The following is a 72,089-nucleotide window of genomic DNA, read 5'->3' on the forward strand; positions in this document are numbered from 1 at the left end:
GACATCTTAGTGGAAAGAGATATTTATCTTAATCAACTGGAAAAATGGACAATCTGACTTAAAAACAAACTATAATTCTGAAGGAACAATACACAAAAGAGAAAAAAGATCAAGAAAAAGGTGAAATGTGATTACCAAACCTGAGGCTATATACTTAACAATATTACTAGAATACTAAGAAAAAGACAGTGGTATTATCTAGGAGTAAAGCTAATGGGATTATATGGCTATAGGATGCTTGACTCAGGATAACATATGTGAAAGAGAGGGAAGGAGAAGAGATAAAGAGATAGTTGTGTATGGAGAGAAAAATATGGCAGAACATTCACAGTAAATCAGGTTGAAAAGATTCTGAAACTGAAGGCCAGTGCAATGAAGCAACCCTAATATGATAGTGAATATATGTATTAAATGAATACCTGGCAAAGAGTGAGTACCAGATTTAAGCCCTAATGGTATATCATGTAACAAGAAGGTGCTCAGAAAAGGAAGAGAGGAATGGAGTCAAAAACATTTACTTGCCAACTACATTTGCCATCTGTTGATATGAAAGTGTAACATAAAGTAAAATTGTTCATAAACACTAATAAATGGCCTTTAAGAAATACAACCTGTGACATCTGATAAAGCAGAGATAATTGAAAGCTTGCCAATTTACAGATCAAGCAAAATTAACTGAATGTCTGATTATTCAAACGCTCAACAAAACATCTAAGTCTTCCAAAGGAGAAACGTCCTTTGATTACTATTTAAAATATATTGTCTTTATATTAATTAATAAAGAACATTTTCTATCAAGTTTGAGATACTAAGAATGAAGTTCTTTAATTAAAAAAAGTAAAAGGTTAATGCCTCTGATTGATTTGAGGTTGCCTCAAGTCATATATGACCTATCAGTAGTAAAAATGTATGCAAATATTTATACACTTTATCAAAGTATTTTGAGGAAAAGAAACTTGGACTAAAAATATATAATGCAAATTTAATCATTATTTAATTGGTAATTTAGTATTTTACCCGTAGTTTCTTATGATATAGTTGATTTCACCATGAAAAGAATGGTCATATATTTTATTGCAGAAATGGAAGGATATTTTCAGCGGCTTCCACAGTGGTAAAATAAATATTCAGATATCTCAGGAATACAGTTTATGTCTGTTCTTAGAAGTAAGTGCTATTTTGTCCTGAATGTGAGGCGATATTGGCCACGAGGAAACTGAAGCACAAACATCTCACTGCTGCTATGGAGATGAGAGACAACCCCTCCTTCTAGGGAAACTCAGTTTGTCCTTTTGCTTGATCTTGTCACAAATATTTACCTCTATCTTTAGATCCCTGAGGCTCCATCCCTTGGCACTTCATAATAAGTGTATAAATTAGATAATCCAGTCATCTAAGATATTAAATATAAGGTTTGAAATACAGAGCTTTAAGAAGTAAAAGTTGGGCTGGGCGTGGTGGTTCATGCATATAATACCAGCACTTTGGGAGGACAAGGTGGGCAGATCACCTTAGGTCAGGAGTTTAAGATCAGCCTGGTCAACATGGTGAAACCCCATTTCTACTAAAAAGACAACAAAAATTTAGCCTGATGTGGTGACCTGCATCTGTAGTCCCAGCTACTATGCAGATGGCTGAGGCAGAAGAATTGCTTGAACCCAGGAGGCAGAGGTTGCAGTGAGCTGAGATTGTGCCATTTTACTCCAGCCTGGTCAACAAGAGTGAAACTCTGTCTCAAAAAAAAAGAAGAAGAACAAAAGTTTAAAATAAGGCATTCATATGTCATTTCTCTCAAAAACATAAATTCAGTATTGTGTATATAATTGTATGTAAAAATTGTATGTGAAAATTTCTCTGAAAAGTTAGGGTATTTGGAAATCTGCATGAGTTTTAAGCATTAATCATTTTGCAATCCTTTTTTTTAACATATGGAATGTTACAGCAACATTCCAAACATTAATTTTGATTGACTATTTTTATTAGTAATTGTTTCATATAGTTTTACATTAGCATGTTTTATATAGTCTCATTCTAGCATGTTAAGTAATAATTTAAATTTATTTTATTGCACTTAGGAATTAAGTATCCTTTAAAAATAAATAGATTCATAATGATATCAAAGAGTCATACAAAAATATAAAAATAATTTTCATTCTTTTTCTTTCTTTTTAAATTAATTTTCTTCCTCCTTTTGCTCTTTTTTTAAATGATCTGTCTGTATTTGTTTTTCTTTTATTCCTTCTTATTTTTATTCCTACTTCCCTTTCTAAGCATTGCTGTCTCAGGAATTGTTTATTTATGATGTACATGACACCGATAATTATTTTGAAGATGAGAAAACTGAAATTAATAAAAATTATATAGTTTTCCTAAAGTCAGGCAACATAACTAAGTTAGGAATGTATAACCGATTATATCTGATTGTAGAGTTTAAATTTTTAATCATTACATTTGCTGGTAATATTAAGTTTGAGAAGAAAGAAAATGTAGGCAATATTTTGAAGAAAGGAAAAGCATAATATTGACAAATATTATATAATAGAGAGTAAAATAGTTATAATAAAGACAAAACAAGATCAGGAAGGTGAACTCCCAGTGAATCTTACAATAATCATTAAAGTTTTACTAATCCATACAGAACAAATCCCAATGCAAGTGCTGTCACAACTAATGGCCTGTGGATGTTGCTTCTACATTGTTGCTAACCATAGCACACTCACTCCCCTTCCTCCTCATTTTCCCTGATCTCTGATTTTCAGGTACTACCTTGAATGTTATCCCTCCATTGAGATCGTTCTCCCCAGGGGCATTGTCACAATGTTTAGCTCCATGAACAGTCGTTTTTATCATGGTAATTCATTAAGTAATAGGCAAGCACCATTAATTAGGTCAAACAACTTGAGGTGAGATACGCTGGATGCTTCTCCTATTAGAAAAAAATCGGTTTTTAAAGACAAGACTATGTCACATTGAAATACTTCTTCCAATACAGAGTATTGTATATGGCTTTGAAGTCTAAAGTTGTCATTTGCCATTGTTAACGGGAGCCAACCTGATGATACAGCATTACAGGAGATCAGCCAAGGTTAATCTACTTCCTACAGCAGACCCCACCTTGGAATTTCCAATTCTATATACCTCTAAATACTGTTATTCTTTTAGATAAATAGAATTGTTCTCTATTTGAATTTGAAAGCTTTCTGCTTGCCATGAATGTGTACTTCAAAGGTTCCAATATTATATGACTATTTGTGAAGAAAATGTCAGTTTAACTTAATATTTATAGTAAGTTATAGATTCTAATTAGCTCCTTCATTCCTTTATTTCATATAGTACAAAAACATTGAGTCTAAATTTGTAATGGTTTTATGGTGAAAACTTTGAACTAAGAGAAGTAAGATATTACTCTGAGGAATGTAGCCAAACTCATTAAACAGACTATAGTGCTTGTCACACCAAATTACAATATATGCTAAGAGAGCTACACACACACACACACACACACACACACACACACACACAGTGACAGCAGGAAAAAGTGAGAAGTCAGAAAACATACTTCAAATAGCAAAACATAAAGTGCTTTTAAAGATAATTCAATGCATATTAAAGCTGAAAACTGCATTTTATACACGATGCTTGACGAATGTTTGTTTGAAATTTTAACAAAGAAAAGAAATATGAATATTATCGAATCCAATATTCCTAATAATCATGAAGAAAAGATGCAATCCATACATATGTTTCAGATTATACATCTTGTCAACATTTGTAATTGTATTAGAATTCATGAAAATTATGTAAAGAATATCCTTCTGAATCACATAAAAGTAGCATAGTCAACTGTTCATTCAACGTATATTTATGAGAAGCATAAAACAAGCATCTTACTAAACCTACATATAATGATCAGTTTCAACCACAAAGTTACCAGGAATCAATATGAGTTGAGTTAAAGAGATGCATAAGAAGTAAATTTCAAAAGAACTGCAAAATTAAAATACGAGAATTATATTTGTTAATAAAATAGGTTAGATTTGAAACTTTCAAAAATAATCATTGTACTTTGAACATTGATTAGTAAAAGCTGGGAAAACTAAACTGGATTTATAGATGTAGTAAACAAAATTTGCCTGACTTAAACAGAAAAACAGAATATCAAATTTAAGAGAAATGTAGCATGGGAAAACAGGTTTTCATTAAAATCAAGAAATGTGTGCATGATGAATTGTCCGTGGAAAAAAAATCCAGTTTTCAAACTGTTCATTTTACCATTAATGATTTATGAGTAAGAAAGCTGGTCGGCAATACATACCTCCACAACAACAAAAAAGGCAGGTCTTATTCTTCAGATAACAAAGCACTATACAGACAACTTATATCTTGCATTTTCATAAACAAATCAACAAGCAGGAGTTTGAGATGCACTGGTAGAACTATGTACAAAGTAAAACAAAGACGGGAAAGCTAGCTAACGTAAAGATGAAGTAAGATACCTGTTGAGAGCTGAATTGTGCCCCCTTATTTTATGTGTCAAAGTCTTAACCTCCAGTACCCGAGGATATAACTGTATTTGTACACAGGGCCTGTGAAGTAGAAGTAATTAAAAGCAGCTGAATAATGTGGGCCCTAAGTCAATGTGATTGGTATTTTTGTAAGAGATTAGGATGCAGAAACACAGAAGGAAGACCAAAATTAAGACCCAGGAAGAAGGTAACAGTCAATACGCCAAGGAAAGAAGCATTGAAATGAAACACTCCCTGCCAACATCTGGTCTTAAATGTCTAGACTTAAGAATTGTGAGAATAGAAATTTCTATTGCTTGACCTATCTATTCTGTGGACTTTGTTATAGCTGTTCTAGAAAACAAACACAGTGTGTACACTCTGTCTTCTCAGAGAAGAAACTTATCTAGGTGTAAAATAGAATGCTATGGCCAGATTAATTAACAAACCTTCCCTACGGACATACACTCTGAGGAGGAATAGAGTGGATTACAACCTATGCCTGTGTAAAATCCAACAAAATAGATATAGCTTCCTTTTTTTTGGTATTCTAAAATATGTGTTTGTAAGTAAATGCTTTTACTTTACCAGAACAAAGAAATAAAAAGATATTTAACTAATGCCAAATTTCTAAATACCAAAGTACACTAAAAAGCAAAGATTCACACAGATTGACTAGATTCAACTGAATTACAGGAACAATAGACTTCATATGATAATATTTATATTGTTTCAAATAACACTTATTGGTAACCACAATAAATTATTTCCCTCAGTGATTCAAAGAACAGAAGATCGATAATCACCTTAACTACTATCAATGAATCCATTTCTCAATTTCAAGGCAACAACATTTTTTTTTAATGGCAGTTGCCTCTACTACTACTGCGACCACTGCTCCGACTGCTACTACAACTGCTTCATTGACTTATTCCGTTTTGTTTTGGAAAAATGACTGGGCATTTGGCATATCAGTTGGAAGAAATATAAAGAAGACAAACGTCTCTATTTTCATATACTCACATTTTAGAATGAGATTTTAAGGCATTTTCTTTGGATAAGAGAACATTTGATGTGACATACAGATTTTAATATGAAATGGAATAAGTACAGCATGGCAACATGGGCAGAATGGAAATTTGAAATTTTCATGTTCATTATTGTTACAGGTAGCTAGGCATAAGAGAGGCAGAAGAAGGCTCTCCCCTCAATGGTGGTGGGGATGTCAGGTGATGGTGTGGCAATGACCACATTGCCTCTCCAAAAATGATAATTTGGCAATACCAAGCAGAGGCCATTTCCTGATGGTCCACACCTGTTAACATCAAAATGTTAATTGAATGCCCCAGGGAGAAGCAAATTCCTCAGCATGTATGTTAAGAGACAAAAATGGTGAATGAAGTTTGATCTTCTGGGGGCAAACCCCACTGGGAATGGTAAAGAAAGCAGTGTACATATGGCAAGCCACCCTTAAGGGACAAATCATGGAAAGGAGTGAGCCTAGAAAAGCCTTAGGATCCCACTTAAATGGGGCACTTCATCTTCTGTATTTAAATTTCATGTGTCCACTTGGGTTCCTTCTAAGCTTGCCTTCATTCTTTCCTTTTCTAAGGCCATTTAAATGACCTTCCACTCCTGCTAGGGAACTTGCCTTGATCTCCTTCTGCTTTATGTCCCTCAGTTGAATTCTGTCTTCTGAAAAGGCAAGGGCTGAAGTTGCTGTGGATGACTATGAATTTGCCCTTGATAACTTGGGGTAACTTGATTTTCAGCCACTAGTAAAATTACATGAAATTCTATATTCGAGAAAAATAGAGCTTAGGCATTTAAAACTCAATATAATCATCCTTCGATATCTGTGGGGAATTTGTTCCAGGTCTCCACTACAGAGAGCAAAACCTGTGGATGGTCACGTCTCTTATAAAAACTGGCATTGTGTTTGTATATTACTTATGCGTTTTCTCTCATATGCTTTAAATCATCTCTGGATTAATTATAATACCAATACAATGCAAATGCTATGTAAGTAGTTATTTTCCCATGCTGTTTTTATTTGTATTACTTTTAATTTTTGTAATTTTTTTTTCAAATAGTTTTTATCTGTGATTGGTTGGATCCATGGATATGAGACCTGTGACCATATAGTGCCTACTGTAAATGTCAATGAACATGTATGTATGCTTTCTGAAACTTAACCATAGTTTATACATCTTTGTCAAGTTAAAAAAATGTCTATGGACTCCTGAAATTTGAACCAAAAGTAAATTTCAAAGATATACATTTGATCCTTGAGCAACATGGGCTTGAATTGTGTGGGTCCATTTGTACACAGATGTTTTTAAATAAGTATATTGGAAAATGTTTTGGAGATTTTCAACAAATTGAAGAAAACTCCTAGACATACCTTGTAGCCTAGAAATATATTTTCTTAAAGTTAGATATGTCATAAATTCATCAAATATACATAAATACTAACAGTGTATTTTTATCATTTATTGCCATATAATGTACAAAAATCTTTTGCAAAATGTTAATATTCCAAAATTTTGCACCCAAATGCAAACCATATGTGGTGCTGCTTACATACAAAGAAATGTTGACGAAGCAGAGATGCAGTATTAAATCATAATGGCATAAACTTAACTGTAGTACATATTGTACTATTGTAATACATATTATACTACTGTAATAGCTTTGTAGCCACCACCTGATGCTATACTCGTGAGCTAAAATGTTGGAGTATCTCCTGAGAACTCCATGTGCCTCTCAACATCTCTACATGAGCAGTTCATCTCTTCAGTAAGCTCTGAATTGCAGTAAAAAGTGGCTGTTTGTGGTTCTTGCGGATTTTTCTATATGTTTAGTGCAATATAGTAACCTTGAGTAACATCATGGAACCCATACAGAGTGCCACTTGTGATGCCAGAATTGCTTCTGAAAGCAGAGAAAATCCATGACATTACAAGGAAATGTCAAATTGCTTCATATATACTGAAGATTTAGTTCTGCAGCTGCAGTTACTGACCATTTTCAGACAAATGAAAACAGGTAAAGGACCACTGTAAAAACAGAAAAAAATTGTGAAGCTGTTGCTGGCAGTTATGCCAACAGGTAAAAAAACCTTTTGCTTTTTTCAAAATACCTTTTGCATTTTGTGGTTGAAAGTACAGCTGTATATGAGTGCAACTTTACTAGAGAAAGGCATACCTGTAGATAGTAATATAACCTGAGAAAAAGTAAAGTAATTATAATACAACTAAAAACAAAAGGAAGGAAAAAGATCCAAAACTGAGGGACTTATCTTCTGGGGTCTGCCAGGGTTTCAAAGGCAGGACTTTTCCGGCTCCATTCCTTTATCCGGGAACCAGAGGGTTTTCAAATGTAAAGTTCTTTGTCTGGGTTTCCCGCACCTGGGCTAGGTAGAGAAAGCCCGGTGAGGCTTCTTTGTCACAAAAAGCCTGCCAGAAGCTCTGGAAGGACGGGGCTCTGTAACTCAGAGTTGTGGACCAAGCAACCAACCCAGTATTAGAATGAAAGATCCATCTCTCCTCTCATTGGACGAGAACATGAATGGGGAGGGAATAACTCAAGGGTTAAAATTCCAGCTGATCCTTACCTACAGGGATTCCTTCTCTGGGTCCCTTCCCAGGACAGCACGGGAATTGTCTTTCTTTCTCCTTCTCACTGTCTAATAAACTGCTTTTCTGCAAAACTCTAGGGGTCCATGATATTTATCTGAACGGCAAACTCACCGTACCTCCCGTGCCCCTTCCCCCATTGTTCAGGGTTAGTGAGGTCAAGAGCGTCTTTGGAACTGTGAGCTGAGTAAGTTCCCCTGGTTACATCTTTTGGTGAGCCAGTCAAGGAGAACATCAGACTTCAGAGCAGTGAGTGATATTGAACCCCTTTTGCTTGCTAATCTGTTCTTTCCCTGGTTTTAAAATTTTAAAGCAGGTGAGAACCAGGCACCCGTCGGCCATCTAAGTGTGAATAGCACAGCCGGTGGTCTAAAGACATAGGTGTCAGGCTTTCTGGGAACGAACTCTTCAACAACTCCCAGCTCTTCGGAACTGGGAGCATTGCTAGCCCTGAACCAGCTTCCCTTTCTTGCTGTTCTTTCTTTCTCTGGGCCAAGCCAAAGGCTGGCTGGAGGAAAGGGTGGCAATCCTGAATTCCTGGTTCAGTCCGGTTGATAATGGGGCCCTGCTTAGACCTCCTTAGAAAAAGCTGCCTATGCGAGCCACATCCAGCCTTTCATACCCCAACCTCCTGGGTCCAGGTTTCTGTGAGGCAAACTTCTTCCCAGCTCTTTCCTACACATGAGGTTATTACCCTTCTTGCTGGGACTTTGAGGCTTTTGGGGTGGCAGTCCCGGGACCCTTGCCTATGGTGCCCTCAGGCTTATGCCTATGAGGACCTACCACAGTATAAATACACAGGGCCAGTTCCCTTAGTCTGGAGTGCTAGGTTATGTTGTAATGGAGCCAGAGTCTATCAGTGGGTACTGGAGGCTATAGGACATTGTGTTTTTTGTCACCCAAGATTTCTCTATCCAACTGAGTGGTGCCAGAATCCAATGATATACAATTTGTCATGCCTAGGATTGGCTCTCCATATGGCAGAACTTCTCCATCTAGAATACCTCAGACAGACCTGGTCCAAGGCTCAAATAGTTAATTACAGGCCCCACAATCCTAGGGCATATTCCTATGATGGAGAGTGGGGTGGGAAAGAAGGCCCAGGTCCTGAGGGCATTATTCCAGCCTCAGTCATGCAGCCAGCCATGACCTTCTTTAATACTGTTGTGCTTAGAGGCCACTCCCAAGGAGTTTATCCTCCTAGGGCAGCTTTATGGTCAGGCCTATGTTAATTAAACTCTTGCTAGAGAATATTGGCACCCATTGCCCAAGACTCACTGGCCTGGTTCTTCAAGGATGTGCAAGTACAGAGCCACTAAGCCCAGCAGTCCCCATATCCTCATAGTGGCCAATAGGAACATTAGATAGTGAGGGTGTGCCCATGACAATGGTAAGCATGATTAAACCGCACACATGGGAGGGGGGCCCAGAAGATGATTACTCATCTAGACTGCAAGGAAGCTACAGGGTGCTATAATGGGAATGCCCCTGGGCTAGCAGTTGCAAGATATAACCAGGGATGCAGGCATCCATGTATTAAATTTCCGATGGGTGCTACTCTCCCAAGGCAAAATCACCCTTAAAGTGTATCCTAGATAACTGGGACCAATTTGACCCACGATCTTTGAAGAAGAAGAAGCTCATTTTTCTCCGCCAAACAGCAGTGCCACGATACCCTGTGCTGAGTGGAGAAACCTGGCCTCCTAAGGGAAGTATAAATTATAACACCCTTCTACAATTGGAGCTGTTTTGTAAGAGGGAAGGTAAATGTGTTGAGACCACTATGTGCGAGTTTTCTTTTCTCTAAGGGCCAATCCTCAGCTATGTAAGACTTGTAACCTATGCCCTACTGGCCCCTCCTCAAAACTACCCCCATATTTAGGACTCCCTGTGGCTCCTCCCTCCACCAGTGCTGACCAGGTCTCCTCAGCTCCTAGAACCCAAGAGGAGTCAGGGAAGGCCAAAGCAGTGAAGACACCTCAGGCTACTAGGTAGGATGTCCTAACTCTGCCCCCTACAGGCGAATTTGGCCCAACCAAAGTACACACTCTCTTTTCACTTTCTAACTTAAAGCAAATCAAGGCGGACTTAGGAAAAGTTTCAGAAGACCTGGACAAGTACACAGATGTTCTGCAGGGCCTGGGTCAGTGCTTTGAATTTGATTGGAAATATAACATGTTATTGCTTAGTCAAATCCTTACCAGCAACGAGAGAGAGGCTGCTCTACTAGTGGCTCAAGAATCTGGGGACATGAGGTACGCTCCCTGGTTACAACACTGGGGAATTTAATGCCAGCAAGGGATGGTTGGAAATGTTGAAAGAGGTTTGGCTTTAACAAAAATGTCAAGATAACAGGAAAAGGAGATTCTGCTGAACAAGAGACAGCAGAATGACGTTCCATGTACCATTAAGAAACATAATCAAGATTAAAGAATCTATTTGAATGGGTTTTTAATGCAGAAAATGTGCCCTAACTTTGAAAAAAAAATGCCACAGAAAAACAATTATTAGTAAGAAAGAGAAGCACCAGGATTGAAGACAAATAGGGATAGAGTAACTCTACTGTTGTGCAAATGTAGTCAGATGTATTAACCAGACTGCTTTTATCTATAAAGCTGCTCATTCTCTTTTAGGGAAAAGGTAAACATTTATCATCAGTCTTTTGGCTGTACAGCAAGACCTGGACAATTAAAAACATTTTACTGGATGGATTTCATCTACGCTTTATCCCTGAGGTCAGAAGTTACCTCGTCAGCAAAGGACTGCCTTTGAAAGTGCTTTTGAAATTGAACAATTATCCTGGTCTCTCAGAACCTCAGGAGCTCAACACCAAAGGTGTTGGAGTGGTCTACTTGCCCCCAAATGCAAGACTCTAATTCAGCCTCTAGAGGAGGGGAGTCATAAGGACCTTTATGTGTCATTACAGATACTCCGCGGAAAAAGACTGTGAATGCTGTGGCAGAGAACACCAATGGAGAGAACATCATGAATGTCTGGAAAAAAAGTGAAGATGCCGTCATTGTTATAGGAAAAGCCATGAAATCCACTGGGCTCTCGACTGTGTCTAGATGTTGCACATGACTTCACAGTGAGGGACTGTGTTAGAGGGACATCCCGGAGTTGGCGGGGGGGGCTTTGTTTTGAGTGCAGAACTTCTCCGCTTCTGGCCAGCTAGGGGTTTCTGTTTCCACTTTTCTAGCCTCTGGCAGGCTAGCAGCTTTTGTTTCCAGTTTTCCAGCCTCTGACTCTTAGGGACTTTAAGGGCAGAAATCTTTCCCACCTATGGCCTCTAGAGGCAGAGACTCCATGACTCAGAGTTTGAAAATACTAGTCAATCTGGCAAAGGATTTAAAGATCAGTTAATCCAGAGAAAGGTTGAAAGACACCCTGTTACTGGATGAGAACATGAATAGGGAGGGAAAAACTCAGGGGTAAAAGCGTTAGCTGCCCCAGCCTGGAGCGGCAACCCCTCTGGGTCCCCTTCCATGGCATGGAAGCTGTCCTTTTGCTCTGCCTAATAAACTGCACAATGGACACTCTTTGGGTCCATGAGTCCTATTTGAGCTGTAACACTCACTGGGACACCGAGGCCCCTGTCTCATTCTTCGGCGGTTAGACCAATAATCTGGGAATCCAGTTGCAGGGAGTCTGGTTACAACAGAATTCATGACAGAACCAATCAAATAAATAATAAAAGAGACCGTGGATATGGCCAAAAGAAGGTGAGGGTTGGGAGTTTCAAGATGTGAATCTAGGAGAAATTCAACAGCTAACAGATAAACAGTAGTGGAATTAACAGAAGACAACTTGATGGAGACCAGTGCTTCCAAACCAGTGCCGGATGAGAAGATGTAGTAGAAGCAGTACCAGTGAACACATTGACATTCGACAATCTGTCAGAAGGGTTCTGAATATTCAAGACTGCCTTTGACTTCTTTTATCACATGGATCCTTGTACAATACAGGCACTGAAACTAAAGCAAGTGATGGAAGAAGAATGGTAGCATATAGAACCATTTTAGAGAACTAGAAAAGCAAAAGGCGTAAAGAAAAAATGATGTGTTTCTGTAAAGTTATTCAAGTCTCCCTTCCTGTCCTGTCTCCCTTCCACCTCTTCCCTTCTGTCTCTGCCACCCCTGAGGCAACAAAACGAACCTCTCTTCTTCCTCCTCCTCCTCAGCCTACTTAACATGAAGATGCTGATGGGGAAGACTTTGATGATGATCCACTTCCACTTAATAAACAGTAAATACGTTTTCTCTTCCTTACTATTTTCTTAATAATGTTTTCTCCAGTGTACTTTATTGTAAAAGTATAATACTAAAACACATAACATATAAAATATGTGTTAAATGATTCTTTTTTTTTTTTTTTTTCATTTTTTACTGGATTATAGGTTTTGGGGTACATGAGCAGAGCATGCAAGACAGTTGCGTAGGTACACACATGGCAGTGTGCTTTGCTTTTCTTCTCCCCTTCACCCACATTTGGCATTTCTCCCCAGGCTATCCCTCCCCACCTCCCCCTCCCACTGGCCCTCCCCTTTTCCCCCCAATAGACCCCAGTGTTTAGTACTCCCCTCCCTGTGTCCATGTGTTCTCATTTTTCATCACCCACCTATGAGTGAGAATATGCGGTGTTTCATTTTCTGTTCTTGTGTCAGTTTGCTGAGGATGATGTTTTCCAGATTCATCCATGTCCCTACAAACGACACGAACTCATCATTTCTGATTGCTGCATAATATTCCATGGTGTATATGTGCCACATTTTTCCAATCCAGTCTATTATCAATGGGCATTTGGGTTGATTCCAGGTCTTTGCTATTGTAAACAGTGCTGCAATGAACATTTGTGTACATGTGTCCTTATAGTAGAACGATTTATAGTCTTTTGGATATATACCCAGTAATGGGATTGCTGGGTCAAATGGAATTTCTATTTCTAAGGCCTTGAGGAATCGCCACACTGTCTTCCACAATGGTTGAACTAATTTACACTCCCACCAACAGTGTAAAAGTGTTCCTTTTTCTCCACATCCTCTCCAGCATCTGTTGTCTCCAGATTTTTTGATGATCGCCATTCTAACTGGCGTGAGATGGTATCTCAATGTGGTTTTGATTTGCATCTCTCTGATGACCAGTGACGATGAGCATTTTTTCATATGATTGTTGGCCTCATATATGTCTTCTTTCGTAAAGTATCTGTTCATATCCTTTGCCCACTTTTGAATGGGCTTGTTTGTTTTTTTCCTGTAAATCTGCTTGAGTTGTTTGTAAATTCTGGATATCAGCCCTTTGTCAGATGGGTAGACTGCGAAAATTTTTTCCCATTCTGTTGGTTGCCGATCCACTCTAGTGACTGTTTCTTTTGCCGTGCAGAAGCTGTGGAGTTTCATTAGGTCCCATTTGTCTATTTTGGCTTTTGTTGCCAATGCTCTTGGTGTTTTGTTCATGAAGTCCTTGCCTACTCCTATGTCCTGGATAGTTTTGCCTAGATTTCCTTCTAGGGTTTTTATGGTGCCAGGTCTTATGTTTAAGTCTTTAATCCATCTGGAGTTAATTTTAGTGTAAGGTGTCAGGAGGGGGTCCAGTTTCTGCTTTCTGCACATGGCTAGCCAGTTTTCCCAACACCATTTGTTAAACATGGAATCCTTTCCCCATTGCTTGTTTTTGTCAGGTTTATCAAAGATTGTATAGTTGTATGTATGTTGTGTTGCCTCCGGTGCCTCTGTTTTGTTCCATTGGTCTATATCTCTGTTTTGGTACCAGTACCATGCTGTTTTGATTACTGTAGCCTTGTAGTATAGTTTGAAATCCAGTAGTGTGATGCCCCCCGCTGTGTTCTTTTTGCTTAGAATTGACTTGGCTATGCGGGCTCTCTTTTGGTTCCATATGAAGTTCATGGTGGTTTTTTCCAGTTCTGTGAAGAAAGTCAATGGTAGCTTGATGGGGATAGCGTTGATTCTGTAAATTACTTTGGGCAGTATAGCCATTTTCACGATATTAATTCTTCCTAACCATGAACATGGAATGTTTCTCCATCTGTTTGTGTCCTCTCTGATTTCGTTGAGCAGTGGTTTGTAGTTCTCCTTGAAGAGGTCCCTTACGTTCCTTGTGAGTTGTATTCCAAGGTATTTTATTCTTTTTGTAGCAATTGCGAATGGCAGTTCGCTCTTGATTTGGCTTTCTTTAAGTCTGTTATTGGTGTAGACGAATGCTTGTGATTTTTGCACATTGATTTTATATCCTGAGACTTTGCTGAAGTTGTTTATCAGTTTCAGGAGTTTTTGGGCTGAGGCAATGGGGTCTTCTAGGTATACTATCATGTCGTCTGCAAATAGAGACAATTTGGCTTCCACCTTTCCTATTTGAATACCCTTTATTTCTTTTTCTTGCCTGATTGCTCTGGCTAGCACTTCCAGTACTATATTGAATAGGAGTGGTGAGAGAGGGCATCCTTGTCTAGTACCAGATTTCAAAGGGAATGCTTCCAGTTTTTGCCCATTCAGTATGATATTGGCTGTTGGTTTGTCATAAATAGCAGAAGACAAGAAATTACTAAGATCAGAGCTGAGCTGAAGGAGATTGAGACAAGAAAAACCCTTCAAAAAATCAATAAATCCAAGAGCTGGTTTTTTGAAAAGATCAACAAAATAGACAGACCACTAGCCAGATTGATTAAAAATAAAAGAGAGAACAACCAAATAGATGCAATAAAAAATGATAAAGGGGAAGTCACCACAGATTCCACAGAAATTCAAACCATCATCAGAGAATATTACAAACAACTCTATGCACATAAACTAGTAAACCTGGAAGAAATGGATAAATTCCTGGACTCCTGTGTCCTCCCAAGCCTAAACCAGGAGGAAGCTGAAACTATGAATAGACCAATAACAAGGTCTGAAGTTGAGGCAGCAATTAAGAGCCTACCTCACAAAAAAAGCCCAGGTCCAGATGGGTTCACAGCCGAATTCTACCAGACACACAAGGAGGAGCTGGTACCATTCCTTCTAAAACTATTTCAAACAATCCAAAAAGAGGGAATCCTTCCCAAATCATTTTATGAGACCAACATCATCCTGATACCAAAACCCGGCAGAGACCCAACGAGAAAAGAAAACTTCAGGCCAATATCCATGATGAACATAGATGCAAAAATCTTCAATAATATATTGGCAAGCCGATTGCAACAGCAAATCAAAAAACTTATTCATCATGATCAAGTAGGATTCATCCCAGGGATGCAAGGCTGGTTCAACATACGCAAGTCTATCAACGTAATTCACCACATAAACAGAACCAAAAACAAAAACCACATGATTATCTCAATTGACACAGAGAAGGCATTTGACAAAATTCAACAGCCCTTTATGCTAAAAACCCTCAATAAACTCGGTATCAATGGAACGTATCTCAAAGTAATAAAAGTTAAATGATTCTTTATGTTATTGGTAAAGTCGCCTTGTCTACAGGGAGCTACTGGTAGTTACGTTTTTGAAGGGTCAGGAGTTACTTTCAGAATTTTGACTGCAGGGAGTTAGGGTGGGAGTGAGAGTGTTCCTAACCCCTCCATTGTTCAATTGTATATGTAAATACTGCCTGCGGAGTTCTGGTTAAAGCACTTCACTAAAGTCTGAATTTAAAGTGCTTTTTAGAACTATATCACTTGCTTGCCCTGTGCCATGAGTAAAGTTTTCTTTTCTTTTCTTTTCTTTTTGAGACAGAGTTTTGCTCTTGTTACCCAGGCTGGAGTGCAATGGCGCGATCTCGGCTCACCGCAACCTCCGCCTCCTGGGTTCAGGCAATTCTCCTGCCTCAGCCTCCTGAGTAACTGGGATTACAGGCACGCGTCACCATGCCCAGCTAATTTTTTGTATTTTTAGTAGAGACGGGGTTTCCCCATGTTGACTGTTTTCAACCAGTGCACCGTTCTTTTACCATATATGACTTCAGAGTCAGGCGGTTGTGTCATCCTCAAAGCTCGTATCTGTTCTATACTTATTTGAACTCTTTGATAGTTTTTTTCTTTCTTTTTTTTAATCCTCACATTCATTGTCTTCAGACAAGAAAATTGAATTTGAATGACTGATTCAAGGGCTCTAGGCCAGCTTGCATTATTTTGTTGATTTAGATTAATAGCTTTTATTTTCCTAGTTGAATTGTCCCCATGAGCCTTGTCAACTCTTATTCCATTTCCACAAAATAGGGATAATAGTACTTAACACCTGGTTCAGCTGAGTAACTCTGTAATTATTCTCTTATACATGTAAAGTACCTTGAAGCACAGAGTAAAGTGCAGTCTTTCAAATTTCAAAGGACTTAGAACACAGAAGAAACAGCTTGAGAGCTATCATAACTCCGATTTTTGGTTGGGCTGGCATTTGAAAGAGAAATTACGTATCTTTCCTGTTGCTCAAGATAGTGATTTTTGGGGGACTGCTGTGTTTTAATTTTAATAAACTATGTAGGAATGTAAGCATCTAAATATTGGCTTTCAGAAGAGTTTTCATGGGAGAATGAATTGTTACTGGTCAAAATATTCTGAACACTCTGTTTAATAGTTGAAACCTCTTTCCTAATGTAACTGGAGTTGCTGCCACTGGATCTTAGGTTCCTGGCCTCTGTAACCCCAAAGAATGGGAAAGGGGGCCTTGGTGTTGCAGTGAGAGTTACAGCTCAGATAGAACTTATGGGCCCAAACAGTGTGCGGTAGCGCGGTTTATCCGGACAGCTTCCACACTGTGGAAGGGGAACCAGAGGCTGGAGATGATACCCCTGAGTTATGCCCTCCCTGTTCTTGTTCTTGTCCAATGAGAGGGGTTCTTTCATACTTTCTCTGGATTAATTGATCTTTGAATCCTTTACTGAATTGGCTACTGTTTTCAAACCCTGAGTTACTGAGCCTCAGCCTCAGCCTCTAGGGGCCAGAGGTGGGAAAAGGGCCCTTGAAAAAAGACCCTAAGAGCCAGAGGCAGGAAGACTGGAAACGAAAGCCCCAAGAGCCAGAAGCAACTGGAAACAAAGGCCCTAGACAACCCGGGAAGTTCCTCTAACACAGTCCCTCACCCATATCCAAACCCTCTTGTACTAATATATATTTGTTGTACTTCTACCATAAATTTTTAATTATTAGATAATCACTTAATTTCAGAAATTTAGGCTTAATTTCTATTTTCTATCATCCCCTTCTCAGACTAAGAATTTACTTACTACCAGTTTCATGGGGCAGGCCTATTTGTTTATTATTATTATTATTGTGGTTCAGGTTATCGACATTATTATTTTGATAAATATGTCTTAAATTTATAGAATAATGTCTGAAACATAATAGGTGCCAAGTGAAATTTATTGAGCTAATTAATTTTCAGAAATTACCATTTAGAATAGATGCCAATAAACATTTCTGAGCATGAAGCAAAACTATCATTACTTTATATTATACCATAAAACCTATCTAGGTCACCCACTCAATTCAATAGATTAAGCTCCAAATGAGCCATGAATACTTTAAAAAATAAAAAGTTTCTCTGAAAAGATCAAATTCTGCCTTTCCTTATTTAAGGAATTAAAACATTTAGAAAAAGACTATTAAAGGATCTAAAAACAATTCTGTGTGGACAGAGAAGCTACGTTCCAAAGATCGAAATGAAACGTTTGCACAAAAGTATTTTCCCAAATATTTGTCATTTCACCGCTTTAAATTGGTTCTTTTTAATCAGAAATTTTGGGCAAAATATCGATATATTCAAATTCAGTGAGTAACATCCAAGTTATTTTTGCAACTGGATGACGTATAATAGTGCCTAGCATAATGGCAGTATGTAATGAGCACTCTAACAGCTACTTTCTATATATTCTCTGCTGATTCTTTCGATGGGTGAGAGATTGTAAAGAGAGATTATTAAGTGAGGAAGCCAATTAATAAACAGAATTACGCCATGCAAAATTACATTGTACTTTATTAGATGTCAGAGTATATCGTGTGCAATGGTTAAACCTTAACCCTAGCGATCTGACTTAAAAAAAAAAAAGTAGGACAAACACATGCTATTTAAAGTTTTCCTAACGAGTATTTGGTTTGCAGATGTTTTCGTTATGCAGTTTGGATCAGTCTTAAATATCGTTCACTGTGCATTAAAAATTTAGGCTTCAGTAATGCTTAAAGTAATTGATGTTTTAAACCATCTGGAAAAAAAACTACAATTATTTGTAAGGAATTAAATTTTAATTAGCTTCCTCTACTCCCCACCTTTCTGCTCTTAAAAAGTAAAACCTTATGAAACTTGTTATCTCTCCTGTGTTCTCTTATAGTTCAGCCTTTGCACATGTTCATCTCCATCTCTGACTTCATTGAAATCACTTAAATTTATTCTTTTGGAGTTCATAAAGATGCAATTTCTTATACATTTTTTTTCTTAATCTTTCAAGGTCAGGCTACATGTGTGGAAGTGATTGGCAATTTATCCATGAATTTTCTCATTGAGAGCATAGGTTCAAGAAAGAAGCAGCTTTACTTTACCATGATAATCACTATATATCTAGTGCCTAAAAAATTTCAGATACTTAGGAGACATTTCAAATGTAGAAAACAAATTAAGTGAAAGAAGCTTTGATTGTGAATAGGATTATAAGGGGCCATAGAAAGGAGCAATAGGCTGGGCGCGGTGGCTCAAGCCTGTAATCCTAGCACTTTGGGAGGCAGAGGCGGGTGGATCCCGAGGTCAAGAGATCGAGACCATCCTGGTCAACATGGTGAAACTCCATCTTTACTAAAAATACAAAAAATTAACTGGGCATGGTGGCGCATGCCTGTTAATCCCAGCTACTCAGGAGGCTGAGGCAGGAGAATTGCCTGAACCCAGCAGGCGGAGGTTGCGGTGAGCCGAGATCGCGCCATTGCACTCCAGCCTGGTAACAAGAGCGAAACTCCCTCTCAAAAAAAAAAAAAAAAAAAAAAAAAAAGAGCAATAAATGAGAGCAACTGATGCAGTTGTATTATTCTTTAATTATCTAGATTTGTTCTCATTACTACTGTTGCAAATTTTCACAAATTTAATGGCATAAAACAACACAAATATATTATCCTACGTGTTTGTAGGTCAGAAGTCTGATGTAAGTTCCATTGGGCAATTATCAAGCTGCTGGCAAAGCTACGTTCCTTTTTGGAGGTTCTAAAGGAGAACCCATTCTCTTGCCTTTTTCAGATTTAAGAAACTGCCCTTATCAGTCCCTGGCCTTCTTCCATCTTCAAAGCTAGTAAAACTTGATCTTCTCACAGTACTTCACACTGACCGTGAGAGATTTGCTTTCCTCCTCCATATTTAAAGACCTTGGGATCTCACGTGGCTTATTCCTGATAATCCAAGATAACCTTCCAATTTTAAGGTCAGTTTATTACCAATTGATATGAATGGAATTGGTTCCTTTCCCAAATTCCTTTGTTGAAGGTTGAACTCCCAGTGGAACTATATTTAGAGAAAAACAAATGCTTTTGTTGTTGTTGTTGTTTTTGAGACTGAGTTACACTCTTGTCACCAGGCTGGAGTGCAGTAGCACGATCTGGGCTCACTACAATCTCTGCCTCCTGGGTTCAAGGGATTCTCCTGCCTCAGCCTCCCAAGTAGCTGGGATTACAGGTGTGTGACGCCATGCCCAGCTAATTTTTGTACTTTTAGTAGAAACAGGTCTCACTATGTTAGCCAGCCTGGTCTTGAACTCCTGACCTCAGGTAATCAGCCCACCTCAGCCCCCCAAAGTGCTGGGATTACAGGCATGAGTCACCATTCCCAGCAGGAGAAAAAAATCTTAAAGGGGGAAATAGAGTAATGTCCTAGATGTGACACTCTAATCCAGTAGGGCAGGTGTCCTCATAGGAAGAGGAAGAGACATCACAAGTGTACATGCTTGAAGGAAAGGCCACGTGAAAAAGTAATGAGAATGTGGCCACAGCAAGTCAAGGAAAGAGGCCTAAGGAGAAACCAACTTGATTTTGGCAACTAGATTTTAGACTTCTGGAAACTAGATATTGGACTTCTGGCAACTTGAATTTAGACTTCTAGCTTCCAAAACATTGCAAAAATAAATTTCCGTGTGTGTGTGTGTGTTTAGCTATCTGGTCAGTAGTATTTTATTATGGCAGTCCAAGCAGCCTAATAAAGCAGCATTAATTGCATATGCTATCTTAATTTCTCTTTTGCCTTATAACACTTCCATGGGCTCTGGGATGTATGACATATGTGGACATCTTTGGGGGCTTATTATTTTACCATTATAATAGTCTATGAACGAAGGAAGGAAATTCCCTTTCCACAACAATGATGGTACAAGGACCCCAGATCTCCTCTTTCTTCAGTTTGGCAAATAGGCAATGACAAAGAAAACTAAATTAAATTTAATAAGTTGTCAAGAATTAAACACCATAGAAATGTTTTTACCAAGGTGGAGAGCCCTGAGTGGGATAAAGTTATTATTTTAAATAGTGTATGTTTTGGTGACAGTGAGAGGGCTGTGAGGGGTGCTATTTCTAAGGATTTTTGTTTTTTTAAGAATTCTAGGAAATCAGAGAATCGTGTAGAGGAAACCAAACTTGACCTCTTCCTGTTTTGTATCTTTACTCATCTGGGGTGAGCATTAATTTAGCATGTGACGGACAAGCAGGATAAAAGCATACTAATTTATTTCTTATAAGTTTTAGGTAACAGGGAGCCCTCATAAGGAAATGAAGACTCAAAGAAGCAGTTAAATTCAAACACCATATACTGGATTTACAGAGTAGGAAACTGTGAAAATGTAACAAACGAAAGGAACTTGGGCAAGGATAATTGAGTAGAGAAGTGACTAGGAGTAAAAAGGATGACATTAACAAGGTTATTTTTTTTACAGGTTTCCCTTGGCTTCAATTTTCCACCCTTGATGAAAACAATGTTGCTTTCAGTCTAGGACATTAGCAAGATGGCCGATTTGAGGCTAATACCACTCTCTTCTTCCCACAAAAATCCCAAAGCAACAAATAAAGATCTAAGTTTTGATCAAAATAACTAACAAAGAGCACCAGAGACCAGCAAAGCAGCAGGAGAAATTATTTAGAGCACAGAAACCCAGGATGGCTGCATAAAGAAGAAAGCACATTGCCTCTGCCACACTATCTCCTCAGTCAGAATTAGCATAGAACAAGGAGAGATGTCTCACTTTGGGGGAAGGGGAAGCAAGTGGACCCCAGCAGCCCCCACCACCATCTTAGACACCTGTAGTCTTCTCTACTGGGTATTCCTGTGTACCTGCCGAGCTTTGAACCAACTGAGGGAGCTCTCTGAAGTCAACAGGGCTGAGCTATCCATAGAGAAGAAGCTGACACTATGCCCCACACCACTGTAGTCTGTGCTGCTACTGCTTTGCACCATTTTGGAACTGGAGACTCTTCTAAACTGTGTCCTGCTCTGGGGTTGAGTAGTCATTGCATACCTTAATCACTGATGCTCAGCTACCACTGCACCAAATTTACCTGGTAACATGCCATCCCCAAGCAGAGCTAGCGCTCCTTCTTACCCCTTAGGGCCAAGTTACTGCAGAGCAATTCCAAATCAATTATCTCAGTTGCTAGGGCGGCCTCCTTTTAGGTCCAAAGCTGAGATCACAAATGACCCCACCCTTCCCCCAGCACCTCAGGCTTCTTGCACATAGAAGCAGTTGTGCCCCCTGGCAACACGACTAAGGCAGAATTCTGCTTTCCAAGGGCTCTAATACTCTGGCAAACTTGGGCAGTTGCATCTGCCAGCACCACAGTTGATGTGGTATCCCACCTGCAGGGATCCGAAGGCTCCACCAACCCATGGAACCATATACTTGCTAGGACCAAATAGACACAGCGTCTCACATTTGAGCTGAACCTCACATTGAGGTTAAAAGATTACCTGAGCTGTTTGGCCCTCCAGGCTGAACAACCATAGATGGAACTGTGGAACTAGATAGAACTTCTAGGAACTAGATGACCCCTTGTGGCCTAACTGGCTGAGACATCTTCTCCTCCAGGTAGTAGAGCTATCACTGCACTGATCCCTAAGTCCCAGTCACAGTGGCATCTTGCCATTTCTGGGTTCTGGTTGCTACCGCACCTGGCCTCATAGGGACTGGGCTACTGCTGTTTGCAAATATCCTAGGGTCTAGTGTCACCTTATCTTCCAAGGTCGGTGCTGCCACTGTGCTCTGTTGGTTCTGAGTCTCAAATTGCAACTGTGCCCTATCTCTGGGGTCTGAACCTCTGGAGTACTGCTTCTTTCCAGAAACTATGTCATGCTGTGCCCTGATCCCCAGTATCAGAACGATAGCTACATCCCCAGCCCCTGAAACCAAGGTGCTGGGATGTACTTCAGAACAACAGATCCCAGGTAAGTGAAAGAACTGTATCCATGTGTTTCTTGGAGAGTGAACTTGTGCCTCAAGTCTCAGGTGCTGCAACCACCTTCACTGCCACAGACTCCTACAGCCTAGACAACTGAGGCACCCAGTTATTGCTAATGTTGATTACAACAACAACAAAATGTTGCATAGAGACTAAACAACTGCACCTACACAAAACCGGAGCCACCAATCACATCCTGCCTAACCCAGCACCTTCTGGCCCATCTGCAGGTAAATGTCTTCTCCTACCAAAGCCATTTACTAAACATTGAAATAGGTGACTGCAGCACCACATGCACTGAAATCAACAGAAAGACATAAGCAACATGAAAATGAAAGGGCACATGACATCACCAAAGGAAGATGTCTGTAATGGAACCCACAGAAACAAATTTAAAAGTTGTTTAAAAAAGAATTGAAAATAATGATCTTAAGAACACTCAGTGAAAAATGATAAAATACACATAGGCAATTCAATGAAATCAGGAAAACAAAACAATTAATGATCAAAATAAAAAATTAAACAAATGAACATCATTTAAAAAGAATCAAACAAAACAGTTGTTGCTAAAGAATTCACTGAAATAATTTTTTAAAACATCACGAGCTACAACAGCAGACTATATCAAGCAAAAGAAAGAATCCATGAAGCATGGTCATTCGAAATGACTCAATCAGAAGAAAAAGAAATCTGAGAATAATATAAAAGAGAGTAAAGATAGCCTATGAGACTTACTGGATACTATTAGGTGAACAAGTATTCACATAATAGGAGTTTCAAAAGGTGTAAAGGTAGAGCAGTGGACAAAAAGGCTATTTAATGCAATAATTGCTGAAAATTTCACAAGTCTTGAAGAGATGGGAACATCCAGATACATGCAGCTCAATAGTCCACAAATAGATGGAACTTGAAGAGATCCTTTCAAAGGTACTTTATAATTAAACTGTCAAAAGTCGAAGGCAGAGAATTCTAAAAGCAGCGAGAGAAAACTGTCAAGTCACATATAAGAGAAAAACCATTAGACTATTAACAGATTTAACAGCAGAAATTTTGCAGGCAGTGGAGACTGAGATGATACATTCAAAGGGCTACAAAGAAAATGAAAATTTCCCACCAAGAATACTATTAACAACTAATCTGTACCTCAGATATAGAAGATGAATAAATTTAGTTCTGCCCAAGCAAAAGCTGAGGAATCCTTACCATTAGGTATACCTTACAAAAAAAATGCTTAAGGGAGTTCTTCAAACCCAAACAAATGGAAAATGATTACTATAATGAATAAGCATGAAAGCATAAAAATTACTGATAAAGGTCAATATTTAGTTAAACCCAGAATATTCTAATCCTGTGGTACATATTAATTTCACATTAATACATTTATCTAAATATCAAGTTTCAAGATATGTCAAAATACCTAAATCTATAATAAGTTATTGAGCAATCTACATTATAAAAAGATATATAATGACATCAGAAATATAAATTGTAGGATGACAGAAAGGTAAAAGGCTAGCATTTTTATATGTGACAGCATTTACTTATCAGCTTAACATAGTCGTTCATAGCTATGATTTTTTTATGTAAGCCTCAGAGAAACCACAATATGAGAAGCTACAGCAGGCATACAAACATTAAAGATTAAGGAATTAAAGCACAGCGGTACAAAAATATCACATCACAAAGGCAGACAAGAGATGAAGAAAGAAGTAAATGAGCTACAAAACAACCAACATAAATAACGAAGTAGCAGTAGTCTTTATCAGTAAAAAACTGTAAATGAATTCAATTCACTAATTGAAAGCATACAATGACAATTATTAAAAAGTCAAGAAATGAGATGATGATGAGGTGGCAGAGAAATAGGAACACATTGACACTGTTGGTGAAAATGTAAGATAGCTTAACCGTTGTGGAAGACAGTGTGGCGATTTCTTAAGGACCTAGCACCAGAAATACCATTTGACCCAGCAATTCTATTACTGGGTATATACCCAAAGAAATATAAACCATTCTATTATAAAGATACATGTATGCATATCTTCACTGCAGCATTATTCGCAATAGCAAACACAGGGAATCAACCCAAATAACCATCAGTGATAGACTGGATAAAGAAAATGTGGGACATATGGACCACTGAATACTATGCAGCCATAAAAAAGAAAAAACGAGATCATGTCCTCTGCAGGACATGGATGGACTTGGAAGCCATTATTTTCAGCAAACTAAGACAGGAGCAGAAAACCAAACATCACTTGTTCTCACTTAAAAGTGGAAGCAATAATGAGAACACATGGACATACAGAGGTGAACAACACACACTGGGGCCTATGAGAGGTGGAAAGTGGGAGGAAGGAGAAGATCAGGAGAAATCACAAATGGATACTAGGCTAAATACCTGGGTGATGACATAATCTGTATAACAAATCCCTGTGACTCACATTTACCTATGTAACAAACCTGAGGTCACGTTATCTGTCTGCCTCAGTCTCACAAAGTGCTGGGATTATAGGCATGATCCACTGCACCCGGCCTGAAGTGGCATATTCTTAAGTCCTTCAATAGCAAAATGACCCAATCAAATATTCAAGAGACACAGAGGAAATGCTTAGTAAGAGATAGTGAAGCTGGAGAGAAAGTAAAATAAGATAAACCACGATAAATAAGTTGTTGAGGCTGGATGTGGTGGTTCATGCCTGTAATCCCAGCACTTTGTGAGGCCGAGGTGGGTGGATCACTTGAGGTCAGGAGTTTGAGACCAGCGTGGCCAACACAGTGAAACCCCATCTCTACTAAAAATAAAAAAAATAGCCTGGCATGGCAAAAATTAGCCATGGCTAATTAAAAACACATTAGCTATGGCAGGCAACTATAATCCCAGCTACTCAGGGAGGCTGAGGCAGAAGAATCCCTTGAATGTGGGAGGTGGAGGGCCCAGTGAACTGAGATCATGCCACTGCACTCCAGCCTGAGTGACAGAACCTGGGTAAGAGAGTGAGACACCATCTCAAAAAAAAAAAAAAAAAAAAGTTGTTGTGAAAATTCCTTGCTGGAACAAAGAACCACCCCTCCGTAAGCAGAAGGGAAGCTCACACCAAACAAAAAGACCAATTCAGGTTGGTAAGTGGTCAAAGATTTACTTAGAGGGAACTTACAAAAGAATAAGTCTTCGGTGGCAGAAGATGAGGTAGATCTCTGGTCCTGGAGTGAATGCACCTCTAGTCTTTCACACCATGAAAAGAAAAAAGAAAGAAAAGAAAGAGCCACCGAAGGCATATTAACCTACCTGATTGCTTTCTTAAATCTATTTACCTTTATTTATTTATTTATTGATTGATTGATTGATTGATTGATATAGGTCTCACTCTTGTTGCCCAGGTTGGAGTGCAGTGGCTTGATCTTGGCTTACTGCAACCTCCTCCCCGGGGTTCAAGCAATTCTCCTGCCTCAACCTCCCGAGTAGCTGGGACTATAGGCATGGCCACTACGCCTGGCTAATTTTTATATATTTAGTACAGATGGGTTTTCGCCATGTTGGCCAGGGTGTTCTTGAACTCTTGAACTCTGGTGATCCACCTACCTTGGCCTCCCAAAATGCTGGGATTACAGGCATGAGCCACTGTGCCTGGCCTAAAATTTATTTACTTTCTTCTTAAGGAAATTGTTTGGGTTCCCTACAACTGGTCCACATTGCCGAGGGGGAGGTTAACTGAAGTAGCATTTATCTTGGTGCTGGTATGCTTCCTCATGTGTCTGTGTCCTACAACTCATTTTGTGATCACATACCCAGAATACATTTTCACAACATAATTCTTTTGTTTTCCATGTTCATGTTAATGAGTTTTTTTTTTTTTTTTTTTTTTTTTGAGATGAAGTTTCACTCTTTTTGCCCAGGCTGGAGTGCAATGGTGCAACCTTGGCTCACTGCAACCTCTGCTTCCCAGGTTCAAGCGATTCTCCTGCCTCAGCCTCCCTAGTGACTGAAATTACAAGCAGGCACCAACACACTCAGCTAATTTTTGTATTTTTAGTAGAAATAGAGTTTCACCATGTTGGCCAGGCTGGCCTCGACCTCCAGACCTCAGGTGATCCGCTCATCTCAACCTCCCAAAGTGCCGGGATTTACAGGCATGAGCCACCATGCCCAGCCATAATCATTTTTTAATTGCAAAAGGCAGTGAATCTAAAAACATTTCTACATGTATTATTTGTTTGATTCTGTCAGAGATCTTATAGAAGAGATATCTTTCATTCTATTTTTGCAGACAAAGGACTAGAAGTTCAGAGAAGCTAAAGTTTTTGAGAAAGTTAACATTTGTATCTAGGTATTCCAACATTAAGTTTAGGGCTTTTTCAATCACCCCAGGGAGATGAATTTACTCTGAGCCAAAATTAAATGCAATGCAAGTTCCCAGAAGAGGAGCATATACCTCTGTTCTACAGTTAACTCACCTATAAAATGAAAGTTTGGAGTAAGTATGATTTTCAAGGTTCATGGAATTCAAAAACCTCTATGAGTAACCTTTTCACTGCTTTTACAGAATAATTATCTTCTTCATTGACAATTGTTTCTTATAAGTAGCATATAAAAGCAATTTGTCATGTAAGTTTTCTGTGTATCTCTACTCTAGCGATTGGACACTGACTTAGTAGTTCCAAAGTCCAAATCATTTGATGATGGTAGTGGATTGGCGAGTTACTGTAGTCTACACAAATGCTAGCCAAGTTGGGGAAAGTCACAGAATTAATAGCAGAAATTCTATCACAACCAAGCCTCTTGACACTGAGATTAGTGATTTTTCATAACACCATGCTGTTTATTCTCTCTCTCTCTCTCTCTCTCTCGACTGTATGTATTCCTGGTTAAATTGCTTTCTACTTCTCAAATTTTTTACCCTTCTTCTTTGATTTTGTGTGTGCGTGTGTGTGTGTGTCTGTCATTTTATACCTTTCCCCAAATAGAAAATTGCCTATAGAATTAAAGTGTAGTTTGGAAAGACAAGATTATGATGAACATTCAGAAATGATGTATGGTTGTCCTGAGTTAGAAGATTTTGCAGGATTATTTTTGCTTTCCCCTCATTGACTAAATAAGCTCCCTCTCAACTTAAATCCCAGTTGTAACAATTAGCTCAAATAATTGTGTGCACAGCATTCCCATTGCATTGCAAGTTGTATTTCAAATTTTACTTTTAGTATCACCTCCATTGTGGCTTATACATTACCATAAAAATGGATTTTGCTTATGTGTGAAATTAGATAGTGTTTCCCAAAAAGGAAACGCATTTTCCATAAGAAGTGAAGCTGGGAAATGGGAAAATGTTACCCAACATAGTCTTAAGCATTATATTATGCCCAGCAAAAGCTAAGAACTCAGTTACAAACTGTTCATTTTACAAGTGCTTTGCAAATGTCCTAATTTATTGCCATGACTTCAGCAAGAAAGATTGGTTAAGTAATCCAGATATTCTAAAACATTAACAGTGTCAATATCTATAACCTAAATTTAACAAAAAAGCATTTTACTGTGTTCAATATATTTTATACTTTGAGAGGTAGAAATATGTTGCTATAAAAAAGTATCTAGGGTAATGAAAATTATGGTGTTTGGGGGTTTGTAAATTATTCAATGTTAAGCTCTTCTTACATTCTTTACCCTAGCTAGCTTTATAATATAATCTCTCCTGCTATATATCATTCCATCTTCAGTTTCAAAATAAGCTTTTAAAAAATTTAGCAAGAAATGTGAACCTTTAGAAGGGCTTTAATTTTCCAGTTTCTTAAATAAGAGTTATTTATTGCCTTTATTACTCCAACTTAAGAACTAATATGGGACTAGTAAATAATGTTGTTATAGTATGCATTTACAGTTTTGTTTTTTACATGTTGGCATAACCTACACATTTTACTAAATACACATAGAAATACTATATATATATATATATATATATATATATATATATATATATATTACATCATACATGAACATTGTACATCATAGCAAATTTACAAATCAATGCTATACACCATACATGCATTAAATGTACAATTCATATTATATTTAAATTGTATTAAAATGTGCTATTCTGAAATTTATCAACACCTATGAAGTATCTGTGTTAAATATAATTAAGATGGCATAAGTTTATTGTTGGCATAAATGGAAATTCTTTTTAATTAATGATTTCTGTGAAGAAGCTATGAGTTAATTCTGTTCTGAATATTTCAAGTAATATAAACCAATTCAGCCTTTCAGTTGTTTATTTTTGGGAGTTTAAATTTCTCTTCTTGTAAGAGCAACATTTAGTTTACTACCTTTTTGGATATAATTACCTTAGATTTTACACATAATTATTATGATTATTTATTTAAGAAAATCCAGGAAAATATAAATGAATTACATACAAACATTTAAGATTTCGCTTCATAAACATGGTGTTTTAACATGTAAGAATTTCTTTCTTCTTTAAAAATAGATTTTAATCTTTCGACAGCCATGCTTGACTTGTTTTGTATTAGGTTCTAAGAAGATCTCCTTATAGCATACTGCACAAATGCAATAAGAGAAGTTTATTTCTTTTCTGTAATTTTCATACTAAGTATACTACCACATTGACATTAAAAAATCTAAGTATAGACAGTTGATTAGTGATTTCTCCATTATTTTTGCTACATATACCATTACCTTTCTTAATCATCCTTTCAGTCACGTGACAGAATTTATTCATCCTTTCAACATATCTCCATTGAATACCTGTATTTCCTTAGTTTCTCAATAGCTCCAGGAAGTTCCTTTACTCTCTTACTGATTTCCATTCCCTTCCCAATCTAAAACCTCTCACTACTGTTTCTTTTTTTCTCTACTTTCAAACATCTCTCCTTATTGTTTGGTGAATCACAAATATTCCATGTTTGTTACCACTTACTTTTTTTATTCATTTCCTGACTAATCTAAACTTGATCTCTTATGAGCCACAGCACTTAGAGTGTGTAGTTTTGTTCCCATCAAATTCATTTTACATTAGCATATGTGCTAATTATTTACACAAAGCTGGAATGAGAATTACTTGAGGGAAAGGGTCATTATTTATTCCAAGTCTTCTTTCTTCTCCTTCTTAGGTAAGCACACATATTACACCTATATCAATTACATTTAATTGATTCATGTTTCCTCTCATTACGCTCACTGTTATGACCCACATCATCTCACCAAGATTATTATAGAAGCCTTCCAATTGACAGCTCTGCTGATTCTCTTATACTTCCAGCAGATTCTCATTATACATTCACACCCCACCAATCCATGATACTCATACGATTCTCTGGAGGATTCCAGTATATAAGATAGCTCAAATCCCATTCATATGGGACTCTTCAAACTTCACAACTTCACTTATATGTTGCTCAACAGTCTCTTCATTTTCTCCACAGGGACACTGGGCAATTCATTGTCTTCAGAACACATCTGGCCCTGTCATGGCTATGTAAGTTTTTCATATTGCTTATTTAAAATATCTAGATAGATAGATAGATAAATAGATAGATAGATAGATAGATATGTTGAAATAAGAAACAATAGTAACTAACTATTATTTCGATTTTTCGATAATTGACATTTCAACTGATAGTACAAAAGGAATGGTGGCCAAACTTTCTCCTCAGTACTACACTGTACTACTAGTGTTGAATTCTTTACTGCAACCCTATGGCCATGTAAAATTATCATTATCCCAGTTACACTTAAGAATCATGTTGATGAAGCAGTAATTATTAATTATATTGCATTTCAAACATTAATAGCTCATATGATAAAGTGAGAAGTACAAATAGAGTGCTAGTGCCGCATATGTGAGGTCACTGGTGACTTTAAGAAAAGTCTGTGTGATTGAGTGGCAGATTTGTAAGCTTACGTAAGTAAGCTTAAGTGGCACATTTGTCATGAAGCCTCATTTCAATTTGAAAAAAAAAAAGACTAAAAATCAAAATATGGTTATTCTGAGTTGGAAATTTGGCAAAAATACTAGTAAAAACATTTTTGCCTCCAAGAATAATTTGGGGGTTTATTGACTATCTCTGGAGAACTTCTGCCTTATAGCTTAGTATAGTTGATGTGTATAAAATTACATATAAATTTATATTTACTTGACATCTTGATCCTCAATACGGGGGAGTAATCAATATATTCTGATTACCAGTACCTTACTCATGAGTTGGTAAAATTGAGTTCATGGAGAAAAAATAACTTCTTTAGGCTTAAAATATATTTAATACAAAATAAACATAAAATTCACCAAAAAATTTGTGAATTTTATGTTTATTTTGTATTAAAGCCTCCTCCTTAGTCAAGGTTGTTCATATCTGTAAGTGGATAATCAAGGAAATCAATAATATTCTTGTTTTAGAAAAATTGCTTTATAAATAAATATCAATTGTTAAACTTTTAATTCTTAATTCACCACTCTTCTTACATAATTTATTTCAAACATTTTCTGGCACTAGTATATTTCTGGGCTTCATAGTATGTGACATACAGATAATGAAGGTAAGAAATAGTGATCTCTACGATGAGCCTCATAGTTTCTCAAAATAAACATGATCAAAGAATATTATGAGCAATAGAGGATTAATTTGTATTTTCTATCTCCTTTTTTTGAGCTCTGTTACAACAGAAATGAGTCAAATTGTTTATTCATTCAGCAACTCATTCATTGTGGCCACTCATTGTGCTAGAATAAGGACCCAGTATTTAATAAAGAATAAAATTAAAATAGATCCTGCCACCATGAGGCTTATAGGAATTCAGAGGAAAATATTTGTAATTCATACGCTATGCAAGTTACACATCAAAGCAAAAGCTACTTAAGGCAAAAATAGGATCTATAAAAGAAATTAAGGGTGAGACAGATTATAATTTGATTGAGGAACCATGAAGGCGTCTCATTAAAAGTGACATATTTCAGAGCGTAAGACTGAATAGGAGGCAAATAGGTTAGAATCGTATAAGAGAATGCCAGAAAGAAGGAATAACACATGTAAATACCTTAAGCAGGGGAGCATCTTGGCATTTGGAGGAAACAAAAGATGACTGTGCTTGCTCTGGAATGTGTGAGAGAAAATGATCCTACGTTCTGTTGGAGAGGAAGGTGGGGAGCAGAAAAATATACTTTGATGAGGATTATATTGTATCTTCAGTGGACAGTGAGTCATTGAAGAGCTTTAAAGAAGATGAGGATATAATTCCATACTCATTTTCTTTCCCTTTGTTTTAAGTATTTTATGGGTAGAAAATACATAGATCATAAATAGGTTTACCAAGAGTAAGAACTAAGTAAACATATCTTTTAACCTGAATCTATTGCCAGGTGCTACTCCTTTGCCCCCTTCTTTTCTTTATCCTTCCCTTCTCCCAGGGTTGATCACTCTCCTTACACTCAGCCCTTTAGATTAGCTTTGACTCTTTGAAACTTTACATAATAAATCACATAGCAAATATTCTTGTGTCTGGCTTATTTTGTCCTATGCTACATTTCTGCCTGCAGCAGTGCTTTATTGAATTTATTTCTGTGTAATATTCTGCATTCTGACCATAACTATTTACTTATTTATTCTATTACTAATAGGCATGTGGGTGCATCTGTGTTTGACTGTAAAGCTAATGCATCCATCAACATTTTGCAGTTTTTTGTTGTGTCAGTGCACATATTTCTGTTGAATATATATAGAGGAAAGAATTGCTAAACCAACGGGCATATGTATATTTAAATTTAGTAATTATGGAACAGTTCCCAAAGCTAGTTGTACTCAATTGCACCTCCACTACCAGTATAAAGTAGAAAGAGAAATAAATCTATTATGTGGAAACACACACACACACACACACACACACACACACACAGAAACAAGCCTATTGGGATCTTGGCACTGGATAGAAAGAAAAAGAATCTCTCCTGAGAATTCATACTCACAAACTGGCCCTCATATGGATTTGCAGCTAGTGATCCAAAACTTTCAAGCTGAGAATTTATTTCTAAGTGATCCCATGTAAGTACCTTCAGGCACCAGGCAGAAGCAAATACAAGTACTCTCAAGAGAAATGCTTTTTTCAGCCAGGCCTTACAAAATCTCATCAATAATGTTCCAGGAGAAATAAAGACACAGTTAAAAAAAATCACAAAACTTACAATAAAAGAAACCATCATGAGCCAGTACTTACAGAAAGAAGAGCGAGAAAAGTTAGACTCCCAAAGAGTACAGATATTAGAGCTATAAGATTTTTTTAAAGTACATATTTTTTTAGAAAGGTAAATAAATAATTACAATATAAATACTTAATACATCATATTATATCTGAGAATATACAATAAAGAACCAATTAAATTATAAACTGGATTACAAAGATGGATAAATTTTATAAACAGAATCAGTGAAACAAAACAACAATTCAGTATAAAAAAGATAAGCAATGTAGATGATTAAGAATGTATAATATAAATCTGAACAGGTTTTCAGAAAGGCATAGAGAAAGAAGTGACAATATTCAAAGAGATGATGACAGAGAAATTTCCTAAACTCAAGAAGAACAATTCTTAGATTCAGAAAATCCAATCAATTGAGAAACCTCAACTTCGACATATCACAGTGAATCTGCACAGAACAAGCAGCTAATGAAATATCTTGAAATTAAGAAAAATCGTCCATAAAAAACCATGATGAGACAAAAAACTTACTTCCCAATAGCTACAAGTGTTTGATGGAGGCAGCATCACTTTATATACAGTGTGTCACCCAGTGACTAACTAGAATTATTATAAATGTGTATTCATCCCAAGCCATATAAATTGGTATTTAGTCATTAAGATTGGACTTAATACAAATTTGGGCTTTAATAGTATTACACTGCTTGATACTTGGGCTTTAATGTACTATTAAACTGTTTAATACTATTAAGCTTGGGCTTAATACAAATACAAATTTATAGTGTTTTTTTTTTCTTGTTACTACCAACAAACTCTCATTATGAAAATTTGAAACTTAGGGTATACAATGGATAGAACGAAACAAACCTCAGATAGAAAATTGCTTGACATGCAAAGTAAGATTATGAGTGAAGATACTGGTAAACATACATATGTGTATATATATATATATAAACAAGTATCTTCTGAATGAAACAAAAATAATATCACATTTTAGGAGTGAATTACTTTCCTTCTATTACTATATTGAATGACAACAAACAGAATGATTTTATAAAACAGTAATTTATTCTCTTATGCTTCTGGAGGTTAACAATTTAAAATCAAGTTGTCAACAGGGCTCAGAGCTCTCTAAAGGTTCTAGGGGAGTGTTTGTTCCATGCTTGTATTCAGCTTAGGCTATTGCCGGCAATCCTTGGCTTTCCCTGACTTGAGAATGCATCACTCAAGTCTCTGCTTCATCGTTGCTGTTTGTATCTCTTCTCATAAAGACACCAGCTATACTAATTTCACGGCCCTCCTCACTCCAGTACAAACCCATTGTAACTTGATGATACCTGCAAAGACCCAATATCCAAATAAAATCATATTTACAAATATTAAAAATTTGAATTTAAACATATTTTTTGGGAAGACACAACCCACAGCAAAAGGTTTTAAAAAAAGTTAAACAATACTTACAAAGATGAGGGTTTTAAACTGTTCTTATGTCTTTTTTCAACGTTCTGGAGAAGAATAATAATACTAACTGTAGACTCTTTTAAGTTAACCATATCTGATAGAAATATTATTTGTATATATTCATTATTTAATGAAAGATTAAAATTAATCTTTGAACGTGTCTATGTTGCTATAAGAATAGAACAGTTCTTAGCAGAGTTCCAAAAACATAAGCCAACAGAAAAACTATAGATTTTTAAAAATATATCTATGTGACAAAAATTACAGTTCTGTTACGTTTTTATTTCTAGTATTTTAGAAGTAAGGAGCATTATTTTACAGTTGTGGTGGCTCATATCAAGGTTCTTAAAGAAAGAAAATTAGGAGAATGGAAGACAAATGACTGCCGATGACAAAGTAAACTACACATAAAGTAAGAAAAGTCTCTTTCCATCTCTCTTTTTTCATGACTCAGGTACTGTTATTATAAGGAGCAGATAGAAATGTGAGAAATACTTTTTCACAAAGAATTTTTAATAAGAGATTTTTAAAAAATCAGATTTTCAGAGTTATATTTCTATGAGCCTTGTATTAGAACATGAAAAATGACTGTTTCACAGAATTGTTCTATGTAATGACATTTGTATCCATGGAATTTTATATGTGATTCATGTAATCAAACTAGTAAAAACTTGCTTTTTTGTTTTTTAACTTAAACTCCGCAACCTCTTTCACGTACCTGGCTTTACATAGCCAAAAATTAAATCCATTCGGATTCCAATAATAACCTATCCTCTAACTTGAGACAATTGGAGCAAGCTTATTTGCTATTTTTACCTGCTAATTACCTATTTGCAGCAGAATTTTAAAATGCTACCCTGATCTATGTCTTTATTTCCTTATGTTACATGCAATTCCCTGTTAGTTTGTTTAAATAGGTTATGCCTTTAACAGTAATTGTCTAGAAGTGACATTTGCTGTCTGTTGGGTCACTGTTACCCACACCAGTTATTCTAAATTTAGATCATGACAGGCCGTATGTGACAGGAAACAAACATTCTCTAAAGTTCAGGGACTGTATTTCACGTTTACCAGTTATCAAGGGACCAGATGAGAAAAGGTGCTTTTTGTAAAATCTTCCTAAAACTATTTTCTCCTTTGTATAGAGAGGTTTTCATGTGTACAAATGAGTTACTTTTGTCATATATTATTTGTGGTTGGTCTCATTCTTCCTGTCAGAAATGACAATATTTGTTCTGCAGATAGGTCAGGGAGGAAAACAGGCTCAATAAGGCTAGGTTTTTCTTTGTTAGCAATTAGAAGCTGCTTGATGCTTTAAGTGCCTGTAGATAAATAAAACTACTGTAATTGCAGAGCCATTTTTAGAATTGCACATCCACTGAGACATTTTGAACTGCAGCTATAAACTACTAGTCAGTACTTGAACTGTTCATGTCAGTTAATTAGAAAATGAATATGTAACTGAGTAGATTAATTCAACAACCCACACAAGCACAGCAATAGTATCTCAGTACCTCAAAGCTCTACTATTTTCTTTTGTTTCTTTTTTTCTCTTTCATGAATAACCACTCCATATGTTAATTTTCCAATATAAAGACGCCAATCAACATATTTGTCAGTTTTCCCATTAATTGATATCAAGGAAGGATTTTATTCACAGTTCTTGAACAGAGTTTGTATGATGCTTATCTGTGAAGTCATTTATTCCCAAGCAGGGAGTGACTTGGATATTCATTCATTTATTTATGTGACCAAATATTGTCTTGAATATTTATTATATAGCAATCTGTATGATAGGTAATGTGAATGAAGTAGAGAACAGGATCACTGACACAGAAAGCCAAGGCTAGGCAGGGTCAATGTGGAATATGCAAAAATGAACATTGGCCGGGCATGGTGGCTCACGCCTGTAATCCTAGCACTTTGGGAGGCCAAGGCAGGTGATCACCTGAGCTTGGGAGTTCCAGACCAGCCTGACCAATGTGGACAAACCCCATCTCTACTAAAAATACAAAATTAGCTGGGGGTGATGGCGCATGCTTGTACACGGGAGGGTGAGGTAGAATTGCTTGAACCTGGGAGATGGAGGTTGCGGTGAGCCAAGATCACGCCATTGCACTTCAGCCAGGGCAACACGAGCTTCACTCCGTCTCAAAAAATCAAACAACAACAACAGCAAATCCCTGAACATCAGGCATGTGGAATAATGACAGATTTTGATTTGTACTTTTATAGAAATTACAAATGCTGACATGAAAGGAAATAACAAGTGAGTCTGCTATAAATCAGGTGGTCAGAAAAGGCATCCTTACAAAAGTGATTGCTAAAAAAACAATCTTGAGTCAGTCATGCCAGAAAAGTGGACAGCAAAACTGAGGGGGTGAAATACGAAAAATATGCCCATTCCTCATGAATTATCTCTGTTTCAACTGGCAAAATGTGTTTCTTGTAATTCTGTGAAAAAAGAATGTAGAATTAGATAAGATTAGAAAAGAGTCTGGGGACAGATAAGTAGGACTTGTTTAGCTACAAAAAGGATTTTTAATTTGATTCTGCATAATGTAGAAAACAATGGAATAACTTTAAGTCGGTGAGTCACATGCCCTAATTTATGTTTTAAATATAGGATATAGTTTTCTATCTGAAGAATGTATTTTTTTTCTGGAAAAATACAAATTGGGAAATCAATTAATTAGTTAAATGTTATTTTTTAATTAGGATGACGATAATAGAGAGAGGAGAGGAGGGGAAACATTAGATTTTGTCTTCAGAAACTGGTTGAATAGAATGTCATTTTCTAAAATGAACATCTTGGGGGAGGATAATATTGAGGGGAAAATTGTGACTTCTGTTTTAAATATGCAAAGTTTGAGATACTTAAGATATATTTAAGTAGAGGTGTCAAGCAAGCTGTTGTAAATATATGTCTGGAGCTCAGAAAACATGACTGAGCTAAAAAATGCATATTTGGAGATGTTGTCGTAGGTGGTAGAATTTTCTAAAATCACAGGACATTAAGGACCAATCACATCTGTGCAAGAGATTCATTGTTATTAGCTGGAAAGACCAATTCTAACAGCAAATAAGTCTCAGAAGCACGTCTCTCTTGAGCTACTGTAGTGAGGAAGGGATTGTTGTGTAGCCAAGTCATCATGCTGAATGTACATTGATTCCTTTATGATGACTGCTTAGCTCCCCATTTCCTGTCCTAGAGAGACTTTCCAGTGTAGCTCAGTAATTCCTGTACTTTGCAGACAGGAAAGTTCCAGAAACTTTAAGAACAAATTCTGAAAGACCTATGAGCAAATGGTACTGGATTATTATTATTATTTTTTGAAGCTAGAATTCATTATCTTAGTCAAAGCAGTATTATTAGGTGATTATTTAAAATTTATTTTTTTAATTAGCAACTTCAGGTATAACAATTTTGAAACTTGCGTAAGTGTTTATTTTCTATTAATAAAAATGAATTTTATTAAAAAATGAATTATTGGCTCTTTATTTAATCAAAAAATGAAATCCCAGACAGGATAGGTGATTTGCTAAAAGTCACACAACTGCTTATTGGTCTTTTGATTATTATATGTAAGTCACAATTCAGGGCTCTTTACTGATAATTAATTGATAAAAGGACATTGAACAGATAAATCTTTGTCATTATGGTATTGTATTAAAAACAGCAAGCCTGCTTAAATGTTTCTGATTTTAAAGTTTAAGTAGCTGTTTATTTAAAAATTATTAAAGTTAAATTATGTTACAGAATCAAATTATGATTTTTGCTTAAGGAATACAATAATGAACATCACATGTAGTATGTGAGCCATCAGTATCAGAATCTCCTTGGGTGCCTTGTAGAAATGTCTTTTCTTAGATAGCTCTCACATACATTCTGAGACAGAATGTTTCAATTGGAACTAATTATTTCCATAATTTACCAACTATCAGAAATCCTCATTCTTATGAATGCTTGATTTTTCCTGTTCTAATGTTCAAATGCAAAGTTATAAACCTGAGTTTAAATTCTGGTACCACCACACTGGAATTATAGAATGTTGGTCAAATTTACCTCCTTTTCTCACTTGTGAAAAGAGACAATGTAAGTGTCTTACTCATGGAGTTACTGCAGAATGAAATGAGTTAATACATAGAAAGAGTTTGGCCCTTCACAAATAATAGAATGTAGAGTTTGGAAGAAGTCTAGAGGTGATTTAGACATACCTTGACTCTCTTAGGTGCAAATCACAATTCGATTGTGATGTCTCTAAAGACAGCATCAGATTCATTCTTCTTTCTATGTCAAAAATCTAAAAAAAAAGAGGAAGTTCAGAAGTCTGTTAATAGTATATAGATTTTCCAATATTATATCTATTCTATTTTCATCCTTAGATACAATCCCTAGGGCTATAATTTCTCTAGATTTCTGAAATTAATGCAGATTACCTTCATTCAGTACAAGTACCGAAAAAATTTTTGATGTAAATTTTGCTTCCTGTGTATGTATTTTCCAATGGATGGTCAACAGAAAATAAATTTTATAAGAAGCTTCATACTCAAAATGCCACATCTTCTATACAGCTTCAGAAATATACCATTCATATTAAAAGCTACAATCAATCCTATAGAAAGAAAATACTTCATTTGTTTCAACTCAGTATTTCTGAAACATTTTTGGTAGGGAAACATTTTTTACTGCATAATACCTAACAAAAGATTTCAGCATGTGATTATCTTTGGTCACTGTTTTGTTCGTATGATGTTTAAAAGCTATTCTCTGCTCCTCAGTCTTTTTTTGTATTTGGAAAAGGTGACAATGAAGTTGTCATCTAGCACAGAAGCATGTCTGTCTTCAAATCCTAATGCTTCACTTAGTAGCTAAGTAATCTTAGGCAAGTTAATCCAAATTTCTAGGCCTCCATTTTTCAGATCTGCAAAATGGAGCTAACACTCACTTTGAAGTATTTTTGTGAGTATCCCATTCCATGAGATACATAGTTACTCCAGTCTCGGAGTTATAAAAATGGCCAATTCATTTCCTTCTGTGTTGATCCCATTGTTGCCTGGAATCACAGCAGCAATAGAAAACATCCTAGACTAAAAAAAAATAATAATAATAATATTCGTGTTCAAGATAGTTTCAAATCACCCCTGTATCTTTAAATAATTTCACGTATCAAATACAATAGACTTCATCTGACTGGGAGAATGAGACAGGCCATTCATAATCACTCAGAGGAAGAGAGAGATTAAGTAATGAAGAATTAAAATCTAAAACTCTTAGTCCAACAGAGGTCCCTTTCCAGTAATATCCCTATATTTGTCACTGCTTTCTCTTCTTTGGTGGCTGATATCAATGTCTGCTAAATTCTATGCCAAGTGTTACAAGGAAATGAAAGCCGAGATCAGAAAAAAAACATGTATTTTTGTGTATGTTTTTTCTTTTGAAGAGAAATGTGGGCTGATTAGACATTATCTTCCCATTATCACTTTTCTACGCTGACTGCTGACTGTGCTCAGGTGGCAAAAAGCAGTGGTAATTGGACGAAAATATTCTAACCCTCATGGTAATTAAAAAAACAGTAGTGAAAGCAGCTTCCTACTGAAGGTTCTATTGTGCAGTTAAGGCAAGATGTCCCCAGGAACAACAAAGCAAATATGGGGCCTTTCAAATTGATTGATCAGTACTTCAGCCCCCACTCATTGGTCTTCTGACTTGGAATGAGCCACACTAATTCACAGCCTCTCCAAAGGCAAAATCCAGAGTTGTGACCTCCGGTAGCACTTCTAGCCTGGATTTCACATCTTGTACCTGTAATATTGTAAGTGAGCTTCATCCTGAAGGACTATCTTTCTAATACTATGTGAAAAGTTTATGATCAAAGACAGTTTGACAAGACTTATTCTAGGACCTCATGCAGAAGAAAAACCTTAGTAAGCTAGATGCCTCCAATGTATGGTTCTCAGCTTTTCTATCTCATTTTTCCCCTCTCTCTTTATGGAATAACCTACTAACAATAGACCAGGTTTTGAGAACAGATTCATATTTACCAAGGTCATCAAAGTCATTTTTCCATTGTATCAATTGAGAATGAGATACATAAACTGTTAAATATCTTAAATAATTAAACTTACAGTTAGCGGGAGTAAATGGGAAGACAGATTATAATATGAAAATTGATAAGTGCAGAATCAGAACTTCTATAGACAGAAAGCACATTGTATCTTACTTGTCAGTCATTGTACACCTTAAGTGAATTATTAAATTTTTTTATTTTTAATTTATACACAATAATTATGTATATTTATGGGATACAGCATAATGATTAAATCATTATAAGCAGCATATTTATTGCCTCAAGCACTTCTCATTTGTTTGCAATAAGAACATTCAAAATTCTCTCTTCTAGCTATTTTGAAGTATACAATACATTATTGTTGACTACTTTTCAAGAGAATACCAGAACTTATCCCTCCTATCTAACAGTGACTTTCTACCCTTTGACAAACCTCTCCTTATATGCTTCCCTGACTACTCCACTCAGCCTTGGCTAACCACTTTTTTACTGTTCAATTCTATGAGATCAGCTTTTTAAGATTCACATATGAGTGTGATCATGCGGTATTTGTCTTCTGTGCCTGGCTTATTTAACTTAATATCATGTCTTCTAGGTTCATCAATGTTGTTGCGGGTGATAGATAGGGTTTCACTTATTAAGGCTAACTACAATTCCATTGTGTATATATATCACATTCATTTTATTCATTCATTCATTGATGGACACATATGGTTATCTTAGCTATTGTGAATAATGCTGCAATAAACATGAAAGTGCAGATTCTTTTCAACATACTGACTTTATGACTTTTGAATATACAGCCAGAAGTGGGATTGTTGGGTCATACAGTACTTCTCTTTTTAAATGTTGTGAAACCTCCATGCTGATTCTTATAGTGAACGCACTAGTTTACATTCTGCAACAGTGTATAAAAGTTCTTCTTTCTCCACATACCCACAAAGATTTGTTATTGTTTTCTTTTTTATAATAACCATTCTGACTGGGGTGACTTAATACTTCTAACTGGGGTGAGGTGATTTTGATTTGCACTTCCCTGATGATTAATGATGCTGAACATTTTTTTTTTCAGACACTCATTGGCCATTTGTATGTATTTTTCTGCAAAATGTTATTCCCTTTTGTTCATTTATAAACTGGATTGTTACTTTGCTATTGATCTGAGTTTCTTTATATTCTGAATATTAACCACTAGTCAGGTACATAGTTTATGAAAATTGTCTCCCATTCTGTAAGTTGTTTCTTCAGTCTTGATGATTTCCTATGCTGTTAAGAGGCTTTTTAGTTTGATATAATTTTATGTGTCTTATTTTGCTTTCATTGACTGTACTTTTGATGTTTGATTCAATCACTTTGCACAGTCAAATATCATGAAAAGTTTCTCCTATTTTTTTTAGTAAGTTCAAAGTTTCAAGACTTACATTTAAGTCTTTCATCCATTTTGAATAGATTTTGATAATTGGTGAAGGATAAGTACCTATTTCTTTTCTTCTCCATGTGGAAATCCAGTTTCCCTGTGTATTGAAGAGACTGTCCTTTTTCTAATGTGTGTTGTTGGGGATTTTTATCAAATGCAATGTTGGATTGTTATCAAATGCTTTTTAATGCATCTATGCAGATGATTATATGCCTTTTGTCTTTATTTCTGTTAATGTGATTTGTCATGTTTATTGATTTGAGTATGTTAAACCATCCTTGCATTCCTGTGGTAAATGGTACTTGATCATGGTTAATGATCCTTTTGAAGTTCTCTTGGATTCAATTTGCTAGTGTTTTTGTTCAAGATAGTGTATTTGTTCTTCTGGAAGAGTGGCTTGACAGGTGTTTTTTTCAATATATATTTTTTTCTTGTCTGGTTTTGATATCAGGGTAGCTCTAGCCTCCTAAAGTAAATATAGAATAATTTCCACCACAATGGTTTTTCAAATACTTTGAGAAGAATTGTATTAGTTCCTCTTTAAATGTTTGGTAGAATTCAGCAGTGAAGTCATCCGATCCTGGGCTTTTCTTTTTGGGAGACTTTTAATTAGTAATTCAAATTCATTACTTGTCATTGCTCTATTCATGTTTTTGGTTGTCTGATGATTGAGTCTTAGTTTCTTATCTAGGTATGTATTCATTTCTCTCAGGTTTTTCAATTTGTTGACATAAAGTTTTTCCTAAAAGTCTAAAATGATACTTTGTATTTATGTGGTATCAGTTGTGATGTCTCCTTTACCCAATCTGATTTTATTTATTTTAGTCATCTCTCTTTTTTCTTAGTTTTTCCAGATAAAGGTTTGTCAATTTTATTTATCTTTTCAAAAAGCAAACTCGTCATTGCATAGATATCTTTTGTTCTGATTTTAGTCACTCTTTTGTTTACTTCTGATCTAGTGTTTATTATCACTTTTCTTCCTCAAATTTTGAGTTGTTGTTGTTTTTCTCATTCTCTGAGGTGTAACATTCGACTGCTTAATTGAGATCTTTCTACTTTTTGATGAAAGTGTTTTTTGCTGTACACTTTCCTCTTATAATTGCTTTTTCTATATCCCATAGGTTTTGCTATGTTGTGTTTTCATTTTAATTTGTCTTCAGAAATATTTTGAATTTACATTTTAATTGTTTCATTGATTCATTGGCTGTTCAGCAGCATGTTGTTATGTATTTGCACAATTCCCAATGTTCTTTTCAGCCACGCTATATCTTTTAAGGGATAATTCAATCTATTCAGTGAAAGTAATTATTAATATGTAAGGACTTACTTCTGCATTTTGACACCTGTTTTCTAATTGATTTATAGGTCTTTTCTTTCTTTTTTCCTCTCTCATTGTCTTTTTTTGTAGTTAAGTGGTTCTCTTTGGTAGTATGTTTTGATTCATTGATTTTTATTTTAGTGTGCCTGTTTTAGGTTTTTTCTTTGTGATTACCATCAGGCTTACATAAAAACATCTTATAGCTATAACAGGCCATTTTAAACTGACAACTGTCATTGTAAATAAAAGAAAACACTGTCCTTTAACTTCATTCTCTCCAAAATTTTGAACCATTGATATCACATTTTACATCTCTTTATACTGCCTGTCTATTAACAAATTAATGTAGTTATACTTATTTTAATAGGTTTTTTCTTTTAGTCTTCGCACTAAAGATATAAGCAGTATAAGCATTGTAATTAGTATTAGAGTAAGTATTAAAGTAACTATACTTTGTCTGTATGTTTAGTCTTACCAGTGAGTTTTATACATTCAGAGAGGTACTTGTTACGTGTTAGCATCCTTTCTTTCAGTTTGAAGAAATCCCTTTAGACTTTCTAGAGTTACATCTGATAGTGATGCACTCCCTCAGCTTGTTTTGTTTGGAAAAGTCATATTTCTTCCTTATTTCTGAAAGATAGATTTTTAGTTACAGTATTATTGATTGGCAGGACTTTGTTTTCCCTTTAACACTCTTGATATATTATCACACTCCTTTTGTCTTGTAAGGTTGCTCCAGTGATGTCTGTTTCTAGGCCTATTGAAACTACCATATATGTTATTTGGTTATCTTCTCTTGCTATTACTAAGACCCTCTCTATTTCTTTGAATTTTGAGAGCATAATTATAATATGCCTCAGGTTATTCTAATTCAGGTTGAATTTCATTGATGACTTTTATCCAGCCGGTTTCTGGATGTTCATATCTTTCTTAAAGTTTTAAAAGTTTTCTGTTACTATTTATTTGAATAAGATTTCTACTCCTTTGTCTTTCAGAACTTCCTCCTGAACTCCAACAACTCAAATATTTTCCTTGTAAAGTTGGCTCATGTACCACATAAGCTTTCAGTGTTCCTTTTTATTCTTTTTTCTTTGTTCTCCACTGACTATATATTTACAAATAGCTTGTCTTTGAGCTTTCTAATTTTATTTACTGTTTAATAATTCTGCAGTTGAGACTCTCTATTACATTTAGCTCATTGTACTTTTCAGATTGAGAATTTGTTTTATTTTAATCAATTTTTAAAAGATTATCTGTTAAATATCTGAATCGATTCTCTGTGTTTTCTTGAAGTCCATTGAGTCTCCTTAGTACAGATTTTTGGAATTCTGTGTCTGAGAGATTACACATCTCCATTACTTTAAGGTCTCCGGTACTTTTCCTATTTGGTAAAATATTAGCTCCTTGAATGTTCTTGATGCTTTTGGATATGCAACAATGCCTGAATATTGAGGGATTATGGATTTATTTTTTTCTTTACAGTCTGGTTTTGTTTCTGTCTATTCTCCTTCAGGGGACTTTCCAAATTTTCTAAGCAGAATGACTACTGTGTTCCCTGAGCCTAGGACCACTACAGTCCCCTCAGCACTAGAGGACATCCTAAACTCAGGCTTAGTGTGAGTCCCATGAGGGCTCCAATGTTGATCCAGCTTTCCAACCCTAATGTATCTAATGAAGACCTAAGGAGGGTATTCTGATACAAAGCTAGCCAAGGATCCAAACCCAGAGGACTGTCCCAGTAGCCCAGATGGTTCTTACAGAGACAGGAAAGACCCCCCCCCCCACTCCCACCCCCACTGCAATAGAAAGAGCTGGAACTGAGACAGAGCCCTTTCAAAATCTGTTGTAAGACAGTTTTCGGGAAGCCTGTGTTCTTAACTCAAATGTGTATGCATCTCTTAGCAAGTTCCTACATAGAGGGCTACTACCCCAGCTGCAGTGAGAGGAGGCAGAACTAAGACTGGGTGCATTTGAGATCTGTTGCTGGAGAGCCCACCTCATTAGCTCAGATGAACTTGCATTTCCCAGCAGGTCCCTGCATAAACAGGATAGTTCTTTGAATACCAAGAGAGAGACTGGGGCTGAGACTAGGTTCTCTTAAGATCGATGGTGGGACAAAGGTTGGTGACCCTATTATATCAGCTCAGACTCCTGAGTTGTGAGATATGGGTGGTTCTTCCTTGAAATCCTTTTGCAAGTAATTTTAAGCTGGAACCTGAGTTGCAAAGGGCTGGGGCTAAGCCACAAGGAAAATTTGAGGGTCACTGCCAACATCAATGTTGGCAGGCAAATAAGCCTCTCCACTGAGGTATTTGTGTGTGCTATTCCTCTTAGATTCTCTGGCAAACAGTTTTGGTTGCAGACGCAAGGTCAAATGGGGCTTATGCATTCCATGGGAAATGGGATCACTTGTGGACTCAAACCCGAGAGCACCCTCAGTACGTCAGCAACTTAGACACAGGTTTGCTTTCTCAAAACAAATCTCTTAAGTCTTTGACTCCTCTGGAATTTTACAGCTTCCTACCTGAACCCTGAAGCACTCACAGAAACTTTTATCTGTGATGAGTTGCAGAATTCTTGTTGTCGTGGAGGTATATAAGCTTATTAACCTCTATTGTATCATCTCGTTGATTTCACCCTCATTAGGTAAATTTTAATTTTTTCATTTGCTTATGTCTTATCACAGGAGTAAAGGTGTCTAAGATTATAACTAAGCTTCAGTTTCTTTTCTGCCTTCATAGTACAGTCCATTAGAAAAGGGACTTATAAGTTCTTACTGATTCAACCTAAAATGTTTTAACTGAGTTTTGCTCTTTTGCATATTAATTTTTATTCATCCAATATTTTGCCAAACATTTTATGAGCTCGTCCTACATGGCAGATTCTTCCCTAGGTATGAAGAATATACAGATAAATAAGAAAGAATACCTGACAACAAGGAAGTTAAGATTATAGCTTGAACAGAGTAGGTTAGTAATAAAAAAGTTGAATTAAAATTATTTACAAAACTACTTGATGAGTGTTATAGTAGTGATAATAATAGGATTTAATGTAACCACAAAGAAGGAGTGAGATGAGCCAAAAGAAAATCAGAGAAGACTTGTTGGAAGAGGTAATATTTCACCATTGAAATAGATGATAACTAACTTATTCAAAAGGGCATTGAATGCACCGATACTAAGGTATCCATATAATTTAAATAAAGTGATAAACAGTGAAAATTAGAGAGGTAGAGATTTTCAGGATCACTCCAGCAGTCTGTAAAGCAGAAATTTATAGACCTTGTCCCTATTTTTATGCCAATAACATGTCTAAATTCCAATGATACACCAGTTTATATCCCACTCCATTGCTAGATTCACAAGACCCAGCCGGGATCAGGTGGTTACATGAGCTATGGTCAAATGAGCAGGATTAATGGAGCTTAGAAGTAGCCACTGATGACCCAACTCAATGTATTTGGTAGTTATTAAAGGAAAATCCTGGTGTGAATTTGTTGTCGACCAATGACATGCCACTATCCCATTTCATGATCTGATTAGTATACTTCAATGTTTTTCTCATGCTCTCAATAGAAATTTCCAGCAGCCTAATATGGCTTATAAGAAGTTTTACAAACCTTCAAGACTTCTACTTATATTTCTAGTCTTATTAGACCACATCTTAAAATCTAAGGACTGACTATGCCAAACGTTTCTCTGTAGGCTGAGAAATGTGCCCATGTTCTTTCTTCCCTACAAGGCTTTGCTGTGCTGAGGCATCACCTTGAAATATGCTCAACAGTCTCAATTCTCCTTAAGCCGGACTGGTGTCTCTCATTTTTAATTAATAGCTACGATGTCATTTTTACTAAGGAGACTTTTTTTACTCCCAAAGAAGGTTCCAATGAGTTCCCATAGAACCCTGAATTTATTTCTGTCATGCTATGGGCCTATAATCAATCTCCCAGAGACAGAAATCATATCTGTCTTGTTTATGCAATATTCCAAAAACCAACCACAGTACTAGCACATTGTGGTTACTCAATAATCATATGCTAAATTATTAAGATGAGTAGCACCTCTGTATTTGAAATGTCCATTTATTTGTATTTTCAATATTTTTAAGAAACTACCTATTTTTTTACCATCCCATTGCATCTAAATTGTTTAAGATTTCATGTGTGGCTCAATAAATAACTGTTTACTACACCAATGAGAGTAATCTTGTGATATCACAAAATGGTATGTTCTTGTGAAAACTAGAAACTCCATGATTGCAGGAATCTGTATTTGCTCTTCTACTTCCACAGGGACTAGAATGAGACTTGGCTCCTAGTAGATGGCTAACAGTTTTTACTGAATGAATAGGTGAGACCATGAATTATCATTAATGCCAACATGAGATTAATAACCATTAAACTATTCCTGTTGCAAGGAACTTTAAAAACAATTAAGGCTCGCTGTCATCATAATGAGCATTCATTCTCATTGAGCTGAGACTCAACGGTGCAATGGTGTATAGAGATTTTACTTTGAGAAGATAGCATTAAATTAGTTTTATAGTCTGACACTTGTTTTTCTTATATCAGTGATAATTTCCATATGTAAATAATTAAGTACTGTTTTATTACCTATAATGCACATTGATAATCTACAAAAATATTTAGTAAATCTATTTTTATTTTTTATGTAAATAGTAGTTTACAAATGCTTGTCATTTTACCTGTTTAAGTTATACTCAGTGAAGGAAACTTCAAACAATCTTAGATATAGTATGGAAAAGCTAAGATTTTTTTTTTTTTTACTTGGTTGGGATGTCACTTCCCAGCCCTACTCCCTCTTTTTTTCTGTTATCGAGCAGCCAAAGTATTTTACCTCTGCGTAGTTTCAACTGCCTGTTAGGGATGAGTGAATTCCATTTAATTTTCTCTGAGTATCCACCTGGCAGGTTAGGCTTCTGTATAAATCAACCCTGATATCATATCCTCGAAGTAAGAATGAAAATGGGAGAGAAAAATTGGCCTTGAGAGCAGCAATCTTAAAATAGCCTTTCTCTTAATATCATTAGAGAAAAAATGTGTGTGATATCTCCAGTTGACATGGCAAGCACAAAGGAATATAAAAAATGTTCAAAGTGGCAGGGTCTCTGCTTGTTCAAATTCCTAAAATATGGCTTAACATACAATCTCATAAAACACTAAATAAGAGGGAAAAAGGGAAAAAAGTTCTCTCTTTGTATTCCCTCAAGAAAGCACAAAAAGACAGATGGCCCAAATGAGAGAGTCCCTGGTCAGATAAGTCCTTAATAATCTTCCTCTGTTTGACAAAAAAAAAAAAAAAAAACTATGCAGTGAACTATGTAACAACTTTGCTCTCCCAGGAGAAGGCACAACAGTGAGAAGAGAAAGATGCCTAAAAATGGTCACATCTTTGACAACATGGGTTATAATGCTTCATTTTGTTAAGTAATGAAAGAATAATAAGAAATTTTTCTTTTGTACCTTGCACTATCCTTACTTGGGTATAAAACCAAAATACAAAAATCTGAAATAGTACGATTTCTATGGTTTATTTATTTTTCATTCTGTTATATAATGAGGGAAGAACAAAGAAACTTGCTTTACTCTGTCTCTAAGAATTGAATAGTGGCAAAAACAAAGAAAGAAAGCAGAAACAGCCCAAACCAACAGAATGTTAAAATAAATCCGAGAATCTAAATTATTATCTCACGCAGAACTACGGAGCTCCAATTTAATCCGTCAATAGCAACTAGAGAGTGATTTGGATGCTGGTCTTGTTTCAGACTCTCAGTTTTTATATTATCTATACAAAAATACCTATTGTGTGAGATCCTAGACTAATCGGCATTAATCACTTCAACCATTCCTGATTGAAAGATGAAACAGTTTTCCCTTTCAAAGACTCAACACCAACATCCTGGTAATATAATTAGGGAAAATCTTGGTTAGAAAACTTAATTCCAGAGCAGCATACATTCAATGCCTGACTTACTCTCCAGAATATACATAAAATAAAAGAGCACCAGAGGGTTTTGTATGGCAAGAAGTATGATATATCGAAAATATTATTTCATTTTGAAATCCTCACTCTGACACCTGACTATGTGAACTTGCTCCTTATTTAATCTCCCTGCACTGTAATTTCTTCAGATGTAAATAAAAATAGTCTGTATTTCAGAAGGGTGCTGTCATGTTTAAGTATGATTGTAAATATAAAATACTTGATATGTTTTACCTTCTTTCTTTACTCTATGTTATCATATCAAATACATGTGACATTTAGGGAGATCTGAAATAAACCAAAAGAAAATGGCACACTTCATTCTTAATTAACATATTCCAGCAGTGTAGACCCGAGACTGGAAAATCCAGCTTGTGCCTGTTTTTATAAGTAAAAGTTTATTGGAATCTATACTTTCTTATTTACATATTGTCTACTGCTTTGTTCTTGCTTCCATGGCAGAGTTGTGCAATTGCAACAGAGACTGTAAAGACCCCAAGCCTAGAATCTTTAACCCTTTAGAAAAAAAATATATATATATACACACACAGACATATATATATATACACACACAGACATATACATACATACATACATACATACATATATATACACATATATATATACACACACACACACACATATAATAAAGTTTGCAAACCCTTATTTGAAAAAGAGAGAGGTTAGCATAATTCTTGAGAATTTCCAAAGTTGTTTAAAAATTCAGAAATGGATATATGCTTAGCACTAAAACAGTCAACTTGCTAATAATTAACGTAAATACCCATCTTCAAAGTTTTATTTTCACTCAGTAATTTAGGTGAAAATAGAATATATGTGTTTTGTGTGCTTTGCTGAACTCCAAAATACAATAATAACTAAACTCTTACAAAATATAAAAGGTCAGTACATTAACTAAGCCAAGCATTTTTAAACCCTCACTTTGTCTTCTCTTCAACTTCTGTTTATAATCACCTCTTTTCTTCTATAACTACTGTCTCAAACATGCAACCAGTGTCTCGTGTCTATTGCTGAAATAAACCTTAGTTAGCCATTATTTAGATCAAGACCTTTATTTTAGAAGAAGGAAACTGAAGCTTGGGGGATGAAGTAAGTCCACACTGCTGATTAGCACCAGAGCTGAGAGGGGAATCTAGTTTCTGGATCCTACTCCAGTGACCTTTTTAAGATACCACATTGCTTCTTTAATCTGACTAGCATCTATTCGAATTCTAGGATCTGCACTCAAGATCATCTTTCTTTTTTGAATTTTTAATTCAAACACTTTAATTTTTTATTTTAATCTCCCTGTCTCCTCAATCCCAGTTCAAATAAGTCCTGTCTAAAGAAAAACTATATTCCCATCAAGCTTAAAAATTATAATTTAGGAAAGAGTTGTACTCAGGAATTGTTTCCACGTTTTTTTCTCTTTCGGTCTCTTATGTTTTTACAAGGCATTTTTCATGGCCACAGCTCTTCCAATAGGACTTGCTGGTTTGTCACCAAATCTTACCTATTGTGTTCCCTCCTTGTGCCCACTTCTTCTAGCACTGCCTCCCGGTGGTGGCAGCTGACATTTTATCTCCCTCCTTCCTTTTGTCATTCCCTCTACTCCTTATTCCCCTGAAGATGCTCCTTTGTGGCCCTCTTCCTGTTATTCCAACCTGTCTTCCACTCTCTGAAGCTATCTTCTCTGCAGCCTTCTCTCTTTCTTTTTCTAAATGTCATGTATCTCAAATGTTACCTGCACTCAGGAATTCTACTACCCTTTGTTTACATCATACCCAAGAGTATGGTTCATAATCTTAAATTCAAACAGCACTGTGACAAAGGATTCAAGCAAGTCTCCAGTTAAGGCCTAAGTAAATGTTTTTTCCTGTCTCGTCTATTTACCTATGTCAGTCTACCTATCTATTACCTACGTCAGTCATTATCATTCCTAGAGTCTTGGTTTTTAAAATCTGTCTCTCTCTTAATCTCTCTCTCTCCCCCTCCTTTGGTTTCTCTCCCCTTTCCTACCTCCCTTCACTTGGTTCTTTTTTTCCTCTCTAACCATATCTGATCAGTAGCTACATAATGTGGATTCTCAACCTCATATTTCTTTCACTAAACTCTCATTTTTTTTGTATTTATACTATTGTCACCTCCCTGATTCTGACGTGAAACACTTCCCCTCTCCTTTGTAGATGAAGGAATCAGAATAACCCTAGACCTTCGATATCAGGAGGAAGATGTAGAAGTCAGAATGTATTCAGCATATCGCATCATTGATCCTGGTTTTGCTCAGAAAAAAGAATGCATTCTTAAACAAACAACATGAAACTGTACTAATGGAAGCAGAAACCAGGGAAACTTAAATAAAAACCAACACATTCATAACAGGATTATGAATTCAGTAAGACTTTAACTAAAATCATGTCAATAAATGGAATTTTGTCTGTAATGTGAGTATAGGTAGTGTGTTTTTAAGTTGAATTTAATTTGTACTATGTGCCAAAACACCATTGTAAGTACTTTACACATATTAACTTATTTAAGTTTTCAAATTGCACATAAGTTAAGTAGCCTTATTATAGCCATTTTGTAGATGAAAAAATAATACAAAAAAGCTTGATCAAGGAATTTATAAGTAATAAATGGTAGATTTTAACTCAATAGAGTCTAGACTCTTAACTACACATTTTTAACATTACTGTGCAAATAATTACTTTTGTAAGAAAATTATTACTTGGGTGACCAATATATTTTTTACCTATTTATTTATATATATATTTCCCAAACCTGGTCTTCGACAGTCGATGTACCCCCTAGGAATATATCAGTGACAGGAGTGACATGTCTTTGCCCTCATGGAGCTGGCTAATGAATCAGATTTAAGACAAGTAAGAAAAGGAAGGAAGAAAATGGAGGATAATCCTAGACATTTTACTTGAGCAAATAGGTGGATGATGACATTTTTTCCTAAGAAGGATGGAACTGAGAATTGTCCAGTCTCATGTGTAATTTTCTTTTATTTATTTATTTATTTATTTATTTATTTATTTATTTATTTATTTTTGAGACGGAGTTTCGCTCTTGTTACCCAGGATGGAGTGCAATGGTGCGATCTCGGCTCACCGCAACCTCCGCCTCCTGGGTTCAGGCAATTCTCCTGCCTCAGCCTCCTGAGTAGCTGGGGTTACAGGCATGTGCCACCATGCCCAGCTAATTTTTCGTATTTTTAGTAGAGACGGGGTTTCACCATGTTGACCAGGATGGTCTCGATCTCTTGACCTCGTGATCCACCCGCCTCGGCCTCCCAAAGTGCTGGGATTACAGGCTTGAGCCACCTTGCCCGGCCTCGTGTAATTTTCAATTAACTTGACAGGACTAGACTTTTGTTTTGTTGATTTGCTTTTATCAGGGGGCACATAATGTCTGACTTCTCTTTTCATTATAGTGGTATCTATTGTTGTTTAATGCTGAGATGCAATAATAAATTAGAAGTGGGAAATTGTTGCCAGTCAAATTCTACCAATTTCTTCTTATTTTTGTTTTTTTGCTAGAATACGTTTATGAAAAGAAACTCCCTCATTGCCTATTCACTTGCACCAATTCATTTAGCTATGAAATTAATATAGAAAAGGGAATAAATGCTTGATTATTGATCTTAATTTACCAGTTTTTGTTTTGTTTTGTTTTTTTTGTTTTGTTTTGTTTTGTTTTTGGCCAATCAGTTTGAGCTTATGAGGTTGCTCAGGTTAGCCTTGAACTGATGACCTCGCCTTCGCGAGAGCCATGACCTCCGGCGGGAGCCACTTTGGACCCTGCTTAATTTACCAGTTTTTAAGATTAAATAGTACTTCTCATTATCTCCCTAAGGTAATCAATATTATTGTATGTATGTGTACATATAAAAATGCATTAAACTCATAAATTTAAACACATTACATATGTTTCAATCTATAGCAAATCTTATACTTTTCAATGTTCAAATTTCTCCACGTGGCCAATGTACACTTCTTTAATTAATTGCTGAGTCCTTTAGGAATTTTATACATACTTAAAAATAAAACAGAGTGATTCAATTCTAATAACAAAAAAAAAATGACTCAACTTTTCTACTTTTACTTCAAATGCAGGGCTCTAAGATTGTACTCAGAACATTCTACTTTTTCTTTACTTATATGTTCACTTTTTCTTTCTTACGTAGAGTGAATCCCGGTTTTCCAGGACACACAGGATGAGAGAACACACTACATGATTACATACTTTGAATTCCAAATTATAAACAATGGTCCAGAATAACATTACAAATATTCACAGTACTAACATCCTGAAAATAAACCATATAATTGCTACAAATAGTAAATTTTTTCAATTGCTGTTCACAATCTTCACTTTCATTTTCTAAGGTGTGACACACAGTTACAGGAAATAGATGTTATTTATTATATTTTAATTTTTATTTAGTCTTTAGTTCTAGAATTTGCGACATAATCTAATTTTCGTTGTGTTATTCTCTTAATCTCTATTTATTGGTCTGAATGCCTTTCTTCAGCACATTCCTCAGGAATGGCACATGCAAATACTGTTTTTCAAGTGCTTAAATATTGATAACAACTTATCTGTATACTGTATCTTTGACTAATACTTTTGCTCAATGTAAACGTCACGGACATTTTCTACCTTTGAACAACTTAAAAGAAACTGTCATTTTCCTTATGGCAAATATATTGCCCTGAAAAAGTCTTAGGATCATCTAATTTTCTTTCTCTTCCAAGTTCTTTCTCGTTTTGTTTAGATGCAAAAAAACTTTTTTTTTTTCTAAAAATTTCAATAATTTTTAAAGAACATATCTGACTGGTTTTGCTGCATAGATATTTATCTGCACCCAAAGTATCCATTAAGTATATAATTTCAAGTATTTTTTGAAAATTACTTAACAGTTATATTGCATTCTAGATGAGTTTTGTTTTACTCTCTTTTTGTTTTGAGTGTTATAAGTTTATTTTTTTTTTCTTATTTGCTATTTCTTTCAAGGCATTATCTCATTTAAAAAAATGTGTTTCTTTTAGTTTATACTGCATAATAAGTTATTTTTTCTTTGTTTTTATAGTTTATTTCATAATTGAATACTTTCAGCTTGTTATTTTTTGTTATTATCTTGTTAATCTCTTCCTTTTTGAGATTGTCATTCTGTTGCCCAAGCTGGAGTGCAATGGCATTATCTCCACTCACTGCAACCTCCACCTCCCAGGTTCAAGTCATTCTCCTGTCGCAACCTCCCTAGTAGCTGGGATTACAGGCATGCACCACCATACCTGGCTAATTTTTTGTATTTTTAGTAGACATGGGGTTTTACTATGCTGGTCTCTAACTGCTGACCTCAAGTGATCCACCCACCACGGACTCCCAAAGTGTTGGAATTACAGGTGTGAGCCACAGTGCACAGCCCTTGTTTATATCTTATATAACATTTTCAATATCTTTTAATTATTTTGACATATTACTTTACACTTATTTCTGTTTTATTGACATGTCATTGGATATGGTTTTATTGTATGTAAAGACATTTCAATTCATATTCTCACTTTTCATATGCAAATTTTTCAATGAATGTGATCTTGACTATTTTATGTTGCAAAATTAGGTTTTTATGCATTTTACTGCAACATTAGTTTTCTGAATCTATAGGTGGAAGCTTGGCTCAGTACAACTCTTCTACTCTACAGAGTTAAAACTACAGGTATCTCTTTTCTGTTATTCACAAGCAATGCTAAAAATTACAGTGATTTGCTTTTTGAATTTTTTCTTCTGTCTCACTTTTGTTATACCCTCATGCTTACGTATGCTAAATAAATTTGTATTCATAAGCATGGAGGAATTTCAGGAAAATGATCATCCAATTATACAATAAAGCCCCAGTATTTATACACCCTTCTTTGAGAGGGAAGAAAGGCAAGGGTTATAGAAGCATGTGATTTTTCAGGAGAAATGAATGAGCCCAAAGAACAAAGTTGCGAGACAATGTTTCTCTCAGCTCTGTGGGAGGTAGAGAGAAGGTGAGGGCCAGAACTCCATTGTAAACAAAAGTTGACTTAGGCAGATAAAGTCTTCCAGGTAAGGCACTCTGAGAGCTGTCTTCAGAAAAATAGATGAAAAGTCTCCTTGGGCAGGACGATGACTCCCAGGCTTTTCTTTTTTTTCTGGTGGTTAATCTTTCCCGGTTATGTGATGAGATTCCTAGAAAAGGATCTTAAGACAATTTCATTTGTTGTAGAAACAAACTTCTCTAGACAGAAAAATGAATTTCAGAGAGAGTTCCTTCAGTGAGATGATCAGAGAGACAGAGGTTAGTACAGAGAGAGAGAGAGACATTGGTTCTGAGGCTTATTAATGAGGCCTTTCACATTTCTTTAATTTGGAGCTCTCGGCATGCCAAAACACCATATTTTGGGGTCCAATTTTCTGAGCCCCAACAATGGAAGAGGTTCTAATAACATTTTCAGAATTAAGACCATTCACTCACTCATTCACTTATTTATTCACTCAGTTAATTATTAACTGATTCATGTTCATTTTTTATTTTATTTATTTATTTTTCTTTGATGCGGAGTCTGGCACTGTTGCCTGGGCTGGAGTACTATGGTGTGATCTGGGCTCACTGCAACCTCCACCTCCCAGGTTTACATGATTCTCCTGCCTCAGCCTCCCAAGTAGCTGGGATTACAGGCCCCCACCACCAATCCCAGCTAATTTTTTGTATTTTTAGTAGTGACGGGGTTTTACTGTGTTGGCCAGGCTGGCCTTGAACTTCTGACCTTGTGTTCCCCCTGCCTCGGACTTCCAGAATGTTGGGGTTTTAGATGCCCCAGCCATGCATTCATTTTTATGCTTAATGTATAATTATTGATCACATACAATGTCCTTGATACACTAAGTCTTTTAGATTTAGTGGTTAACTAGTGAAAACAATTATTAAATCCCGGCCCTGATAAACTTGATAATAATCAGATGGAGATAAATAAATGAACAAATATATAATATGTCTGGTTGGGATAAAGAGTATGAAGAAAAATAAAGTAAAATAATGACTTGAATAATAATTACTGCAGGTGAGAAAGGCCTCTGTTGACAAATGACATCTCAGCAAGGACCCAAGCGAGAGAGAGAGAGTCTGTGGACATTTCAGAGCCGCATTGCTCTCTCATTCACTCATTTCTCAAAGATTTTAAGAGTTCTACTTTGGGTAACATCTCAGCTAAGCACTGGAGATTAAAATGAGTAAAAGGGTTACTGTCCTGAAGAGGTTCAGAATGACTAATGTATTTTGTGGTTTTATTCATCAATTTTATAAACGTTACACAGATTTAATTGAATGATCTTCTAAAACCAGTAAATAAAAAAAAACAAAAAAAACCACACGTGCTTTCTTTAAGAATTAAAGGAAGAATTTAAAGAAGGTCTCAGTATCATCAAGAAGATAATTCACTTCTTTCAACCTTTTTTCTTACCTCATGGCATTTAAGTCATTTTCAAATTCTCAGGGTGAGTTTATTAAAGAGTTGGTATGTAGTTTGAGTACAGATATTCATTCTCATCTACATGGAGTGCTCTCTTTTTAGCCTATTGATTGTTTTGATCTTATTTTTTTCTTCCCTTTTTAGTTGGGAGTTGCCTTAACAATCCTTCTGAGGCTTACAAAAGAGAAATAGCAGAAGCAGAGAAAGGTTGGCTGCTGTTTCACTAAGAAACGAAGATTTTGTAATGAGAGCACAGAACATGGAGTCTCCCTCAAGGCTGAAGAAATGCTTAGCTTTCCAACTCTGCATGTGAAATGATTCACTAATTAGTAGTCCTAAATGTTAGGGAAAGAGAGATGGAGAAATAAAAGCTGCTTATATGATGTTTTGTGCATGATGAAAGTGTTATATAAAACTTTGCTTCTTCATGGAAAATACCACTCTGTAAAAATCTGGTGCTATAAACTGTTACTTAAGCGGGTTCCTACAGCTGCAGACTTATTAAAACCCAGCAGGTAAAGCTATAATAAACAAATACCACCTGCTGCTGGAACAGGTGTTTGTGTCCTCATTTAGAAACCAAACTAAATGAGAGGATGCAGAGGGGTTAGAAGAGACCATTTCCTGGATTATCAGGAGCCTGGCTTTCTGCAATTCATTGCTTGTGTGCCCTTGAACTTAATGCTGTGGGTTTTGACTTGCCAGGTTAGTTGATGATGCCTCAAGGATGAAAGTTCAATACAATTAAGAAGACCTGTGTCTTCTCCTGGTAGGATTCCTCACACTCTGTGTTGCATTTATTTTTCCTCCTAAAGTTGACCTCTCTTCATCCTGCGCTACTTAAAATCAGTTACAGGACACAAATTATTGAGAAGAGCTCCCTTTACCTCCTGAGGCTAAACAAAAAGAAATGATACAGTAGAAAGAAAATAATATACCGAAAGCATACTATAAAATGTAATAAGTACCTTTTAAATGTTATTGCATTATGCTGTATTAAACTCTTCTTCTCTTAGGTTTTTTTTTCTTTTTTATTCTTCACAGCTATTCTAAATGTAGCACTCATTATTTTCTGAGAAAAGAAAAAAACAGTTTCATTGTATCAAAGACTTGTAACCTCTTTTTAAGCAATGTAAAATCTCTGTTCTTGTTTTAGAATAATTCTGAAAAAGTATGATTGCCAGAGGCTCAAAAAACTTTGGGTAAGTGGTTTCTGCTGTTTGTTTTCAGTAGCTGCTCCTTTTTTTTTTTTTTTTTTTTTTTGGTTTGAGGTTTGGCTAATTATTGATATCAATATTGTTGTAATATCAGATAGAAAAAATAATTGGGAAATACTTGGACTATTTCAGCGTGCACTGTGGATATAAAAAAGTTACAATAAGTTTTGCTTAAAGCCTATGGGAAATAGACACCACAATTTTGAAGTAAGTTTTAAGACTTCAGCTAAAGACTTGCAAAAGAGATTTTGTGACTCTTAGGACCCTCTCACAGGGGCTAGAGGTTGATACAAAACAGGTTTTGGGATACCACCTGGAAAAATATTATTAATATAACTAAGTTTGAAGATCACAGTGACAGTAGCTGGGATCCCATACTCACACACTGGAAAACAGAAAAAGCAAAACACAGCTAGCAACTGCTTTGAAAGCGGAGCGTAGGAGAAGTGATGAATGTGGCAACCTCTGTGATCAAACTTTGTGCTCAACATATACAAGGTATATGGATATTCAGATGCTGTATTTGAGAGCTTCACAGAGGAATGTTTTAGTTAAAGCAACACTGGGTTATTGCTTAAAGATATACACCCTACATTTTCAGAGGCTTAGTAAGAAATAAATTTATTTCTTACTCATATAAAATCCAAGCAGGTAGGAAGAGAGCTTTCTTCCTTGTAGTCATTTAGGGGTTCAAGGTTCTTCTATAGTGTGGCTACTCTTGGCAATTAAAATTCTTCTCTACTCCTCTTGATACTGAGAAGACACTCTTTTAACCCAGTTTGATCTGCAAGGGATGTACATTGGAACTTTTCACAATCCACGTCCTTGCATGGATGTAAGGAAAGTTCTTCAAAATACAGCCCCTTACTTAGGTGCCACTTTGAGGAAACAACTCTACACACAAATAAGGAGCACGACTGTTTGGTTGTTAGTTATGTTTATCTTCCATAGTGAAGCATAACTTAGTAAGAGGGACCTCTGGGTGTTTCAGGGCTAGGGAACATACAAAGAATCATCCAGGATAGAGAGTTCCTCAAGCTCTTCAAGGGAATGGAGGGAGAAAATGTCCTATCATCCAGCATGTAAGTGGATTTCCAAGGAAATCAAAATAGCCCCCATGGATGTTGACAGAGCAGAGCATCACCATTTTGGACAAACACTATCATTTTAAGGTTCCCTTCATTAAAAACCTCTTAAATCCAGCCCAAACACATCAGCCTAATGGCTAATGTCAGCATGACCATGAACCACAAGTGACACCCCTGACCAGAAACATTCCCATCCTGAGATAAACCACCTCCGACCAGAAGCATGCCAACCCTGAAATAACTTCCTCTCCAACCAGAAATGTGCCAGCCTGGAGATAACCTGCCCTCTCACCAGAGACATTCCAACCCTGCTATCAAACTTTCCTCAACACAGAAACATTCTGAGCTTGTGATATGCTCTCCCTCCCTAAACCTTTAATCTGTAAGACAGAAGGCTCCTGACCGATATTGGCCAGAAGCCCCTCTCAGGTTTATTCTCCAAAATTAAACTGTCTTTGACTGTTGAGCTGCTTTTGTGTTTCTTTCTTCTTTCTTTAACTCTTACCTAAGGAAGTGTCAGCAAAAAAAATTTCCTAAGCTAGAGAAAATAATTTGACAATGCCAGGAAGCCATTATTTTTTTTAACTCTCTTAACTCTTTTTCTTTTCTATTTTCCTCATCTTCAACCCCATCCATATTCTTTCAGAGTTAGAAATGGCTGATACCAAAATAAAGAAGGAAAGGAAGAAATAAAAGTGGGGATGGCAAAGAGATGATCCTATTCCTCTCACATTAGAACTTGCAATACAGTTTTAAATTTTATTATTAATACTGCACTGTGCTACATATTAGTTACTACCCAGAGAACTTTCAGTTACCCAAAAGTAAAACAACAACACGACAACAAAAAACCCACACCGGATTATCCTTTAATTTCATTCAGGAACATGGGAAAATCTTCCCCAGAGAACACATTTAAAAAGGATGTTTAAAAAAATATATTATTTGATAATTAGTTGATTTATCATTATGTTCCCCAAGTCATGCTTGTTACAAACTGAGAATGGAATAAATAAAATGTAATGTATTGAATATACAAAAGAAAAGTGAGCAATATTTGCTTTTTGGTGATTTATCATCTTTGAGAGTTTTAGCATCACTTTCAAATATTGTAATTAGAGAAGAGATCAGGTATATTAGAAAAACTGGCTCTCTCCTTCAGCCTTTCCTAATATTTTCTTCCTTTTTTTCCAGGTAGACTTGATTAATCTTTCTTGCCATTAATTTTGTAACTTGTACACATCTGTTTCTCCTGTTGAACCTGAACACTTTGAAGGAAGGGATTTTGAATAATTTTTATCTTCTACAATGCCAAATATGTAGAGGCTCTGATAAATAGAAGTGCTCAATTGTTTGAAAAAGAGGCTGAAAGTTAAAGTTCTATAATAAATTCCTGAAATTATCTTTTTTGTGTTTTTTTTCTTTAAGAAAATCTCCTTTTCTCTTAAAAGTAGAACACTGGAAAAAAATTAGTTAATTGAAGCTTTAAAATCTATGTTCCTATTAATCAAAGTTTTAATAATATAGATATAGAAGATAGATGCAGAATTTGACAAGATGCCTGCCTTGATATCATAATGAAGTTTAACATGTTAAAAAGTCCCTGTAGTAGAGACCTACATAATTCAGAATCCTGTCTTTCTTTTTCCTACACACGGCAATGGGAAAGTGGCAAGTGCATTGGTGTGGAGTTGAACAGCTATGAGAAAAGAATTGATTAGTCCATGGGGGAGTATTTCCAATGGGATATTTAGGCTTGGAAAAAGGCAACACAATGCAAGCTATCCCTTCTGCTCAGAAAGGCTTTTTGGGTGTTCATACCATTTCTTCCAAATCATAAAATCTGTGATGCCCTTAGTTTTGCAAGTCAAATGGTGAAATGCTTTTGATTTCAATGTGAGGAAACAAAGAGGATTTTTTAATGAATCATTAATTCATACTGGTATACTTCTGTTACATTTAAGATTAAATGAAAATCATTTAAGATTTCTGAGCCTTCAGAAATAAGTCAGTACAAAAAAACCTCCAAGCTTAACATTTGTTGTCATTGCCAACCTAATTGATTATCTTAGGGAATCAGGTTATACAGGAGTGACAAAGTGTGATTTAAAAGGAAAAAATATATTACTGAAGTGTTACATTAACTACGAGGTAATCTTAGAGCTTCAAAGGGTTCACAGTCCTTCTGTTACATGTGAAAAGAAAGCAAATGCAAGAAGCCAAATATTTTTCTTCATTCCAACCTTGTCTTTCGAGGTCACCAAAATTATTTCTGTTAGCTAATTTCCTTCCTATTAGCTATCACATCAGAGTAACTGCCTTGTTGAATTTCCTTGATGCTGGACATTTATGACATGCTGGACTTTTATTGCTTGAGGCTGTTTCTAGCACATTCACTAATTATGTTTAAATAGGAGCTTGCACTTATAAAATGGCAAATCTGGATTTTTAGAGCAGAACAGTTAAAACAACACTGATGCAAATCCAAGGAAGTAAGGTTAAACCAGAAGCCCATTCAGCCAAGGATGGCATTGCAACAGAAAGGCAATTAATTCACCCATATTTTTGAGATGACATATTTCAGGACTTCCATATTTTTATCCACTCTTAAATCCTTCTCTTCTTTAACATGTTTGCAATTCATTACCTTCTCAGATAGAAAACCTCAGCAATTTAAATGCAGACCTATTGTGCATTGTTGTTCTTGTTCAGTGATGTGAGACACAAAATTTGACATTTGCCATCCTTGTCTCTGCAACCAATACCCAAAACCAGGCTCTTTTGTGACTCCCTATAATACTGTTACCTCTGCACCTAGACAGATGGTGCAAAATGACAAAGAAAACTCCTAACATGGCAACCATATCAGTGAAGAGAGAGAGTAAAGAGACTTTATTAGTATGAATTTTTTCCCTAACTTAGGGTATTCATTGAGGCAAGACACTTAAACTTCGAGTCTTAGTTTTATTATTCATAAAATGAGAAAAATAAGTTGAAATTTTGTTTTTCCCAAAATTGACCAACTGTTCTATTATCATTATTATCACCATAGATTTCTGATTATTTTTTTATTGAAGTTTAACTTTATGCAGTAAAAGTGCCCAAATCTTAACTGTACAGATGAATGAATTTTCAAGTATGCATGGACCTGTGCAACTACTGCTCTGATCAAAGGATAGGTTTCCTGCCTCTAGTGGGCTTGCTTGTTTTCCCACTGAGTTCATACCCTTTACTACTCTGCAGACTTCTGACATAGCTTTGTTTTTTCTGCTTTTGAACTTTATGCAAATGTAATTATTCAGTATGTGGTGTTGTGTGTCTGTGTCTTCTTTTATTCAACCATACATCTGTAAAAGTCATTCATACTCCCATTAGTAGTAATTGCTTATTTTTCATTGTTGTGTTGTATACCATTGTGTGCATATAACATTTGGGTTGTTTTGAGGTTTTGACTATCATGAATAAGACTGGTGATAACATTTTTGTAAGCAAGAAGTTTTTTTCTGGAGGAAGGTATGTAACCTGAAACAGAATTTCTGAATCACAGGTTAATCATATTTTTAATGTTAGTATGTGTTTTGAAAAGGTGTTTCATATGTTTTATAACTGTACCATTGAATACCTTATGGTAAATTTTTGCTAACTCATGGTTGTATAATTACATGTTTTTATGGATACTCAAATGTTTAAGCATATTTATTTAAAAATATATTTAATATCTCTGACAGTTTGATGTGGTAATTATATTTGTCAAATTTCCATTAAGACACATATACAATTATTAACAAACAAAATGGTCATCTTGTTATAATCTTAAATGCTCTCATGCTAACCATATTCATTTTAGATAACTTGTTCCTTGGTCACTTCCCAATAACTTTTAATTTTTAAAAAGCATATTTGTACTACATACACTATTTTTATTAAAATCAAAGCAAAATGTAAACAGTTTGAGTTTGCAACTAAAGAAAATTTTAAGAAGAACACATTTCAGAAAAAATATTAACATTATCATGAGTTAACATGAATTTGTTTTTTGATTGTTTATGCTTAGCATCTAACTTTTCTGGGAGGCTTTGGTTTACTATTATCTAAAGGTTTTGTCAACTATGTATAAACCCTAAATTTATTTTCCAAAAGTTATAAATCCTTTCAAAATGTTGCTACTCTGACAGCTGTTACTACGTTTACTATTATTACCTTTATTATTACCAATGAAAGTAATGGTCAAAACTGCAATTACTTTTGCACCAACCTCAGGTAATCCATTTTGCCTCATAAGTCTTTGAGAATTATTTCACTAGTTTGGAAATAATGTTGTAGAACTTTTCCTTAGTTCAGCTAAAAACAGGATTCTTTGTTCCATGGCTGTGAAAATTCAGGCTCACAGACAATTAAATGGTAATTAAGATAGGGTTTAATTTGGTATAAAGGAAGAAAATGGAGAAACAGATACTCTTGCAAGACCAGTCTCTACTAGACAACTTCCTGCACCCTGTTGAAATCTCAGGTCCATACAGGAAGAGGAGGAGCCTGGCTCCTCCCCTCTGCAAGTGGCTTGAACTTCCTAAGCCTCCACCCAATGGGCAGGCTGGTTGGAGTTCCTCCCACCTGGCTGTCTCAATAACATGCATTATTAAAAATGACATACACTATGGCCATTACATATTACTGTCATCCAGTGATAAAAACATGATGGCAATAGAAAATTTGAAGTTGGCTTTGTCTTTCAATGGAATGTAGTTGGTTTGTTGTTATAAATTATCTGGGTCATCTTAAAGCAAAACTGGTTCCTCTAACACTTATGTTTGTACAATGAACCATAATTACATGTGGCATATCCTCCATTTGATAAAAACTATTTTAGGATGAGCATATTTTTCCAAAATTAAAACTGTATATGTTTTCTGGTTTCTTTTTTGCTTTCAAAATTTGTTCAGAAACAAGAACAACAACAAACCAGTGTTGGGAGAGAACTCAGATAAAAATAAAAGGTCTGACTCTTGGATCACTTCATATATTAGCAACCCCAAATTATATAATCTGGAGCTAAGATATATTAGTAACCCCAAATTACAAAATCTGGAGCCAAGTGTTGGTTTTCATTATGGCTTAACTTATTTTTGCTAAATTTCTGTGATGAGAATAGTAACACAGATCACTGGAATAAAAGAGTAACCAAAAATGCATGCTAAAAAAATAAATTGGCCGGGTGCGGTGGCTCAAGCCTGTAATCCCAGCACTTTGGGAGGCCGAGGCTGGTGGATCACGAGGTCAAGAGATCGAGACCATCCTGGTCAACATGGTGAAACCCCGTCTCTACTAAAGATACAAAAAATTAGCTGGGCATGGTGGTGCGTGCCTGTAATCCCAACTACTTAGGAGGCTGAGGCAGGAGAATTGCCTGAACCCAGGAGGTGGAGGTTGCGGTGAGCCGAGATCGCGCCATTGCACTCCAGCCTGGGTAACAAGAGCGAAACTCCGTCTCAAAAAAAAAAGAATTAACATTCTCTGTGTGCAGACATGTTGCAAATTATAATTCTATTTATTTGCAATAATCTTTATTTACAAACAGGACTTCTCCCCTGGACACAGCTGAGCAGTGCCCAGATGCTCTAACAGCTACAGAGGACCTCCCATATAAGGCAATAATACTCCACATGGGAGCCACTTCCATTTCCTACTTTGATGCCAGGTCAATAACTAGGGATCAGTTGCATCATCACCCTGCTGAAAATGAGCTAGGGTTGCTAGAAGGGAAAACAATAAACATTAAACTGGTCTTAATAATTAATTAGAAAGATTCAGTAGGAGGTACAGAAATACCCCAGGGATTGGATTTTTAGAGTATTTGATTAAGAGGGATAGAATGTAACTATAAATAAGCAAGAATTAATTAACTTGGGGAACATCTTCTCAGGACATGGGATTTAACTCACTGGTAAGGGAGAAAAGGAATGGGGTAAATTGCTTTTCTGGATTTGCTCCTAGAAATCCAAAAAAAATAAATAAATAATAATAATGTCTGTTGTTCAGTAAAGTGAAAATAATTGTGTTGCCCTCACAGGTAGTAGAGGATTAAGTAAAGAGACTGAAGGAAGGGATGTGCTAGAATGACATAATCAGTGTAGCTGGTGACCACCAGTAAGACCAGAAGATACACCATTGACCAAGGTCATTAGAAACTTGCTAAGTGAGGCACCAGAATTTCCATGATGCCTCATCTCTTAGGCCGTGGCTGACTGGTACAGAGCTACAATTCTTAACATCCATGGAAATAGTGGGCTCTTGAAGTAACAGAGTCCACTGTTTCCACGGATATTAAGAATTCTTAATTTATCCTTCACAAGTTCAAAAAAAAAAAAAAAAAAGCAGCATTTATGCTTCCCAAGTCAAAAAGCCATAGTTATCTTGAAATTCAGCCAAATGGGCAGATGCCCATGGATTTTTAAATTAAATTTGTTAATTTGTTCAAACTCAGTTATGAAAGGGCAGCTAATGGAGCTTGATTCACAGGGGGTGAGAAGATGGCATTACTAGGGTTAAATTAGATACACAGTCAATAAAATTGCTTCTTAATATTTACGATCACATACATACATAAATGCAAGATACAGAGAGGCTGCTGGAATTAAAATAAGACAAAATCTCTAAGTATCCAGAACTAAGAAAATTTTCTGTTCTAGAATCCTTTGATTGAAGCATAGTTACATCCATAGGAAGAAGAATCTTGCCTTACATCCTTTTACAGAGAGAACTATGATCATTTATTCTGGCGACTACACACTATGGAGAAGGGAATACTCACACATTTTAAGAGTTTGTGGACCCATGGTCATACCTGAAAACTTGAAGCATCTTTATATTTCTCCATTAAAGTGAGAGTTTATGCAAACCATATAATCCATGAGGTTCTAACTAAAGTGTGGTTCATAATATACCTAGTGGATACATGGGCCTTGGCAGTACCCACTGGCCATTTTCTCAGGCTCTGGGTATGTAATTGGAATTGATGTGCTGAGACTACCCTTCTACATTGGGTACCAGGCATGTGTGTAACAGCAGTCACAATGAGGTAGTTAAAGCAGAAGTTTTAGAAATTGTCCCTCCTACCCAACCACAACAGTAAATCTAAAACCATATTGCATTCAAGGGAGTGGGAACAGCAAAATCAGCTCTGCCATTGAAGAATTAAAGGATACAGAAGTGCTGGTCCCCAACATATCTCCATTTAATTTGCCTGGCTTGGCTCTGCTGATACTGGCTGGACTTCAGAGAATGTCTGTTGGTAACTGCAGGCTCAACTAAGTAATGGTGCCAATCACAGCTGCTGGTAGATGTGGAAATGGTGCTACAGTAGATTACTAAGGAGGTAACGGGTCCATAATAAGTGCTCATCAAATTGTTAGATATCTTTTCAACTTCAGTTACAAAGGAGGATCAGAAAGGATCATAGGCATTGCATTCATGTGGGGCACACAATAATCTTTATTTACAGTTGTAACTCGGGACTCTGTTCACTCTGCTGCCTTGTTTTATGAAATAGTCTAAGGACATCTGATTACCTGGACACCCCAAATATCACTAAACTGATCTATTTCATAAGTGAAGTTATTTGTATTGGGAAGGACAAGAAATAGGTGGCAGACATGCAGGTGCCTTTGGTAAGACATGTGTTCCAGAGGGTGGGAGATTATGCCAGGAAGATTCAGAAACTTGTTTACCCAGAAAATGATGGCATTTTTAAGTATCTTGTGCTTGGGGATATTCCCTCCAAAGTAAAAATTATAAATGATGGCAACATTTTGCATGCCCCAAAATGAAAAACAAGTATCATTCCCCTTTCTGGGTTTTGGAGGAATCATATTCCACTTCTAAGAACCAATTCCTTTTCAGTCTATATATTAGGTGACTTGGAAACTTGCTTCCTAAAGGCACAGTTAGAATGGCATCTTAGAGGCAACACTCCGAAAGGGTGACATCACATTCCTGAGAATGTACTATATACACTAAATCATAGTGTTTCCAGGTTTCGGGGTGCAGGGGAGGTTTAGCTCTCTCCCCGGTGGGCTCCAGACTCTTGGTGGATCACTATCCCAAGAATGGGAGAGGGGACCACACCAGGCGTGATGCGCTTGCAAGTAGATATCGGACCCCAAAGAGTTTTTGCAGAAGGTGATTTATTTAGGCAAAGAAAGAGAAAAAGGAGAGAGAAGATGAGAGAGAGAAAGCTTCCACGAGGATTGTGGAAGGGGACCCAAGTATGGAATCCGGCCAGATGTAGGGACAGGGACTTTTAACCTGGGAGGAATTCCCACTTCCTCCAAGCCCCCTGGCTGATGAAAAGGTTCCTTTAAACTTCCACTGGGGTGATTGACTTTGATCCTTTTCCTGCGTGCGCTGAAGTTAAACAGAGATCTTTAAGTCTCCGGGATGCAGACATGGGGCAAGGCAGGTAGGGCATGTCACTGGGAAGTTTCTGTCCTAGAAGCTACGGCCCCTTGTGGACCTGGGAAAAGAACATATTCCCTCAGTTTCCACTATGAATAGGAAAGTCCAACTTCTGTTGGAACATGGACGTCAATCGCTCTACAGCTACATCCTACTGAAATGGGGCATACAAGGGGCCCTGCAGTTGAGGTTTTCTCCACATGGGAATATTTCATGGGTGCAGGTTGGTCCTGAAGTCCACGATAGAGTTCATGAGCCAAGAATATTTGGGGTTCAAGCTGCAGGATTATTTGTGACCCTGTGGTTCTAGAAGAAATGAATGTGACAAGGAGGTTAAAGATGAAAAGCCCAGAGGCCAACAAATATAGAATGGTCATAAATGAGCCTAGGAGAGAATAGAGCCAGGACAGTCGGTTATACAAGCTTCATGGTACTGTTTTATGAAGATCTTTAGCTCTGTGTTTGATTGATTCCTAGGTTCTTTAACTTTGTTTAAAACAACAGTTAGCAGGTTTACAAAACAGCAGCATTTCTTCCTACAAAGAGACAGGTTCCCTTCCTCTCTGTTGTTAGCAGTTTTAGGGCTCTTTTACTTTGAAGAGCTATGGCAGCTAAAGAGTTAACCTGTTTTGCAGAGTGAACTGTCCCTGCAGAGAGAATCAGAAAACTTTTTATGTTATTAACTCCTGAGATAGCTTATAGTAACTGAATAAAGGAAGTAACTTTCCTAATACCAGCACCAAGTTATCCTATTATTCACCCCTCTCCCCATGAAAGGAATAACTGGGTTTGAGCTATAGCAAAGTTGAGAGTTATAGATAGTCCTGTTAAGGCCAGGACATAAATTAGACTCATGAGTAGTTACTTTTCTGGGCATCTTGTTGGAAGAGCAGATGCAGATCCTCTAACTGCTCACAGGTATATGAAGGGTCATCTCCTGGAACTTCAGACTGTGGAGTGGAGGGTCCATGACTTTCTTCAGGAGGTGTTCAAGGCTTCAGACAAGTGTGACAAATCCAGGAGTCGATTTCCACCACCTTAACTCCCATTGGGTTAGACAGAATAACAGAAAATGGTCCTTCCCAAGATGAGCCTAGAGAGGGAGAGTCTGAGGATGAGAATTAACAAGCACCGAATCTCCAGGGCAGAAGAGAAATACTGAGAAAGCCGTGCCAATGTCCAGGAGAATTTTAGCCTCTGGGCCCTCTATGGTCAGCTTTACCCAGTGCTCTGTGAGAGTGATGGCTGGTGCTGGCACTTACCCCAGGCACCCTCAGTCCTGCCATTGGGTCATCTGATTAAATACCTCAGGCCCTGGGGACCTTTGTTCCCAGGGACAGTGTGCTTTCCAGTGATTACCTCGGCACAGCGGGCATGGAAGAGTTGGTGGTCCATTCCTCTGGGGACAATTTCTTATAAAATATCCCATCAGACCGCCCTGGTAGCAAGCTCTGCCAGACTAGAAACTAACCGGAGCCTTTCCCTCATTGGAGCCCCTGGAGTCTGCTTGCCTGAAAACCATGACTAGGACAGCAGCTTTCCTCTGATCTCTCCTGTTCCTTCCAGCCTGTTCCTCCTGGTCTCTGTTATAAAACACTGAAGTTTCCAGGTTCTGTAATGACACTAGTCTCTGTTCTGGCCCCAAGGCCAGCTTTTGGAGCTTCCTCCTGATATCTGCTGCTGACTGCATAATAAACTGGTCCTTTAGTATTAACTGACCCTCAGTGGAGTCCGATGACAGGGGAGTATACTTTCTTAAAGCCACCCGCATGCTCAAAGAAAGCTGCTGGGTTTTTTTCCCTTCCCTGAGTTATGGTGGATAATATTGCATAGTTCATGGGCTTCTTCCTAGTTCGCCTTAATCCCTCAAGTATGCAGGTTGGGAAATGCCTACTGCTCCAGTCCCCCTGTTCTGAATCCACATCCCAACAAGGATCCATGCTAGGGACTGCTTGTTTACCTATAGGATATCTATCCTTTTCTTCTGGCATCATTAGGTTATGTACCTGATTAAGGTACCAGGTGTCCCCAAACGCTTGAGCTGCTGCTAGAGCAGCAGTGAGAAGGGAGTATGTACCTTAGTTGTGCCAAATTCTCCACCTACTGCCTGTAGGGGGCAGAGTCTGGGCATCCTAGTAGTCTGAGACACCCTGGCCATTTTGGCCCTTCCTGGCTTCTGTTGGGGTACAGGGAGTAAGGAGCCCTGGTTGGCATTGGTGGAGGTAGGTACCACAGGGAGTCCCATATTGGAGCTAGTCCTGAGGAGGATTGAGTAGGGTGTGGGGAATAGGCCTGATAGAGCTGAGGCTTATTCCTTAGGGAAAAGAAAAGTTGTACATAAGAAACCTCAAACCATTTACCCTCGCTTTTACAATACAGGTCTAATTATAGAATAATGTCATGATCTACACATCCCTTTGATGGCCAGGTTTTTCCACTCGGCAGGGCACATTTTAGCCACACTGTTCAGCAGAGGAAAATGAACTGCTGCTTCTTCAAAGATCGTGTGTCAAATTGGTCCCGATTTTTCAGTATACATTTTATGGGGACTTGAGTTTGGGAAGATTAGCACCCATCTGAAATTGAGCACAAGGTATGCCAACATCCCAGTTACTAATTACAACCACTTCAATCTGAGGCACCCCTCAGATAAGGTACAGAAACGAGCATCCTCCACTCAGTACCTCAAAATTTTCGTGTGCCCAAGATGTGTGATCATCTTTTTGGGGAGACTCCCATGTACTGGATTTAAATAATGCCTACCAGCATCATGGGACTCACTCACTGTCTACATGACCTCCAGTGACTACCATAGAGGCAAGAACGGCAGTTGAGTTGGGTAGTCGTATATCAATGTGTCCTTGATGGGGCCAGTGAGGCTCAGGAGATAGATACCAATATTCCATAGCAAAAGTCCAATTTGCACAGGCCAGATTATAAAACTGCCCCAAAAGGGTAAATTTCTAGGGAGGGACCATCAGAGCCCACAATTCTAAGAAGGCAGGGCTGCAGGACTGAGGCCAGAACAATACCCTCAGGACATGGGCCTCCTCCCCCAACCTCATTCTCCATTATAGGGAAATTCCGGTAGGGTTGTGGGGCCTGCAATTAGCTATTTTGGGGCCCTAAGCTTGGTTTAACTATGTTCTTCTAGATGGAAAAGTTGTGCCATAGAGAGAAAGTCAATCCTAAGCAAGATTCCCTTAAGCTCTCCTGAATCAGTATGCAGGAAACCTCAACTGCAGCGCCCCTTCTAGGCCCCATTTCAGTAGGAAGTAGCTATAGAGCAATTGATGCCCATGTTCCAATAGTAGTTGGACTTCCTGTTCAGAGGGGAGACTGAGGGAATGAGTTCTCTTCCCAGATCCACAAGGGGGTGTAGCTTTTAGGGGAGGAACTTCCGAGGGACATGCCCTACCTGCCTTGCCCCATGTCTCCATCAGGGAGACTTAACCATCTCCATTTAACTTTGGCGCGTGCAGGAAAAGGATCAAAGTCAATCACTCCAGTGGAAGTTTAAAGGAACCTTTTCATTGGCCAAGGGCTTGAAGGAAGTGGGAATTGCTCCCAGGTTAAAAGTCCCTGTCTCTACAACCAGTTGGATTCCATACTTGGGTCCCCTTCCACAATCCTCGTGGAAGCTTTCTCTCTCTCATCTTCTCTTTCCTTTTTCTCTTTCTTTGCCTAAATAAATCACTTTCTGCAAAAACTCTTTGAGGTCTGATATTTACTTATGAGTGCATCACGCCTGGTGTGGTCCCCTTTCCCATTCTTGGGAGAGCAAGATACCAAGAGCCTGGAGCCCACCGGGGAGCAAGCTAAATCTCCTCTGTACCCTGAAACCTGGAAGCAATAGGCCTCTATATAATTCTGTATCCTCAAAAGGAAGGATGCATCAGAATCAAGGAGTAGAAACAAGTGTGATCACATTTACCTTTAGTCCCAAAGACATGCTTGGAAATTGTATTTTCCATCTACATGACTTGAGTCCGCAAGGCTGGAAATTCTAGTTCTGAAAGTGGTGCATGCCTCTTACCCCTAAGGGGTAGGGGACAGAATTTCTATGAAATTCATTTCAGCGGCTGCACTCTGAAATCTCTCACCAAGTTCACACTGAAGCTACAATTTTCCCTAGTCATTAGCTGTTTCCAGCCAATGACTAAACTCAGTAGAGACGAATTAAGGCTCTCTATGAAAACCATCAGACTTTTCTATCCTGCGACTTGGGCACAGGGAAAATCTGTCAGCCCCACCCTAAGCCTTTTAGAACTGCACAACTCTCTATAATCTTCCTTTTTCCCTTTCTTTTTCTTTTTTTTTTTTTTTAATTTTTTATTGGATTTTAGGTTTTGGGGAACATGAGCAGAGCATGCAAGACAGTTGCGTAGGAACACACATGGCAGTGTGCTTTTCTTTCCTTCTCCCCTTCACCCACATTTGACATTTCTCCCCAGGCTATGCCTCCCCTCCTCCCCTTCCCACTGGCCCTTCCCTTTTCCCCCCAATAGACCCCAGTGTTTAGTACTCCCCTTTCTGTGTCCATGTGTTCTCATTTTTCATCACCCGCCTATGAGTGAGAATATGCGGTGTTTCATTTTCTGTTCTTGTGTCAGTTTGCTGAGGATGACGTTCTCCAGATTCATCCATGTCCCTACAAACGACACTAACTCATCATTTCTGATTGCTGCATAATATTCCATGGTGTATATGTGCCACATTTTTCCAATCCAGTCTATTATCAATGGGCATTTTGGTTGATTCCAGGTCTTTGCTATTGTAAACAGTGCTGCAATGAACATTCGTGTACATGTGTCCTT

At 36.8% G+C, this 72,089-nt stretch overlaps 1 long non-coding RNA gene across 27 annotated transcripts; it reads left to right on the plus strand.

Moving 5' to 3' along the window:
- Positions 1 to 8,346: 8,346 nt before the first annotated feature.
- On the plus strand, positions 8,347 to 60,225 carry LOC144581969 (uncharacterized). 27 transcript variants are annotated; one of them, XR_013533510.1, is made up of 9 exons: positions 8,347 to 8,392; positions 9,711 to 11,231; positions 19,350 to 19,530; positions 21,028 to 22,529; positions 29,978 to 30,030; positions 31,593 to 31,689; positions 34,494 to 34,615; positions 57,673 to 57,718; positions 60,016 to 60,211. It is a non-coding gene; the product is annotated as an uncharacterized LOC144581969 (long non-coding RNA). The 27 variants fall into 27 exon arrangements; XR_013533504.1 differs by lacking the exon at positions 31,593 to 31,689; XR_013533507.1 differs by lacking the exon at positions 21,028 to 22,529.
- Positions 60,226 to 72,089: the final 11,864 nt, after the last annotated feature.

The sequence above is a fragment of the Callithrix jacchus genome, chromosome 3 (genome assembly GCF_049354715.1).
Source record: "Callithrix jacchus isolate 240 chromosome 3, calJac240_pri, whole genome shotgun sequence".
Classification (NCBI taxonomy): Eukaryota; Metazoa; Chordata; class Mammalia; order Primates; family Cebidae; genus Callithrix; species Callithrix jacchus.